Consider the following 70,342-nt stretch of genomic DNA (forward strand, 5'->3'; position numbering starts at 1 on the left):
GGTTGCGACACTTTCCTTTACAGTCCATGGCTGTTAGGATTTTCACATACAAAAGGGCAGGTGAGTAGAATGACTTTTGTTTTATTGAAGAGTACGTCTTCACAAGAAATAACCTAATAAATTCTCCCTGGGAAAAAGTGCAGTGTGAGCCATTGCCTTGGTAAAATGGCTGGTCTGTCTCCATAAGTGCAGTGTGGATGCAGATTCTGTAAGACATGAGGCTTTTTAGGGTAGGTTTAAGAGGAGATTGCCTGTAAAGCCCTTAAATCAATTTTTCCTATGATCTGAAACTGGTCCTTGAAAGTCATAAATAGGGACTTCAAATGGGAAATAATATGAGGACCGCCTCCCAGAATTACCTCTTCCAGCTTCACTATGCTTGACCCTCATCTTGGCAAGTTCTGCTTTGCACACACACTGCTCTCCAGTTGAAGGCTTTGAGCACATGCAAAAGTTTTTTCGAGCACAGCCAAGTACATTAGAACTGAAAGCAACTGTGTTGCTGTTAGCTGCATGGAGCCTTTTAACACAGACTTTAATAGGCATAGAAAGGGATTGTGGCAGTATGGCTTGTAAAGAGCAGTCTTTTCTCTGGGCTACTGTTTTTCAATGCCTTCCTAGTAGCCAGAGGCCGATTTCTGCACTGCAGATCCATTAGGCGGATTTTTTAATTTTTTTTTTTAAAGTATGATGGGTTGTGTTTCTTGTACTGCTGAAAGAATATGGCAGAAGGAAAGGAAGCTAGGGGACATGGGGATTGCCTGTAGCATTTCTTAATGCAGAACAACTGAGTGGCTTGACTGGGATCTCCTGCTGCCAGGATGAAAGGAGTGCTTTAAATACCATTCAGCAAGGATGGGTTAGTGTGCTGGATGCTTTGCAGCAACGTGGGGTGAATGGGCTTTCCTGGCAGATTTTGCAGTACAAAGAGGTGCTAGGAGGTAGAAATGAGCACAGCATGTACACAGAAGACAGAACACAAAGGGGTCTGTTCCAGGGCAGGAGTCTGGAGAGTCTCCAGCCAGCGGGTAGCTATGGAATGACCAATGTCTGTCTGCAGAATCTAACATCTTCCTGTATTTTTATTTACTTTGTTATAATTTCCAGTATGTTGTGCCACCCACATGGCTGTAGCAGCAGGAGTCCTCTTTATTTGGTTTCTGCCTATCAAATGCTAAGCTGTGCTATTCTGATGATTTAATAAAGATTAGCGTTTCCTGCTTCAGGATCAGTGTGCAGTGCTCTTGTGTCACAGTGATGCTGGAATAATTGAAAGCTTGATTAAAATGTGTTGTCGGTCACACGGTGTAGCCTGAAGATTGCTGAGCTCAGCCTGGAGAGAGGGAAGAGGTGCGTCTTTCTCTGAAAGCACTAGAAACTCAAGGGTACTTTGGTCACCACTCCTATCCACCACCAGGTCTGTGACAAGCTCTGTCTCACTCTTTCCACAGGTGCTGCACTCAGCTGCCCGCTACTGCAAAAGCATGTTGGATGACAACAGCTCTTCTGCCCTCATTATCCTTGGCTTCGTCATCATGTCCCCTCTCATTGTGGTGGCCATGGCTATCTACTGCAGCCTGGCAAGGCGTCTCCGTCTCTTCATGTGCTTCCAGCCATACAGCAGGGCCGTGTACAAGGGGGTGAAGTGGCGCTGGTACGAGGAGGGAGGCCTGTGCAGGTGTGCCAAGGGCTGGAACACTCAAGTCAAGGCCTGGGTATGAGTTTCCAGCACCAGAAGACCTGCCCTAGCCAGCACCCTCTTCTCCCTGTCCTGTCCCTCCCCACCATCGCCTCCCAGAATCACCATCCTGAGGGCCCTGCAGATGAAGGCCGTGTAGTACCTAGATGTGAGAGGAAGAGAGATCCGTTAACGAGCCATCTCCTACAGCTTTGTAAGTGGGTAGGATTCTGCCCATGATGAGAGAAATACAGCAAACACAAGTCCTGGATGGTAAAGACAACGTTGAGCTCTGAAAAGAACAGGGACTCCTCCCAGTGCCTGTTGCATTAAGAGCCCAGCACTGTTTCCAGTCTTGACAGCATGTTCTGCCTCACATGGGACATAGAGTACATGTTTATAGGATTAAACAGTGGTGGGAGCGGCTGCTGACTTTGCTACCTGCCTCAGAGAGGTCTCTTTGGGAAAGGCAACCTTTGGTGAAACATCCAGCCAAGAGGAAGCAACTGTGGTTCTCCCAAGTGTTGGACTGCCAATGTTTCTAACCTCTTGCAAAGGTGTCTGTAGGTCACTGCCTTTGTGATTTTGGGGATCCAGCACTTTCCTACACGTCAGATATCCTTCCCCCGCTTAGCAATCCTTCTTTCCCATAGTCTATAGTAGTGCTTGTGCTCCTTTCACTGTTCCCGAGTCAGGTCACTGGGTTGGCTGTGGAAACAAATGCTGATCTTTGGGTCTCTTCCCTGACAGCTGCTGATCTGAAATATGCTTGTCTGGTAACGGCTGATGGTTATTAATCAGCAAATAGCTCCTTGTCCTTTATGCTGTGGTCAGGTGGTTTTGTCTGGGGCTAAATATGGCTCAGGTCCAGTTTTAGAATTCCTGGCAGGAGGAGGTGAAGAATCATGGTGGCTGCTGAGCACTACAAGTTCTCCCAGGTCTGGGCTAAGAGCTTAGACCTGTGAGGAACAGCGTATAATGTCTTGTTTTGAGGGTCAGAGATACCTAGATTTAGGGTTAGTGCTGCAGTTTGAGAGGAAAACTGGAAAGGGTCAAACTGACTGTTGAATGCTACAACTGAGTGAAAAACACAGTGTATGTGAGATGGTATGGCAGGTAGGGAAAAGCATGGCAGCTTGATGCATGATTCTCTCCTTTTAAATCGCTGTGGGGCTCTAAAGTTCAGTTAGTGGGGTCTGTGTGCTACTGATCACTGCAAGCTGTGTACTCCCACTGGCTGTTTTTCCCCTGTCTCACATATATAACCATTTTGTGTTATGTATAAATAAAGATCGTGCCAAATCTCCACTGAGGGAGTTTTTCTCTGTTCCGCCTCAAAGCGCTGGCTGCATCAGTGATGCCCATTGTACCACAGCACATATCACTGGAAGTTGAAATGTAATTTCTGTTTTCTTTCTGAGGATTGATTTTTCATCTATGTAGCCTGCAGAGCCCTAGTCCCACCCAGAGTAATAACCAGTGGTGGCTACAGGTGAAAGTGAATTGAACTGGCAGGAAACACCCAGTGCATGGACAGTGGGACACTCGGTCCAGGCACCAAAACAGACAAGAACAACACAGGGACGGCTGGACGTAAGCACGGTACTGTTGTTGGACACCTTGTGTTGAGAGACTAGAGCCATTTGTTTGGGCTTTGGCCATCACGTTGCCTTGTGATGGTCACAGTCTTAACTTTGGACTCAGGCAAGCAGGCATCTCTGTGCAGCTACTTGTGCGGTGAACAGATGGGCAGCAGCGCAATATATCTACTTTGCTGGCTCCATGTGTGTGTTCAACTGAGTCAGTCTGCCAGCCTTTATTGCTATTTATCCCATCCTGGCAGCTGCATTAAACCAAAGCCTCAACAAACCACCTCCACAATACTTCAGGTGCAACTGATCTGATATTTTTCACTCACAGTTCTAGGTGTTGCTTAATGTTTCTGTGTACCAAAGAGGAATGAACAAGATTGTTCCATCCCAGAACCTGAGTGGTTGAAGGAATATGGAGTTTGCATTTTAATGTTTTTCCATTGCTCCAGGATTTTGCAGGGTGAAAGTGCTAACTAAATTGTTGTGATGCCATTCAGGAGAGTAAGAATGCATTAGCATTTGCTCAGGCCTGTTATATGAGCATAATGGACTGCCTGACTTGAAAAGGGAAATAAAAGTGCAGCAAGTAATTGGTTTGAGCTTCTTCCTTTAAGCTAGAGACTTCTGTCCTTCCATAATAGGATGTCTATTCTGAAGCTCCAGGCTTTAATGATTACTGTTACATCTTTGGATTCTTTGAAGCAGTAAGAAGAAGAAGTTTCTTTTCTGTAAATACTTTGAAGCTGACAGATGAAGTGGATGGCAAAGGCGGTACTTCTACATTCCCACTTCACTGTGGGACACAGACAGCAGTGGATTGGCTGATTGTCTCCTAGCAAAAACAACATAAAACACGATGAGGGTGACACATGCCTCTGTATGGCTTCCATGCAGACTACTGTATACAGTGTTTACAAATACCACCCTCTAAAAGGTCCCCGAAACACTACATTTTCTGTTTCTGCTTGCCCTTTGTTAAAACTAAAGATCCGGGCTCAAATAAACATTGCTGACTTTCCCGTGTCCTGCAGATCATCTGATAGATGTGCCCTCATCTGCCTGGGACCACCTTCTGCTGTGATTTCTCCCCTGGGGCAACAGGAGTGGGTTTGCTCTAACCTGTTCCAAAAGGTGCTTTGGCAGCAGGTTGCAGTGCATTTGCATCCGTGCAGTGACAAAATCCTGAGGGATAGTGGTAGTCCCCCTTTGATCTGCTTGCAATATGGTGGGAGAGACACACACAGGAGAGAAAAATTTGGAGAAGGCATCAGCAAGCTGGTCTGCCCCAGGGCTAATAAAACAGTCCTCCTTCAACTAGTTCCTTTAATAAAGAGCCAGCTTAGGGTCGGGAGCACATGATCATCTCATGTTGTGCCTCAGCCCATGAGAAATGAAACATCTCTAAAAAAAAAAAAGAAATTGCAATTGATCATACTGCTGACTCTGTTCATTGCCATTCTTCCCTTTTGATGTGGCCTTCTGTTTCCTCCCTACACCTCTGCTGTTGGTCTCTGTCTCATCTTGAAGAGTTAAAAGGAAATAGTTGTAAATTTCTGACAGGACTGAGGAAAAAAGAGAAGTTCTGTTGCATGAAAAGGAAATACTGTGCTACAGGACAATAAGATTTTGCCTGGAGGCAATGTTTGCTGGCTGGGTACAGATATTTGATATGAACTGTTGTTCCTTTTGCTCACCTGTTGTTTAATCCAACTGCTTTTACAAGGAAAATATTCTTAAACTTAGCTATGGTGCAAGTATTGTAGTGAACCATTCCCATTGCTGCCTCTGCAGAAGAAATTAAGACTTATTGGCAACAGCCTTCTTAATAAAACAAGTATTGATTTAATTTGGTATTTTACTTTACAGAGAGTTTTAATAACAAAGGGGAAATGAATCTACCTAAAAGCACGCTTCTTCTCTGTAGCAGAACAAACTTCACGTCACACTGTACCTCAGGGGTGTCCTGGCAGTGCCATAGCTCTTATGTGAAACTGGTTTGATCCTAAATTTCCTGTAGAGAGTACAGAGACATCCTTAATATCCTCAGCCTTGGATCAAATCCTGAGGGCAGCTGTGCTGGCCTGCTTTCTGCAGGGCTGATGTGCCAGGCAGGGACTGTGCCCACAGATGTTGGGGGGAAAGCGTGCTACCGAGCAATGCCTGCTTCTTCTAAACTCTTACAGACAGGGCTTTGTTCTGTGAGCTCCCGACCCAGTGCGGAGTTCAGAGCATAGCTCTGCTTAGCAAGATGCTGAAGGAAGACAGAAGGAAATGTATTTTAACTGGGTTTTTTAAAGTCCAACTATGTACAGATTTAATTTCCCTGGAACACCATCTCCATGATTCAAAGCCATGGCACTAACCTGGTACTGATGTACCTCAGAAGACACTAAAATATACTTCCACCCAACAAGACTTTGGTCGGGTACAGTGTTTATTTGTGCTTCCCTGCTCCTCTGTCATCACTGAACGGTCCATATCCAAAGCCGATGAAATCACTAGAAAGATGCCATGTCTCAGTGGGTGTTTAATCATTACTTAGTCCTTCACACTAGGGCTGGAAGCAGCTGTTCTGGCAAAGGGGAAAATAGAAGAAACACAGTTGCACAGCCACTTCTACGTCATGCCTGGGAACATGCAGTGGACCAGGTGCTAATGCAGAGCTGGACTCCTAAATCCACACCCACACAAAAAAATGTACACCAGGGGGAATCATGCAGCTGAGCAAAATATATGAGACGGCTCATATATTTTCACCTGTTTCTTGTTAATAATATGACTAAGGGGTTCATTAAGACTGCTCACGTGCCTCCCTTTCACCCTTCCAGGTGGCTTCTCCAACACAGAAAGGTATTCTTGGTTACCAGTATTTAGTATTTCATTTATTATTCCTTTCCTCTTAATTTGTTATCAGCTGCTCACACCGCTCCTAAATGGCTTTGCTGCATAGTCAGCCAGAGCACCTAAGGACCAGCTTTCATCCACCTAGATGAGGTTTCAGAAGGAGTTCTGCAGCCCAGGCTCAACAGTCCAGGGCTCAGTTGCTATAGCAATACAGGTTTCTTCATCAGCCTGCACACGCGTCCATGTTTGCGAGCATTCCGGACTTTGAGTCAGGCTTCAAGGCAAACATCAGGCATTTAACTGCTGGGCAGCCCTTGGAAAATAGTATGGTAAAAATGAGCAGTGCTGTGAGCATGTATCATTGATTTTTAGGCAAAAGTGGTATTTGCAGCCAATACTGTGCAATAGCAGTGCTTTTAAAAGTAGATGCACCTACTATAATATTTTATCTGGCTTTGCACGAGAGAGGCCACGAGGCTGGAACGCTCTCATGCACACAACTGCAGGGACAGCAACCTCTCAGTGTGCTAGGAGAATGGGGAGGATGGTGGAGTTGCCTAGAAAGACCAGGAGCATTTTAAAGCACTAATTATACATATCTGTGAGTGGCACTGGGTTTCTCCTGGGGCTGAGAAGCAGACTCTTGAGGTCCGTTCCAGTCCTACTCATATGATTTTCATGTTCCCTTTCTTTTTTCTTTTTTTTGATCACGTCCGGTAAGAGACAACAAGGTTTCTGAATCAGCCATTGCTGAAGGGCACACAGCTCTCCTGCCCTGCCTTGCAGTGATTGAGTCATTCACTGTCCTTAGGACAAACCCTCCTCTTTGTTATAAGCATCAGCTCGAGAGTTCTTCTTTATCATCTGTGAGTATGACCCAGCCAGCCTGGTAAGACATGAAGAGCTCTTCAAGGCTATGAAAAATATCCAGAATGGCATGCTGAAAACATTACTCTGTGCTTTGTGAAATGAACCAACTTTGCAGGAGCATTTAATTTCTGCAGTGTGAATTCCTAGGATAGAAAATAACCCAGAAAGAACTGAAAGTGCTGACAGTCGGTGCCAAGCAGGCAATTTACCTTGAGCCATAGCAGTATACATTCTTACTGTAAATTATATGAGACAGCTTCTTTGAGCCAGATTTATGGAAGTAAAACAGAAGTGCAATATAGCTACAAGGGAGGGAACGAGTCCTAGTTTGTAAAAGTTTCCTCCTCGCAAGGAAGTGCTGTTACAGTCTGTCCAACTTGACGACACTGAGCTTATTACCTCACCCCTCCACTTCCATGGGCAGACTTTGTCATGGGCCTCAGCATCACTGTGGATAAGTGTTTATGGAAACTTTATATGCAGATAATATATGGATTTAATATGACAGAAGCGAACACTAACAGGTTTCCACATGTGGCAAGAGGAAGAGCTTCTCTCAACATACAGCCCTATTAAGGAATTTCTCTGATTTGTACTGTGTGTAAGAGCTAGTGATGAATAAGCCCAGCTGCTCCTGAAATAAAGAACAAATTCTTCCCTTGCACAAGCATAGATCTGGCCTAGTGTTATTGAAATCAGTGGAAATACTCTAGATCTGCAGCGGGGTAAATGAGAGCACGCTTCAGCCCATGGGAATGCAGAACCTGTACAAAACACAGGGAAATTCTAAACCAGTGGAAACCAGGAACTGAATAACCGGTTCCCTGCCTCCCTGCATTTGCCAGTTGAAGCCTCTGAGTCCAGCAAAAATTCTAGCTGAAACATTTAAGCCATTTCCCAGTGCTTTCAGCTGGGTATTGGTCCTCTGATGCCTTCAGTTATTGGAGTACTCAGCTGGGGGCAGTGCAAATAAGAACCATCTGTCAAGCTGAACTGAAATCAGGAAGATCTTCTTTTAGAGCCAAGGACAACATAGCATTTATTGGAAGGATGCTAAATTCCTCCTTTGAGGGAGGTTAGCAGAAAGGAAGCTGGAACCTGCTGCACATACCATGAGAGGAAGTTTAACGCAAACCGTTAGATCCAAGGGTAAGGCTGAGTCAGACTGAAAACTGAGCATCCTACCTGCTCCCAAGGGATGCTCTGTCAGCACTGGGAGTGGTGCAGGCAGTGAGCCTGGTTGTGAGAATGATCCCAGTTACAGCCATGCAGCACGTAGTGAAGAGAAGGGACTGGGGCTCTGGGTTTCTTTTTGGGAGAGTTCCTCCACCACCCGGGGCACAGCAAGATGTGTTAAAAGGAACCAAATTCAATGTGAATTGTGAGCACTTACACTCGCAGGAGTTCTGGTTCTTCCTAAGAGTAAGAGTTACTAGTCTCTTGCAAAGTACTCTTAGGAGATTGGCTATTGCTCTCAATCTCACCGCAGGCAGTTTAATACTCCATGTGCTTAGTTTTCTGTGAATAACTCTCTAGGCAAATTTGGCAGGGATCTGCATGGCAATAAAATTCCAATGACATATGTACTGGACAATTTCTTTTGCTCTCTGCATTTGTGTTGCTGACTGCTTAATTGTAACTTGAATGTCTTTGGGAAAATTTCTGTTGTCCTCCTTCACCTCCCTTCTCTTTCACTGAGCTAACTAGTCACCGATGATTGTTTCCAGCCCTGCTGGAAAATTTGGTTAGAATGAATGGAAGCGATTAAAGAAAGAATAATCAGGGACTGCCTGCCAAGGGCTCCTTCACTCAGCTGATCTTCCTAGTACAGAAGTGCTGGCAGAATGGGTTGCAGACTGCAGCCCTGTCCTGGGAATACTCCCCTGGGACTTGACTGGGGTGCTAACTGTGAGAGCTGTTGTGCAAATGAAAGGGACAAAGGTGAGAATGAAAGTGGTGATTTAACCTGGATTTCTGGTACACCAATGCCTCCATCTACATCAAACTAGTCCTTCACAGCAAAAATGCCCACAGTTTTTCCCCACCCCAGGAAGTTCTGAATGGCAGAAGGAAACAGAGAAACTCTATAATTTTTCAAGTGTGTTGTGTAGCTTTGTTAAAATGCTAATACCAGTCTGAAGCCATCTGTCAAGCACGCATTGCCAAAGGGCTTGTTGTTTATGAGTTGCAGAAGAATGTGAAAATAAATAAACTTTATACAGAAAAAAAAAATCAATAGTAACACAGAAAGTCTGGAAGGGTACATCTGCTAGACATTGTAGACAGTACTTCCCAGGTCTCTTTGAGACCTAGAGACTGCAGTTTAGAAAAACCCTACCAATTACCATGACTCATCTCTATTCAGAGGTCTGCACGTTAAAAAGACAGACTGGAAAAGAAGTAGAAAAAAGAGGCTGTTGGAGTCTGTGATGACCAGAAATCAAGATTTCACTTTAAAACTGACAGACTAGAGAAAGAAAAGTACCTGGGCATCACCAACATATAAGTATTTCTGAAAAGCAAACCTTTTCTTTGGGGAGTTAAGTGCAAGCAAATATTGCCCCAAGAAACTCAGTGCCTTTGTTTCCCTCCTCAAGGAACAGCGTTAATAGCCAGGCTCCCAAGGTCCAGCCAGGCTGGGTGCAGACATTGCCAAGGACTATGGAGGTCCCTGCTGTGTTCTAGGATATTGCCTGGGCCCTCCATGCACTAGAAGTTGTCACCCATTTGAGTCCTCATGATATGTTAGTTCTTCATAAGAAATTTCAAGGGGGAAAAAAATCACTTTGTTTCTCAAGGAGGAAGAAGGGGAATTATTTTCAAGAAAGTCAGATTTATATCTGTTTATTCATCAGCTTATGTAGCTCTTGTGGATGGAGACGTTATGCACCATTAAGTGCTGTCTGGGACTTCCTAAAGGACGCTTCGCCTAGCAGCTTCAGATTAGCTACTCCGTTCTGTGCCACAAAACCTTCTGCTGAATATATGCAGCAATGCTCTAGAGGAGCGTGACCTGTGGTTTTGTGAGCTGCTACAGCAGATGCGGGGGCCGGGAGACAGGACTGGGGCAATCGGGACCATGGTGTTTCTTGGCTTCGCATCTGGTAGTGCATAGCTGGATTGGCCTCTGTTTTTTTGGTCCCACTTTAGCTGTCTGTCATCTTCCCGGACGGAATTTCCCCTAATTTCATATATTGTTTGCAAATGCATGATGTAGCTTGTTCTACGCCTGGAGGAGCAGCTCTTCTCTTGTCTGCCCAGGCCTCAAGATGGTGCTGTGGGGCTGAGGCTGGAACATGAGAGTGCCTTTTGGTCCATCCAGACCAGAGTTGAGACCTTCTGATTTGGGACAGCCGGTCCTGGACACTGTGCTGTTTCCTACCTGTGACTACAGCCGGCACCACAGATGCCAGGAAGGCAACACGCAATTGGCTTCATAGTCGTTTATGTCCAGACTGAGAACCCACAAAGCCATGGGATTTCGTGGAAGTGGCATTGAGCAGGCTGGATCAGAGTTTCAATTCAAGCCTTGGCTCAGCATTGCTATCTTGCAGGCTCTCCTTCCAACCATGCACCTGGGCATTGATTTTGGGTTGAATCCCTTCTGACTAGGCAAGGCCATTTCTGGTTAACAGCATCTGTCACTGGAATTTTGGCCAGATCTGGTCCTGTTTAGCTGGTGAGGGCTGAAAAATGCAAAGGGGGAGGGAGTATATGATGGTATGATCCTGTGATCTATTGCTGGAAACTAGTGCCATTTCACAACAGAAAATTCAAGGGGATCAGTGTGTCCTGGCACAATGCACGCATTTTCTGTAACTGCCAGCAATCACCTCCCAAGCCAGTCATCATTGCTTTCCCTTTGACCTTAGCCTAACCACTTCCCGCAGCTGAATACGAAGTCGACTCTCACAGAGCTGAGCTGCTGATGGGAATATGCACCCTGCCTATCTGTGGCAGCAAGATTGTTAGGGGCTGCCATCATTGCCATGTGAAAGAGCAATGCAGAGGCAGGCTGGGCAATGGTCCCGGGTTTTGCGGTGGCATCCCAAGCAAAGGATCTACACCCCATTCTCCAGGCCCTGACTGGGGGCCTGCTCTCACTGGGAAAAATAGGGACATTTATCAGACCAACAAAAGAGCAGCTTTTCATGAAAAGAGCCATGAATTGTCCATGCTGGATGCTCAGCACTGCAAGGGTTGTTGCTGCTGCCACGGTTTTGCTTTGCATTTATCCTCTCTGCCAGCACATGAGTTCATGGAAATGCTGGCAGTGGGCAAGCAGGACAGGCTGCAGTGTGTGGGGACCAGACCATACTGTGGGTGGGTGCACTTGAATGCCAGAAGCAATTGAATCCCAGTCATCTTTTTCTAAGCCAGCTCCTCCCTAGCCACACAGAAAGAGGCACGAGTGACTGATTAACCAGGACCATGGAGGGGAGGACGAGGGACGCGCTCAGCATCTACGCTAGTCACACCAAATGAAGTGCAATCTAAAGCTGTGCTCCAGGAATGCCGGTTTGCTGGCAGCGCTGCCCAGGGGACCTGTCCTTGGATTCCTTCCCTGAACACAGGCCTAACTCCTGAGGCAACTGCAAGGAGGAGCAAAAGGATGTTTACTCAGGACGTTCCCTACATTCAGTAAAATGACTAAGAGCTACTGAAAGGGGCACTGCCCCTTAAAGGGCATCCTAACTTTGAGTTGTCTGCTGAGCTGTGCCAGCTGGTGAGCATTTAAGGAGTTGTACGCAGCTACCCAGCCAGCCAGCGTGCATTTTACAAAGGTGCTGGCTCTGTCTCTAACTCCGTGGCAGCAGGGACGTGGTGCTCAACAGGAAAGTTAATTCCTGCTGCTCACCTGAGAGCACTCTTCTGCTCCTGCCCTTCAGCAACAGGATTAATAAAGCACTGTGCTAAAATTAGTCTCTTGTCAACACTTTTTTATCTGCATGTCATCAAGCAGGAGGCTGCTGGAGTATGTTAAAGCTTTCATGAAATGTTGCAATCCCGATTACATTCTTTATGACTGTTCTGCCCATCTGTGCAGGCTGGCAGCTAAGGTGATGATCACTGCAAGGGGATAATTGCAACTTCCCAGCCCCTGCACCTATCTTGTCTCTCTCCAGTGAGTGTAAAGGAGTGAGAACCTGCCTAAGGAAAATGGTTTTAGATAACACAGTGAAAACTGCAAAGACAAAGCGACTGGCCTGGCTTGGGAACCAAAAGGGCAGGTGGCCAAGAGTGTGAAGGGAGCTGGCTCCGAGTCTCTTGTCTGCAGAAGAAAACATGGGAGTGCAGTTGGGTCTAGTGAGTGTCACTATGAAAGCAATCTGCACTTGGGATCTGATGTTCATGAAAGCCTTGCTGCTAGTGAGCCGCTTAGCAAATCCCTGGCATCTCCAGGGTGTGAGACTGAGCAGAATACAGTTAAAGGCTGTTGAGGATTTCCCATAGGCACAGACCAGTTGTGGTCCACCTTTAATACCATTGAAGGTAACTTTTTGGGGCAGACATTTGGCGAGGAGGAAGGGGAAAAGAGTTGTCCTTTTTCTTTTCCTGTGGTGTTTCAGCATATACTCGTCAGGCTCTGGAAACCTGGGGCTTTGACCAGATCTACTGGCACAAGTTATCTCACTGGATATTTAGCAGGGAGCTGAAAAGCCATTCTCAGCCCTCTTACGTGCTGGAGATTGTTTTGACATCCTCTCTTTGGGGCTACTTTGTAAGACAGGACATCTCCGCATGAAGCAATTTGTTCCACTGTCAGCGCAACTGGTGGGCTCAGCATCATAAAGGCCAAGCAAACCATACTGGGAAGGACTGCTGGGTCAAACCAGAAGATACTGACGTGCTTCTGCCCTGTGAGACTCGGTGGGCAATCCTCCAGCAGGTATAAAGTAGACAGGACGTGCAGGGCTGGACCTGGTTTTCAATGGTTTGCGTGACCCTCAGGGAGAGATAAGGAGCAAGGCAAAAAAAATCCCAAACAAACTAGTGAGGAAAACAGTGGTGCTGTCTGGTTTGCTCCTCTGCTTTCAGTTGCTGCCAGTTGCACTTGCGCCTGCTTTCATTGTTTCCCAAGCACATAGTGTAGAGTGAAGGAAACCAAGCCCTAGACCCTAAACAGATGAGCAGAAGTAAAAATAGAAACTAGGGGAGCAGACTTCCTCCCCGACGTAAGCCTCTTGTTGCTGAAAGCCAAGAATATCTGCTTTGTTCCTGAAAAGTCCTCCTGACTCCTCACCAGCTTCTGCTCACTGATCCAGGCTGTTTTAGCACTGGTTGTGATGCTGAGGCTGGGGGTCTGCTTAGCACATTTTGGAAAGAGTTGCTGAGCCAGTGTTCCAGTGTAGACTGTTCATAACCCGTTCCCACAGACATTAGTAGAGTTACAGAAATGGTTATTGTCCAGTTTGAAGGACACTGTCCCTATCTTGAAATCTGGTGCCACGTGCATGAGCATTAAGCAGGGCTCCTCTGAGGCTGCGTATGTCACTCCTTTTGCGTGTGGATCTGTGTGTGGGGACGTACATGGAGGGAGAGGTATTCAAGCAGCATGACTAACTCTTCTGGATACGGTTTTGATATGACCCATTTGTTTAGCAGTAAAAAATACAGTGCCTGGTCTGCAAGAGTATTTTACAGCACATGCGAGAAGCGAAGGATTGTAAGAGCCCTGCATCATGGGGCACCCAGAGGAAAATTCCTCAAGGCCACTGCAGCTGGTCAGTGGCTGAGCTTAGAGGGAGTGGTGGTAAAAGTGAAGAAACGCTTGCCATGGAAAAGAACATGGGGGCCTAGTTCAGCCATTCCACATCAATCGCTTTAGAAAGTCCTCAGACTGCTGTGATCTAGCCTGTCCTCGAGGTCAGTGGTAGCAGGGAGAGTTTCTTTTTGGTTTCTATTTTAGCTGTGGTGACAGTGGTCCCATGTTGGCTACCAGCCCTTACATTGAGAGTCCCACCTTTTCAGCCATCCTGGATCCCTTAGCCTTCCTAAATCATCTGCAAAAGCTATGTCTGCTGCTGAGATGTAAACAGAGTCCTTCCACTCACACAGCACTCATATTTCAAAGAAACAAGTGTTAGCTGAGTCCAGCTGGAAAATAAACATCCTTATCTCTTGAAATGAGCTCAGCCATGCAGCACGTTCAGGGACTGGCTTTCCTGCTAAAGACTCAGGCTTTACCATAACAGTACATGGGAAGGGGAGAAAAGATCCAACCAGTTTTCCGCAAACTGCTTTTCGATAGCTCTTCTTTCTTCTTGGAGATGGCTTTCCTTTGTCACACTGCTTTTCCCCTCATGAGGTCTTGACCCATGGACAGGGAGGGTGGAATTGTATCAGCTTTTGGGGACAGATGCCTTTACAAAGACCACTTTTCTTGCAGGCACCAGCTGCACTTCACACTGCTGTGGGACATGGAGTTGCCATTTAATTCGCTGTTGCTTCCTGGCTCCATCTGAGCCAAATGCACCAGGCAAACACTCTGGTTGTGATATTCTGGCATCTGCTTTCTAGCCACAACTGGACTCCAGATACTTAGAAATCTGGAGGAAAAAAAAGAAGCATAGAGAGGAAATCAATCAGTCAGACTTCAGACCACAAGAGGTTTTTAGTTCAGGTTACAGGGAAAGAGTTCATTCAGCCTTCTGATTTACTTCTTATTAAAAATGCAATACTCCATATCCTACATAAATAGAGTGAGCAGGGGTAAGACAGAAAACACTTTTGCCTTGTTGCAATTAAGGATGTCATGCAGCTGAATAAGGGTGTGGATAACTTTTGTTATTTTTCTAGTTTGTTCTCAGTAGCTAGGCATGGCTCTGTGCCTGCCTGTCTCCATGGGCTAGACCATTCCTGTTAGCACTTGGCAAATCAGGTTTCCTTGGGATTTGCAAAGGTACTGTGGGTGGAACTCACCTCAACTCCTTGGCTTCTCTGATCAAGGGCCTTTTGTTCATGGGGCTTTTTGGGGCTTGCCTTGATCGTTTAACTTCTTGTTGCTCCTTGCCATCGTTTTAGCCACACAAATGTAGCCAAAGGGTGCGATGCACCTTCGGGGTTGTCTCATCAAGATAGCAGTGATTGAGAACAGGGGGTTTTGTTACACATAAGCTGGAAAAATACAGTTTGAGATTTCTTGGAGTACAAATGTTGTAGCAGCAGAATTCCCTCATTTCCACCAGAAAGGGTACTTTGGATAATGGTTGTCAATGATGGAAAGTTAACCCTCATCCCAGCATAGCTGCCAGCTTTTCAATACAGGGGTTTGATGCAAAAAGGGAATTATATACATTGTATCTGTGGGCTTAAATAAAGGTCAAATCCCAAGGCAACAGTATTGGAGCCCCCAGCTGCCTCTCTTTATAGGCTGTTGCTGTTGGTAGCAGAAGGGTACTCTACACTGCAATCTTCTCTGGAATCAGTACACGGTATTTTGCAGCTTGCCGAGTGCTTTGCAATCAGCAAAAAATGCCGAGTGCTACAGCAGCAGGTTCTCTTGTCATCATGAACGTGAATCCGAACCATTGCACAGTAACTCGCAGTCTCCTACTAATGATGGTTAGAAGGAAAACCTGGAGACCAGCAAGTCCCCTTTCTTGTCCTAAGAAAGACTAGAAGGATATAAGAAAGCAATCCAGCCTGAGGCTCACACAGACAAGAGAGGTTGTTCTCCTGTGTACCTATCTGTACCCCAGGGCAGTGGCTGTTCAGAACAGATGCACCGTCTCACTGTTGATCTTGCTGGATATGGCTGTTCAGCAAAACCCCATGAACATTCTGGAGACAAGAAAAATTCTCTCCAAAGCGTGGCCAAGTGTTTCTCTGGCACAAGACATTTTCATGAGGTCACTGTTGGAGTTCCTCCCACTGTCTAGATCATTCACAACCAGAAATGAAAAAATTTCTCTTTGGGCTTGAGACCCCTCACATGCAGAGTGCCTTGCTATGGTCTACCATAGGACATATCTGTCTTTGCATTCCTGCTGGCATCCTCTTTAACACGGTTATGTCTGCTACAGAAGGATTTAGGATACTTACTGCAGCTTACATGACATAGGCTCTGTCTCCAGCTTTCATGCTCCTTCCAAAACTGCAACACAGAGAAGTCTTGTCATCACTGATTAATGAACAACCATAACACGAAAGAGTCTGGGAATCACTGCACTAAAACTGTCTGCTTTTTGATCTAAAATACTGGAAAATGTTTGATTCCAGTTAGGGTCAGAGGTCTAAAATATAGGGTTGGAAAGACTGTTTTTGCTAGGTTCTCCAGCTATCAAAGGCTGGTGAAAATTGGGCAAAGGGTGTTTCCTCACATACAGCCATAGCCTAGTCTGAAGGCCCAGGAGAGAAGAATGAAGAACTCCCAGAGCTTCACCGCTGCTTTGGAGATCTGCAGGGAATTCTGCACAAGGAGAGAAGGTCTTGGTAGCTTACATGCATAATGATGCGAGCAATAACATAAACAGCCTCAGGGGAAGACTGCAAAAAAAAGGCCCCTTTTTTTCAGTTTCACAGTTCCATTCTGCATCTGCTTTTCTTCTTTACCCCTCTGTGACACCCCTCCATCACGTTTCATGCACCATCTCCATTCCTGACAAGCTTGCAATGGCCTCTCAAGAACTTGTCACAGAGATGAGGAAAGAGAGCACATGAAAAGAGAAGCTCTAACTGACTTCTGAGTGCCTTTCATGGGGAAAATACCAGAACAGCAATATCCTTGACAGGTGCCAGGAAGCGGTGCAGAGGCAGAAAAAGCCTCATGTGTGGGAGAACGCTGCTAAACAGGATCTGCCAGACTTCCTCTGCATGATAGACACGCAAGCAGGACAAGCGATTAGGGCAGACCCCACACTCAGAGCAGCCCAATTTGAACGAAGCTTCCCGGCTACTTCTCTTGGAAAATGACTGTGGAAGTGGTAAGTATGACTTCATTTCTTACATGGTTCAGTACTGCAGCTGGGAAGCGGAGGAATGGCTGGAACTGCAAATTTTCACATTTTCAGTAAAGACCGGGATTTGAGTATAAACATTTATAGAGATGTGGGTCGGTGTTAGTGTGTGTTTAGCTGTTTCTATGTTGCTGTTTCTGACATGCTATTTCTCTGAATGTTTAGTGGCATTCCCAGTGACCTGTCACATTTTGAGCGGTTTCTAGGACCATTCTATAGGAATTTGCTGCAGTGGCAGACTTCCACAAAGCTAATCTGTTCAGAAACCCCACAATGGATTTAAATTCCTTTCCAATCCGAGTAATGCTTCTTAATTGATTGATTTCTCTTTCCTCTCCTGTAGGGAAGTAAGGAGTGTAGTCACAGATCCAGATGTCAGCATATATTTGTTACTTAGTGCTATTTGATGCTACTTCATGCATCTGTTGAAACAGACGTGGGTAAGAACTACCTTGTAAAGAAGGTTGACAGTGGCAGTCCTCAGGTAACTTGAGCAGATGATGGGGTAGAAGGCGAGGTGTGTTTAGTTGAAAACGCTAAAGGGGTGAGTCAGAGCTCAGCCAGGGAGACTGCTAGGACAAGTACATTTATTTCAGGGTATTTTGGGGTGGCTCTAGTCATATATTTACTGACTAATCCAGTGGGAAATATCTGCAGCGTTTTTCTAGTTCTCCATGTTCCAGTTTAAGGTATGGGAGATAGTCAGTGCTATCTAGTGGTGGAGCTTTAGGTCATTTGCTGTTAAAGTTGACTATATGCAAGATCTAATTAGAGATGTAAGGGGTGTGACTAGGGCCAGATAATCCTACCAATATGAAAAATTAAACTAAAAAGCCCTGTAAATGTAAATAAATTACCAGTATTGCTAACTGAGAGCAGCAAGCTTGGTGAAGTACTCCACTGCCATGGATTGCAATTCCAATTCTAGTTCTTCCAACACACTTGATGTCCAAATGTTTATGTAATGTATGCCCAAGTGTTTACAAGCTTCCCAGAGTCCTAAGAAAACTCATGAATGATGGCAATTATTCTCTGCTCTTAAATTAAGCATGCATAGACCTATGTACAGGACTGGTGGCTTAGAGAGAGTATTCCTGAAAAGCCTGTGGTGCAGCCTTCCGTGCTCACCATCTTTGCTGCGGGAAGCTGAAGAGCAGGGACCAGGGCTGGGTGTGAGATGTGAAACTCTACGGATAGAGCCTGCTAAACAAGAGAAGCTTTGGTTAAGTATTTTTGCAGAGAGAGAAAGTGTATGATGTTTCCATTGGTGGGTGGCTGGATGGAGTTCTGCATTCATATCACCTGTCTCTTCTTTCTTGACTGAAGAAACAAATTCATCTCTGCAGAGGGAGCCTGTGCCTCCGTGGAAGGGTGGAGAGCAGAGAGGATATTTCTGTCTAATTGTACCACTTATTTGCAGGGGAATATTTTTGCTTTTATTGTTCTTTCATCATTAGGTCAGGCATTACAGCACCCAGCTCTAGAACAAAAGTCTCTTATCCCCAAAATAGATGGGAATTGTTTTGATTGCTTTGCATGCATCAAGTCACCTCTTTCTTTATGGACTACTGGAATTGCAACTATTTCCCTAGTCTGACGTGGGAGGAGTATAAGGCTGGCAGGACTTGGCAATAAGGAAAGGATAGCTGTCAGACATAGCATTTCCCAGCAGAACCCTTTGTTTCCTTCAGGCTTGTTTATGCAACCAGTTTTCTAATGTAGGACCCTGTGCCCCACCTGCCTTCTTTCAACTGTAAACAGCAACCTGCTGTTGGTAGGATGTCTTTTCCCCTCCCCTCTCATTACTTTTAGATTTCAGCAAGTTCGTCCCACCCTCTCAGATCTCAGTATGGCTCTTTCCATTAATGAATTCAAGTTGAATAATACAGGCTTGTGTCCCCAATAGGCCACCCACATGTTGACTGTCACACGGCATCAGATGCAGTTAGGCTTCTGCCTACATCAGGTGGCCTGTGGTGGAATTGGTCCCTGACTCTCAGCAGCAAGTTTACCTTCAGCCTGCAGACGGAAGCCTACTGCGCAGTCCTTGGAAATCCCAGCAGCCCTCCTCTACCCTTTTAATTTATAAAACGACTGACCTCAAATGGAGCCTGTGATGGCAAAAAAAGGACGTGTGAGACTCTTGCCAGCTCCTGAGTGTTGGTTTGTGTGGGGAGTGCCAGCCTTGCCCAGGCACAGAGCATGTGCTGCTCTGCGTGCTTTCCCTCCTGAGCTTGCAAGCGTCTTCATTTGCTCCAGAAGCCTGACTGGCTCTGCTCTTTTGTGCCAGAAAAGCCAGACTCCCACGTGGAAAGACTGTGGGATATGGTGATATGGGGTAGGGGAAGGTGGTAGCTTGTTGTCTGGTTTTATGCTTGACTCCGCTGATGTCCACTCGCTCGGTGTGGTGTTGGCTTTAATGTGACAGAAGGTAGTACTTTTCTCCAGCATTTGCTGTGTGGGGCAGCATGTTGATTGTCTCATCCTGTCTGCGGCTTGTAGGCACCAAAGCCTGCATCCACAAGGCATCTACATCTCTAGAACTTGCTGAACACGTGGAAAATGAAGAATCAGTGCCTTGAAGGAGGAACTCAGATCTGACTCACAGCTCATCCCATGCTATGACCTGTGAAAAGGAGAGGCAGGGCATATGGGAGGAGAACAGTTGTAAACCAAGGGCTTTCAGGGGTTGCCGTGGAGGCTGGAGAGAAAATCCCCACTCAGATGCTAACCAGCATGGGGGGACAAGTTGCCAAGCGTTACAGGAGCACAGAGTGAGCTAGCCAAGGTCAGCTGGGCTGGAGGAGCCCTGCAGACAGCACAGGGAGTTATTCCCTTTCCTCCCACTCACTCCCCAGCTGCCTTGCTGGGTTTGGACAAAAAGGGTGATTGTTTTTTGTGCTTGAAGCCTTGTTCCTGCTCAGATGTTTTTGCCTTATTACTGAGGGAGGGTGAAAAGCTTCAGATGAAAAGTGAGCCCTCAGCAAAGCCTACCTAGTGGCAGTCTAGTTCTAAACCCCGAAACCAAAGGTCAGTTCCTTTCTGGCAGCCTGGACCAAAGAAATGACCTCTATAGCGGGACTCTGGAAATCCCTGTGCCAGACTGGTCCAGTTGTGCTCTTCTGCTGTAGGTGCTGAACCTGTTCCCTCCCAGCATGCCAGTTTTCAGACTACACTTATTCTGAAACTAAGCTTCCCTAGTCTCAAAGGCTGCTGGCATGAGGGTAAAAATAAGACGACTGGTAGCTCTGCTCTCCTGCCCCTCATCAGAGAAGGAGGCCGGCGGAGCTGTCACCTGGGTATTGAGGCTGATGGAAAATCAGCCTCATTCTCTACTGAATTCCAGGCTGTGAGCAGAGAGCATAGCTTGGCCAGCACTCACGCAGCTGTGCTTGAAGTGGGGTCAGGCAGCCTCTTCTGATAGGAACTTACAAGCCCCATACTGCTTCCCTTTCCTGTTGTGACTGGATGCAGGTCTGATGGGTGCTCAGAGGCCAATTCATCAATGTCTTTGCTTCCCCCCCCCCGGCCAAAGCTAAGAACTCAGCAGAGCCTGGCAAGATTTAGACAAGCCTCTAAAAATAGAGCTCACCTGAAATACAGCTGCTTTGCTGATAGGAACAGAAACTATCCTATGCTGCTTTTTCTGCTGTATTCCAAACCTTGAATGGGTTGTAGCACCAGGGCATGAGCTTGTGAGGGGTGGGCTACTGCCCTGATAGCCTCTCCTTATGCAACCACTACTTGCCACTGCTTGAAACGCGAGCCAGAGATGGATGGAACAGTGCCGTTGTCCAAGAAAGCTGCTATAAGTCATGATAGAGTTAATTCAGACCTTCAAAAAACACACAGCAGTCTGTCAGACCCTGCAGAGCTGCAAGGGGTATTAAGCTGTAAAACTGTCTTAAAAATTACTGGTGCAATTCAAAGAAATTGGGTATGGGAGCTGAAATAAACAAAATAGATGACAATCCAGCCTCCTGGAGGAGAGAAGCTGATATCCTTTGGCTTGGTTGTTTCTTTGCTGGCTCCTCCCTTAGGCACCCTGCAGACAAGCAAGCCCAGGAAGATTGTCTGAATGCATGAGTCTCCTTTGCATTCATGCAGAATGTTTTCTCCACCATGTCTTGCTCTCGTGTGTGTGCCTGCAGGCTGCTCCAAATTGTCTTCTCTCTCGCAGGCTGACATGTTAAGAGATTACAATTATTGAGAGAAGCTGAGAGTTCTCAAGACTGAGAACTTGCTGTTCAATGGGAAATTGCAGCTTATTGCGTAGCTGGAAATTCCTCAGGAAACCCAGTTCTAAGGAAGTTTTCTTAAAATTGGCTTTTCCCAATTGTCTGGGCTTTCCTAACAGGATAGAGATAGGGGATAAAAGTCAAGCAATAAGGAAAATCATCCACTCCAAAGAACAGCCTTTGGTTAAAAATTGACTGCTGCATCCAGACCTCATTTCTACTGCTTAGAAGTAGGTCCAATTTTCAAAGCTACTCTGGTTCCTGGCAAGCAAAGTGAGACTGCAGTCTGGGCCCAGCTGGGAAAAATGCAGTAAAATCCTGTCTTGTGAAGAAAATGAAGCAGGAATCTGAAGTCTTAGAGAATCTCTGCTAGAACTCCCAGGTTCTGATTCCACATGCAAAGCGGAGTCTGAGCCAGTATGCTGGTAAGTCCTCTACAACCAGCCACAAATCCTGTTTGCGCTTTAGTCAGTCCTGTCCAGTGTGTCCCATTGGCAAGGATGCTGTTTTGGATTTGACCAAAGGGCTGCAGTGCAGCCTGGCTTTGGGAAGGGAACAGATTTCACATTAACATGAAGGGTGCTAATATTCTCTAGGGACCACTTACTGAAAATATCAGACCTGGAATGAAAGGCATTTGCAGGGAAAACCCTTTAGTGTTTTCCTCCCTGCTGAAGCCAGGTGTTAAGAGTGCTTTGGAGTGGGGTTGGTGTCCACTACAGTGTAATGTTCTGGTTAAACTATAGCATGGCTGTTGCTCTCCACCCTGATAGCAGGATGACATTGCACTTTCCTGCCAGACTCTGCAGCTCAGGAGAAACACAATAACTTCTCCCCCAGGAGTTTGCCCCCTTTTTGTTTGTAAATGCCCATGATTTCTCAGGCATAAATGTAAGAGGTTTCCCCCCTCTTCAGAGCCATTAAGCTCATGTGCCCAGCTAAGTCCAAGGAAGTACTATGAACTGCATGGAGAAGCTGGTTCAGCAAGGATATAGGAATCTCTGTGGTCTGAATCAGCCACTCTTCTGTAAATCCTCTGTGACTGGGCAGCTCTGAAGCTTAGAACACAAGTTTTCCAGTCCTTGAAAGAGATTTGGGCCCTAGTCTCTGCTAGGGACTATGATGGTTGCAGTTCTTGGCACTTAGCTCTTTACCTGTAACTTCTACCCACTTAATTATGGCAACATTGTTGTTGCAAAGCAGGGATTGAGAATCCAGTTCTTGTAAAGACTCAGGCTCCAGAAGTCAACTGTTTTTGCACGTCTGTGTCCTCCTCCTCTAGTATTAATGTTGGGCTTGTGATCACTGCACATACAGTATGTATTTTGGGGGACTCTGCGGCTTTTGTACACACAAGGATGGCTGAGCCTGTGTCCTGCCTATTTATTTGGGGGGTTAGCGTTCCCTATCCTGCTCTTTTTCCTAGTCCTGGGCTGAGCTGAAAGCACAGGACTGAAGCAGTGAAGCAAAGAGCTCTGTCTGTCAGCTCTGCCTTGGCAGGGAAGTTGATACATGTGGACAGCCACTAGCATAGTGGGGTGGAGGATGTGTTATGACAACCCAACGGTTATTAATTCAGCCTGCTGCACACAAAAGAGGAGCCTCCACAGTAACTGGGAGAGACAAGGCCAGAGCTGTTAGCTATTTCTGACCTACCTGACAAAAGGATAAATCCAGAAGCTTCTGAATGAGCAATGAGCCACTTACATTGTCTTTTGGTGTTTCTCCTGTTTTACCCCTTCACTACTATATATCTGTGCGGGGTAGCCTACCCTAGCTGTGAGTAGTTACACTAAGCCAAAGGAATTAGAACAGTTCCAGGTACGAGCAAGGAGAAAATGAAATCTCTGGGCCCCAGGTACCCTGAATTCAGATGGGAAAGTGAGCCTGGACTGTGGCAGACTAGTCAGGCCCGAGTGCTTCAGCTCCGCATTGCGTTGCTGGCATCCAGCCCTCCTGCTTTTCTCCCCTCTGTATCGGGTTGCTCTTTGACCTGCTCCTGGAACTCCACAAATGATTTCATTTGTTCCTACAAATTTAAAACACTTTAGAACCCAGAGGCAAGGTGAAAGCAAGAAGCTGGTTGAACTCCATGCAATTTGGTGAGCTTGTAAACAAAACTGGCCCAGCTGCAGTTCAGAAAGTCAGGCTGCTGCATGACTATGTCATAAACATGTCTGACTCAAAGTGCTGCTGCATACAGAGGTCTGTTTTTCCTAAGATCATCGCTTTCAGCCCATGATGAAACCGTATATATTGGTTGTTAACAACAGTCAAGTCTGTTTTTTATGGCTGGCTCAAAAATAACAGTGCAAAGCCCCATACCAGTCCATAACCGCAGTTTTTACTTAAATGAATGTAAATGCCTTTACAAATGTGAAAGAAGCAGCAGCTGCTCTTAGCTCTGGGCCAGTTGTCCTGAAGACAATAGGAGCATTATGTCATTAAAACATAGTTCCTGTATGCCCAACAGTATAACTATGTGATCTCTTGCCCTGATGTATGGATTACATCAGATGCAGCTAAATTTTGGAATGGTCTACTCACTTAGGGCACACTTTCTCAGGTCTGGGACAATTTTACTGGCTGGTGATGGGAGCTGGCTTGCAGATAAGCTGGCCTGATATCAGCAGCTTTGCTCCACAAGCTGCGCTGGGGCAATTTCAACAGGTGGTGGAGTTTGCAAGGTCACAACTCTGCATCAGCTCTGAAGCAATGCAGCAGCACCAAGACCTACCGGCTGAAGCTGGCCCTGTCTCTCCCTTCCAGCTGACTCTACTTTGTTCCCTCTGGTTCTTGCTCATATCCACTAAATGTCAACAAACAAAAACAGTGATAAAGGAACAGTGCTTGCATTTATGACCTGCCTTCTGGGACTGCCTTGCCAATGCTGTCACAAGCCCATTTTTGAGGCAGCTAGAGCACTCAGTATTCTGGTCCTGGACAGGTGACTGGATGGACAGAGGAGAGTCAAGTCCACCACTTTCCCAGTCCCCCTGGATGCTGGACTTGCCTTGAAGACAGTCTTCTTGCTGAACTGCTTCTCTGTTACAGGATCCCAGGTCCTGCTCTTCTTGCCTGACACCTTGGAATCCAACCTCAGCTCCTGAATGCTGTGAAGAAAAGGGTGCACAAAGCATCACCTTCCATTGCTTCAACATCCTATGTCAGCTCTTTATTGCACTTTGCAGTCTCATGATTTGCCCTAGTCTATTGGGTCTGGCTGGAACAGAGTTAACTTTCTTCACAGCAGCCTGTATGGTGCTGTGTTTTGGATTTGTCACTTAAACAGCATTGATAATGCACTAGTGTTTTGGCTATTGCTGAGCTGTGCTTGCACACTGCTGAGGCTTTCTTTTTTCCATTTATGCCCACTACCCCCTCCACTGAGTAGGCTGGGAGTGTGCAAGAAGTTGAGAGGGATGCAGGTGGGACAGGTGGCCTGAACTGACAACAGGGATATTCCCTAATATATGATGCACTCAGCAATAAAAGCAATAAAAGCGGGGACTTCTGGGGTAATAGCATTTGTCTTCCTAAGTAACTTTTCTATGTGTTGAGGCCCTGCTCTTCAGGAAGTGGCTAAACATCTGTTTGCTGATGGGAAGTACTAAGTTCCTTATTTTGCTTTGCTTGTACGTGTGGCTTTGCTTCACTCATTAAACTGTCCTTACTTTGACCCATGCGTTTCTTGCTGCTGGTGGATGCTTAGCTGCTGGCTGGGGTCAAACACCTCCCCCCCCGCCCCCCAGCTATAAAACTTGCTTGCAGTCAAGACGCTCATTTCATCAAGATATTCTTCAGTAGCTTGCTCACATCTTCCAGCACTGACAGCCGCTACATCATCTCACTGAAAAGTGGAAAAAATGGCCCTTTATAAATGAAAAGTCATTTCACTTATAAATGTGCCTCCACTCCCAAAATGCTGTGGTATGACTCAAATGACTGTGTGCTTTTTCAGTCACTCTGTGATGCTCTTTCTAAATGCCATTGCAAAGACCTAGTGGGCTGCTATAGTTGTCTAGAATATTAGCAGAACCAAACCTTAGATGAAAATGTGCACGAGAAAAGTAAAAATGGACCAGACAAATTGGATTAAGTCCCAAGAGACATGTCAAGTGCACAGCTGGTGCAACCTGGCACTAATAAGCTGCAGTGAGGAGACACTATTTACCGTGGATCTGTCTGGATTCTAACTCTGGCTCTGGCATCCTGCTTGGCAAACTGCTCCCTCCCCACTTAGTTTATCTACCTGATGCTAATTCTCAGGACAAATTGGCAACAGCATTAATTACCATCTCCTTTTGCTCTGATATTATTTCTCTGCAATAACGTTACCCACAGATTCAATGCAGGTTTGAAACCACAAGAGATGGCAGGTAAAGAGGCATCGTGTGCTGAGGCTGGTTTGCGCTAGGAACTCCTTTGAGAAGCTGGAGTTCAAAAGAGCTGAAGGCTGTCTTGTGGCCTGTCAGAAGGACTAGGTTCTCTTCCTTTCTGGGCAGATGTCCAGCTCCACTGCCCCTTGTCTAGTGCTGATACTGTCTGGAATTCCTCAAGGCAGACTTGTGTTGAGAGACCAGGAGATGCCTAGGATGTGGAATTGGAGAGGAACTGAAGCTGTTGGTCCATTCCATCTCAGCTCAGAAGGATCCTGGGGGCAGTAAGTCACTTTGGTGTCTGAGAAGTGATGCGTTGTGACAAGCTGACTCCTTCAGAGCTCATCCAAGCACATATTTCATAAAATTTCATAAAATCTGAGGAGCAAATTGTATGCTGCCTGGGAGCCAGAGGGAACTGAAGCCCCTAGCATAAGCAAGCAATTGCTTAGATAACCTCATCCCTCTCTGTGCATTAGACATCTGACACGCTTGTGTCTACCTGTGTGTTATTTCCATAAATTCTTTCATTTTGAAATAGGCTGCTGCAAATGTATGCAAGAGAAAACTAGGATGCTGTGTCCTGGCACAGCACCGTGCTGGAAGGGAAATAGGAAGAGTGCCCATCCATGGCACTGTTTCTGGAGGAGTATTTTCTTATTGCAGGATGTTACCAGGCTATTTTTAAGAGGGTCCTGGTAACTCTGAAGCTAGTTCTTCGATATTAGGATAGGAAGCAGCTTTTCCCAGTATACTGATACTACTCTAATTTGGGCGGTTGCATTCTTCCAGAGTAGATCTGTCCTGCAAATTTTTTCATGTGTCCTAAGCTTTAGTTTAATATTGCTGCAAGTAGTTGAAAAGCTACTGCATTTCACCTCAGAAGTGGCTGTATTTTTGTGCTGGATGACTTTTTAGGATGCTTTGGAATGAAAGAGATCATCTATAAGCTAGCCTTTACTTCACTGTGGAGTCATTCCTAGTCACTGAGCAACTTTTGAGAAAAATAAAACTGGTGAATGCAGGGAGTAAACATGTCTATTTTTGTAGTTTGCCTTCCAAGTCAAACAAAAATAAGAGCTGACTTGAGGCTGGAGACTGCATGACACACTGTTAACTGAGAACTGGCAACACAGGGCCTGATCCTCTCTGCTGTAAGTCCGAATGGCATTTCTGGAGTCGGTGGAGTTCAAGTTCATGCCCTCCAGCCACACAGCCTGTAGCTTTTTTAAAAGTTAACTGTGACATAGCGGGGCAGTCAGGTGAGCCATGTGTGGTCAGTGTTGGGAGGAAAACCTGGAGTCAGCTGTGAATGTTGTCGGTGATTCAGCTCCTATCTGCATCTTCTGTGTCAGAATGGAGCTGAATTTCTCAGCGTGAGCTGGCAGCGGTCTTGCCTTCCAGCCCTGGTGCATGCAGTCAAGTTGGATTACTGGCACCTTGGGTAACTGCCCACCTGCACCGGGCTGCACGAGCCTTCCCTGGAGTTCAAGGGGGAGCTTTTACTCACCTCATTCTTCCAGTGCTGCAGAGCTGCTTTGTTTCCTTTCCAAATGGGGAATTTCCAAATTGCCATATATAGATAGCCCCTCCAAACAAAAACTTTTATGTAGAGCTGAAAAAAGGCTGTGTTCCCAAAAGCCTGTTTGTTCCAGCCGTGGTAATTTGTCTCAGAAAGGGTATTGCATCTTTTTAGAAATTGAGCATTGTTTACATCCCCAGAATGTCACGGCAGCTGCAGCGTGCCATCAAAGCCTTCCCACGTGCAGAACGCTGAAGCGTAGCACAGTACTGAGGGTTTGTGCTTTACAATATATGCGTGTACATGTCTGAGTCTCAGTAATATCACAATCAAAATATGCTAGATTGGTTGTTGGTGGTTTTCATTTGGGTTTTTTTGTTTTCTCTTCTTACAATCATTAATTGCTCCTGAGCTGTTCCATAACATGGCATGGTAAGAAGATGATCATCCTGAGTGAATTGCGGTCAAGTCAATGACAGGTGGAGAACATAAGCTTAGCAGTGATAGGGAGCTGAGCCTAAACTGAGATCTGCGGTCAGATTCCAATCACATTTAAATGGGAGCAAGTCTGGAGTGATACTCCTGGCTTCAGAGTGCAGGATGCAACTAGGAAAAAGAATCAGCATGCACATGCACCAGTCTTACTGGAAACAGGATCTGTCAGTTACAGTAAAGTTTAAAAATAAAACAAAATTGTGTAAGATCTAATTATTTTCCAGGCTGTTTTTTCCTGCTTCCACATATCCCAGCAGGACTTGCAGGGAGATAAAGGCTGAAATCTCTCCAGGCTGCAGGGTGTGAGACCAAATGGCATTCACATTGATAAACTGACAAAAAAGGGAATTAATCTAAGATGAGCAATGCTTCCGTGGAAAGACTTCCTTGGGAAGTGAGTAATAGAAGGAAATCATCTCCATATATGCACCAGCTCTAATCAAGGGGCTCTGAACACGCATCTATGAGCCCTGGGAACCAGACCCATAGCATTTCTAGCCCACTGTCTTTGCAATCATCTTCCCTGAACAGGTCATTGGGCAATGGGGCAGAAGGACGATAGGACAGGAGCGGATGGGTATCTAGGTTAGTTGATGAGAAGTAGATGGTTTGCAATGGGGCAACACTTGCTTCCTCTAGCCCATCCCTTCCATGTCCCAGCTCCAGAATACAACCAGTGTAAGAATAGCAAGTAGGACATATTCAGTTGTATCCTTGTTCTCTGCTGGTGAATAAGTACTTCACTCAACAGTGGTTTGGAAAGCCTGTTGCCTTCTTGGCTGCCATCACGGTCAATACATCAGCAACTGAATTGAATGTGGATCCGTGCAACGAGAATCAAAGAATTTGCTCAGATTGGTGACTTAGACCATGGTGTGATTTGCTTTGCTGTGTAATTTTTCCCCTGGAAACTTGCTTGCCAAATGAGACTACAGACTGACAGCTTCACTGCTAGAGTACCTGCACTTCCTACCGACTTCACTATGAGTGCTGGTAAATAAGCACAACCCTGACAGGGGCAGGCCCAAACCCCACTGCTTCGGAGGAAGAAGTCTGCTCTTGATTTCAAAAGGCAATGATCAAGCCCACTGTGCCTATGGTCAGACATAACTCAGCATATCCACACTGATTTCAGTGGGCTGTAACATTGAGAAACTCTTCTCTGTGTGTCAGGGACACCAGCTAGGAACAGTATTTGGTCACCGTAGCTATTGCACCAGGATCCAGATGCCATTTCTGAGGGGATCTCACAAGTTACATGCTGTTGGAATGAGAGCAGGGGTATCTAATTCTTTTGAGTACCTGGGTAATGATTATTCCAGCCTGCATGAATCACTGGGTGAGGCTGTTACTTATACAGGATTATGCTACATGGGATTGAGGTATTCACACTACCTGATATTGCAAAGCTCCTTTGTGATGCAGCTGGGTACCAAACTGGGATGGGGAACACAAACAAGTGCCCAGGAAGTTTAACTAGCTAACTGAATCCATGGTTTCTCAATTAGATCTGATTTCTTGAGCCTGTTCTGACTTTCCATTTGGTTGATGGGCTTGGATACAACTCTTTTTCCACCCTGCACTGCTCCTTGGCTGCTAACTCCTGTTCGCTTTTTTTACAGTTCCCAGGAGAGAGAAAATCAAATTGGAGGAAATATTGCTCACCAGTTTCAGAAATCCCATAGGCTTCTAAACATTTGTCCTTTACTACTTTTTAGCTTGTCTTGTTGGTCACTCCCCATGTTAAGGGAGATGATGATCGGTCTCTTCATAATTGGGTGTAACTTTCCAGCTTTTCTCTACTACTAATGTCTTGGATCTGTCCAGAAGTAGCACATGTTAAAACCTAAAGTGAAAAAAGGGAAGGGGGCTATAGTTACCTCTACCTGATGGGTAGGAGCCAAAAGCAGACACACGGGCAGCAGGAGAGCCATGAGAAGGGAAACTATGTTTGGTCTGGTTTTTGTTCTGGCAAAAGTCTCTTGCACACAGGGGAAATAGAGAGGCTGCATGCCAGCGAAGGGTCTTTGGTATATGCTCTCCGCCAAACCCTTCGGCCCCTCCATCCAGTAAGATATTTGTCACAGGTTTATCTTTAGGCATGTGAGTCCCCTTTGACTGGGAAGTCATCGACTTGAAAATGTATTTAACGTCACGCTGAAGGGAGATAACCAGTGGGCACGTCGCAGGCTGATGCACCAGAGAATCTCGCTTCTTGCCCTTTTCTCCACGGCTGACGCTCCCCACTTCGGCAGTCGTCGCTTCCTGCAGGCTCTGCGTTTCGTGGTGGCTTCTGCACCGGCTCTTCTCCAGGGTAAAGGAGTAAGGCATGACATTTGTACCTCTCGTGTTTGGCCCCGGGCCGTGGGGCAGCACAGGGGACGGGACCCACGCTGGGCAGCGCTAGGACCTGGGGGAATGCTCAGCCTGCCTCCTCCCAGAAGATTAGCCAATATTCCCAGGGCAGGGCACGCTCCCCAGCCTTTCTACTTTTTCTTTCCTCTATATACGTGTTTTTCCTTCTTCTAGTTCATTCCAGAGCAGAGCAGCTTTGGATTTCTCTGAGCTTTTTTTCTTTTTCTTTTTTTTTTTTCCCCCCTCCTAGCTGGACTGCTGCCAGAGTCTTGCAGGGCCAAAGTTTTATCTATAGGGATATATTTTTCAAACGAGCCCAGCTGCATGCAGACTGCCTGCAATTGAATCCACACTCCTGGGGCAAGTTTAACTCGGGAGAGGAACAGCAGCAGGGGTGCTGTTTGTGCCTCTCCTCCAGCTATTCCTGTCAAGATGGATTTATGACTTTAAAAGGAAGAAGGGGGGGGAGGAAAATTGCCTACAGGAGCCAGAGCTTACAACACAGCCCAGCAAAACACACATAAAGAAGCAGTCGGATCTCAAGGCATGAGCAGCATAGAAGTGATACCCTGGGATCTGGTGGATCCTTGCATGTAATATGACTGATCTTAAGCCTTTCATCTGCCTTCACAGAGCCGAGCTTTTGGATCTAAGGTAGTTTGCCCAGGACCAGACTTTGCTATGTTGGCCAAGGCAGTGCTTTCTCTTGGTCTCTGGCTGCAGTTTGCTGCGGGACAGAACACACCTGAGAGAGGTGAGTACCTGAAAAGGCAAGGCGTTCCGTTACTACTTTCCCCCATTTAATACCTCCTGGTCCTTAGAGCTTCTCATAAAATCTTTTCAGAATAAAAGCTGAAGTTACATTGCTGCTGTAGCTGTATAGTTATGCTTGTATGTTACTTTGCTGGCATAAGAACAAAACAAAACAAAAAAACCTTTCTAAAATTGCCGTATTAGAAAGAAATTTTATCTTGTTTCCAGTATTGGAAAGGAAACCATTTCAGAAACTTGCAGAGTTTAGTGCAATCGTATGGAAAAAGTCCCGACTCCTCACTGTTACCTATGTACTGAGGCACATCAATTAAGAGAAGTAAAACCAGTGTTTGATACTATACCTGTCTTGCTGGTCTCTTGCTAATCTCTGTAATTCAATCGTTTTATTTCCTCTTTAAAATGCTTTCTCTTGGATACTGTTCAGGGAAAATGATTATGGGTCTGTCTCGCAGAACTGACAGCAGGGAAAGGGACACAGAGGACATGAATGTCTCATTTCTGGTTCCTGCACTGTAGTGCTGGGCAGAAGACTTAGCCCACATCGTGATGACTATGCTGATGCAACTGCTTTTGTTCTGCCTTGGGCTCACAAGTAGAAAAAGGTTCTGTTCTTTGACTGCAGGGCTACTGCTGGCTGCATCTGGTTTTCACTGCACCTGGGAAACGTAATCCAGCGTGAAAGGAGAAGTGAACCTCTTGTCTATCTGGACAGGAGGTCCTCAGACTCAGACAGCAGCCCAGACCACTGGGTTCTGATTCTGCTTCTGGTACGCAGAGCAGACTGGGTCTGTTGCTCAGATCCCCTTACAGGATACTGGATTGTGTCCCTCAGTGACACAGGCTGGTTCAGGAATGGTACTGCTGCCTCTGGCGTTGTCACAACGCTCCATGTCCACACAGGCAGCAGTTATTCCTATTGTCATGCATTTCTGCTGCCATGGGAGTCTATGTGGCAGTTCCCCAGCCCAGGCTAAAAACAATGCTCAGACCCTTCAGAGTATGTGAAAAAGCAAGGCATGGCTTTTCAGAAGGATTACACCTTGCTCCGGAGGCAAAGCTGTGTGCGTCGTGTTATTGACGTGCTGACTTTGGCTTGCACGCTGCACCCTTAGAGGAAATGAACCTGCTGGTCGGCAAGGTGCCCGTTCCCCAGCAGCTTTGATGTGGGGGTCTCCTAGGCTTCTCCCGGGTGCTCCCTAAAGCAACCTTGAGCAAACAGCCAGTCTGGCAGGGCTCCTGGGCATGGGCTGGAGGTGCTATGGTGGTTTGCCATGATCACACAATGAGAGGAACTGTTTGAAAAGTAGGGATTCATGTTCATAACTCTGTTTCCTAGACACTTGACTGAATGTGAGTGATTGTAGCTTTATTCTCAGCTGCAGTGGACAAGGTGAGGAAGCTACTGGGTGGCCAGTGGTGCTTCTACAGGCTCAGGAATGATTAGCTTTTTCAGAACAATCACTATGGACTTAGTTCACCGAGGCACAAAGTCAAGGCAGAGCACCGCATGACCGGTTCCACCACTTTCTTCTTTGGGTCCAGATTCAGATCTCTGTTGCATCAGTGTAAAGTACAACCATTTGATAGTTTGGGCTTTGATAAATGAAACTTGGGTTGTCATTACCTGAGTACTCTGGACTAGCATCAGCAGCAAATGATGGGGATATTGCTGTCCCTGTGGGTGCAGCAAGTGAAAAATAAAGACATGGCCCATCCGTACGGACTTTGTAGAGAGCTCTGCACTTCCTGATCTCTGAAGCACAGCTCAGTACCTGGCATAATTCCATGATTCCAAGACTCTTGAGGCTCTAAATAAAACAGCAGAGATAATGAAACTCCTGAAAAGATCATGAGAGATGGCAACCCAGCTTCCTTGTGCCAGAGGAATTTGTCTGAAGGGCCCATTCTCAGCCTACAGCCTGTAATCTGTGGCATGGACGAGCTGGAACCTGCATAGGCAATTTGGGCTTTGTCACACAAGTATATTTTGCTTGGTGGGGCTCAGCTCTTTAAATAGGCAGGTGATCTAGGCGTCTCCCATGGCACAGGCCTCTCTCTGACACGGTTTTAAGTGTAAAACACCACCTGACTGGCGTGGTGGGATACCTCTCTCTTTCTGGGAGAGGCAGTGCCTTTCTCCTCCTGCCTCTCACTGTGATCCCAGGGGGCCACAGGGAAGCACAGGCTGTGTTCTTCAGCCTCCAAACCTGGCTCCACTCATAGAATTTTTTACCTTGCATGGCCAAACAATGAGAAGGGAAGACAAACATGGAATTTCAAATGTAGTCAACCAGATCAGGACATGATCTTTTTTGGCTGTTAGATCCTTTATGCTCTACAAGTTCCAAGTCCCATATAAATCAGGCATGTGGTATGTGTTCAGGTCCCCCCTGAGAGTGCAGGGAACTCATGAAGCGGATGTCTTCTGTCAGCAGCTCAGTGAAAGACAGGGAAGTCTGACCAGCTGGTTTTCTCCGGGAAAAGCCAAGTGTTTATATAGGCAGCACTGTGACTCCGTGGTGACATTTTGCTCCCATATCGATCCCTTCAAAACACTTCTTTGCATGACTGATCTGTGTCTACTGACCACGTATCAGCTAGAAGGTGATAACGGGATACTGCCATGTGTTCTCTGTTGTTCCCTAGACTTAAGTAGAGCACAGGAGCAGCAATGATACGAGATCTGCAGAGTTATTCCTCAGCTCTTCAGAAGCAAAGGCCTGACATTTCAGGAGACAGGGAAGTGCTAATGGATGCCCCTTCTCTCAGAAGGCCACTGAAAGTGAGAAATCTGCATCTGGCATCTTGCCAAACAGCCGATCTTCTTCTGCTATAAAGCAAGGAAACTGCTTGAAAGCAGCAGCCGCTTGTGTAACACAGGGATTTTCTGGTAACAAATATCCACAGCCCCACCTCTGGCATGGATGGCATGTTTACATTGGATGAAGGACAAAGAACAGGAAGAAAGATGGGGGAATTGAAAACCTAAACCTCAAGGGAAGGTTGATGGAGTGTCCAGTCACATTATAAATGCTGCCACACTCCTGATGTAGTGAGATCCATAAAAAAAAAAAATCTAGACAAAGGATCCTTTCTGCTGACAAAATCTAAACGGGAGGAATTTGTTTCCATCTTATGCAGGGCCGAGTGTTAGAGGTAACTGTTATGGTATTTGCCTGCATGAAGAATTAGCCTTCTGCTCCACCCACAGACAATCCATTTAGCTCCAAAATATATACCTGCCCATCAGTGTAACTGTTGCTTTTGTTAACCAGTTGTTAACCAGTTGTTAACCAATTGCTGTTACCCAATGCTTTCTACCCTCCAGGCAGAACGTTGTGGTGTCAAGCTGTAGCTCTTCCTGCAGAGCCTCCTAACTAACACAGCTATTTCCAGCAACGTATGGTGGAAACCAGTGTTTCAAACCAGTGTTTGAAAGATATTAACATCGTGCCCAGCTGTCTTGGTGCCCCAGAACTGCAGGGTACAGTCAAGACTGCAATTTGACAGGGGCAGGGCTCTTGACTCTCCTTTGATGTTCTCTTTTGAGCTGGTGTTCCATGCTGGTTTTCACCCGTGTGCTACCCCATGCAGGTAGTTCTGACAGTAGTGGGATTTTGCTTGCATCTGCTCCCTCATGATGAATTCTGAATTCTCTTCCCAGAGTGCTAGTGCATGTGACCTTGTTTCCCACTTGTGGGCAATGTCCTTTGGCCATTGATCCCTGCCCTGCCAGGGTCAGAAGCTTTCATAGCTGTTTGTTGCAACACTTAGGAAACCAGTGATGTTCCTCATACAGGAGCAGAGGGCAGAAACAGTTATTTCCTCCTGGGAGGTGGCAGGCCTGTTGCCACAATCTCTCGCTATGGCTTGCCAGCCAAGTAAGTGGCTTGTACTTCTTCCAGTGGAGAGGAAAGCACAAAGCCATGGCTATTTGCATTTGACTTGCTTCATGCAGCCAGAAGCTCTAAACAAAGCCATTGTTGCTCTGCCCTGCTGGAATGCTGTTAGGACGTAGGGAGCTCTAGGAACCAGTGGCAGGGACCTGTAGGTCACAGGTTCAGCTCTACTGTGCGATGTGGTGATGAAGTTGCGTGTTGCTAGGGGCAAGCAGGAAAGCTTACTGGACTTCACTTTTATTTTCTGCTCAGCTCTGAATGCCAAGTTGCTGGGTGTGTGTGTCTGCACCACAGGGCTGAGTTGTGCTGGGTCATGCACAACTGGCTGTAATCCATGTAGATTGCAGGTCCCACTCCTGCCTCCTCCTAGCATCTCTTGCTTAGTCACATCCAAGTAACTTTAATGTTCTCCATTTCTGAAGGCTCCATCTGATTTCTCCTGTTGTTTCAGGAGATCTGGTATGCCTCTGCTACCTCAGCCAGCACCTACTACAGCAGAGTGGTTCCTGTGCTGCCTCAGTCTCTGGAGCAGCACAGTGCCTTGCTGTCAGCATGTTTATTCACATGTTTACAGACCATGCGTGCAAGCACTCTGGCTTTCTTCCAGTGCACACCTATACTATAACACATGCAATAAGTGTAGTCCTGACTCACATATGTCACTTCTGTCCCCCATCCTGTATGCATTCCCAGCACAGCTGGCCCTTTCTCCACTGTACCTCCCCCTGACACTCCTGAGCATACAGACATGAATGCTTTTGCCATGGGACAGACTCAGTTGCACAGGCAGGGATCTGAATGGTACCCAGTGAGGGAAATAAATAGCAGGGTAAAGACTGTCCAAATGAAGACTGGGCAAAGATGATCAGCTCCCCTGTGGCTCAAGCCTGAACCACTTCTCCACCTTCTGTTTTCCCCCTTGAGCCCCTTGTGTTGTACCCTGAATGGGTGTGCTCTTGCTGGTTCGTGATCTTTTCTGTGCTCAGGTTATTAGGTTTCACTGGCAGGACGTGTAATAGACACTTTGTACCTACTCTCTGTTCTCCTGCCCTAGTCCTTTCCCTCCTCTTGATTTTGCCATCTCCTATCTGCCTCTTGGAGCAGTGCCCCAGTGGGGGCTTACCAACCCCCTGCTCATCTCTGCCAGGCTCATTGCTATCTCTGGGCCTGCCTTGACATGGCTTTCTGCAGGGGGAGAACTGTTTGCATGAGTTGTCTCCTTGGAGCAATTAATTTTACAGGAGCCTTTCCATTCAGCTGTCTACTGCCTTGTGGTTTTGGCTCCCACACGTGGCTCCAGCACTCAACCACTGTGTGCTGCACCAAGTTCATCTGTGCTCCAGAGCCCACATTATTTGGCCACCCCACATTCCTGATCCCTTCACTGATAGAGAAGCCCAAACGTGCAGGCAGGAATCTCTGGTCTGAGGCTTTTTCTCCCTTCTTGCACCTCAAAAGCTGTCAAAAAGCAGGGGGGTGGTTAAAAGAAGTCCAAATTCATTATTGATATTCCAGCTATTGTAAATCTTCCAAGCTCTAAGAGTGGTAGAAGGAGTCCACTATGTGTTTGTGCTTCCCACAGAGGAGTTTAATTGAAATCGTAAGAAAATGAGTCAAATGGAGTGGGACTCCAGGCCACACCCTCAGAAGCATGTTCTTCCTGACATATTACATTCTTCTGCACAAATGTGTCTGTGCAGCCCGTTCCCAGACATCCTGTCCCAGAGCCCCTTTGAGGTGCTGTTCCTAAGACTATCTGGGAAAGGAGGTCAATATGTATTCAGAAGAGCACAAAAACATAGTATTAGCCTAGCTTTTAAAAAGTGATCTAGGGAGGAGTCCCTCCACTCCATACTTACCTGCCAACAGTGGTATAAATCAAGGAGCTTTCTGCCAGTCTTGTGCGGACCGTAGCCTTTGAACAGAGAGGCAGCCAGTTCTGAGAATCAGCCTGCTCTCTTGGGAGAGCAGAGCGAGCAGTTTTTCTCATCAAGTTTCTTTATCATTTCATTCTTTTCCAAATACAGCTCATTTTTCTTCCAGGCACTGCCATTGTCATAAGATGGGATAAACCTGGAAGTTGTTTTAGGCCCAAAAGTTGCTCCTGACCTTGGGCAGTTTCTCTCAGTCTTGCGATCAGCAGTTTGCTTCTTTCTCTGGGACTGCTGTGCGTCAGCCCAGGGCAGCAGCTCTGGGTGGCAGAGGCTACTCCCTGGCACGGGGCATGACTGACCTGCTGGCTCAGGCTGGTGAGGAATGTTCCCAGCTTCTGGAACACATCCACCTCCAGCCTGGAGCAGAAAGTACTCAAGATCAGCCTGGTGTTGTGTAATAAGAGGTGTCAGTGCAAGGTGATGTAGCTCAGAGGCATTTTTTCTGCAGCAGTGAGGGCAGGATCCAGGACTTGCGGTTTGTACTTTTAGCTCTACCCTGATTCCTGTGCCTGAGCTGCTGCCTTGTTCCACTGCCCTGGCCTTTCTGTTTATCTGTAATGGGTTAATAACATGTGCCTGGAAAGACTGCCATGAGGTTTCCTAAGTCTGTGCAGTGCTTGCAGATCCTGCCTGAGTGTAGTGTGCAAGTGCTAGGTGTGCTCAGGAGCTAGAGCTCCTATTGCTCCTGCAGTGTCAGGTCCAGGGCATCTCTTCTACCTCACCTGTGTTGGCTCCCTGCTCTGTTCCAGCCCCCTGTCCTTGTGCAGGACCTAAGAATGAGGAGGTGAGATTAAAGTCCTGGGAAATTACTTCCCTTCACTGCTGCAATGCTGTTTTCTGCTCCCACCTGTTATGCATCTTGACTGAATTTGGACCAGAGGAGTATCAGGCATTCATCCTGCCCTCATTTCTTGAGGAGCTGTTTTTTCTCAGGAGTCAGACACTAGGCTGAATTCAGGCATATTTCATCCCAGTTTTTCAGTCTTTTGGCCTGCCTCTCCTCTCCCATGACTGGCCTTTTTCCTCTGAGAGACACGGGCTCTTGTTCTGGCCATCCAAGTAACTCCTTGAATAGTAGGGATCATGCGTGTGAATGGAAAGGAGGAAAAAAAGTAAGTATTGCTCTTCCTCACTGTCTTTATCTTTGCAAATGTGTAAAACATGACTTTAAAACAAACCTGGCAACAAAGCCTGGAGACCAGGCAGCCAGTGCAGGCAGGAGAAGCTCCTCTCCCTGCTCCTGGAGAGCTCACCACAGCAGCTAGATGAGATGCATCTTCAGCCTTACCTCTGTCGAACGGTGATTGATCTAGGTGAGGTGCAGAACGTGTAAAAGAAGCGAGCTCCAAAAGGCCAGACTTGTCTGTAGCATTGGCCTTTGCCAAGAGCCAGAGGGCAAGCTGCACACAGCAGGTCTGAGATGTGCTGACTCTACTGTGAGTCTCTGTTGTCTGTCTCAGCCGACCGAAGTATGCAGGGTATGGCAGCTGCAATATTTATGTGCTTGGATATTGTGCCACTGTTCGCAGTGATGGACCAAGCACACCACCAGGGCTCAGGGCTGCTGCTGCTGCTGTATCGCTGAGATCCTCCAACAGTTTCTTTGCATGTGTCTTACCTTCTTGGCCAGTGTAAAACCCTGTGGGGTAAGTAAGTCCTGTGTTTGAAGTGTGCTGCTGAGAGGGTCCCGTGGCCAGGCAGATCAGTACTAGGCTGCTGCCCCGCAGTGCCTCCAAGAGCTCCTTCCAGTGCAACTGCAGTGCTTTGGCTTCTTTCCTTGCAGTGACCTTCTTGGGCAGGGCCTAGATCAAGCTGAGCAGCTGTGACGTCCCAAAGTGAGACTGAACGCAAAGAAAGCAGTGGGAGACAAATAGTCCAACACGGGTCACAATCCTGCTATTCAGTGGGGTGGTATCATGAATTTTTTTCCTCTTGCTCTTTGTGATCCTGTAACCAATTCAGGTTCTTGGACCTCGGAGTACCTAGGAAACAGTTGAAAACAGAAACAGCTTTTTTGGCAAAGTACTTTAAAACAAAAGGTGCTAAGAGAACTTAGTTTGTGAACAATCATAGGCAGACCTCTGGCTAACACTTCAGTGTTAGCATCTTAAAGTGTTCGCAGAGAACAGTTGTGATCAAAGAGATGAGTCTAAGCAAAGCTAGATGGGGTGCTAGGGAGATGGGGTGAGAAGTTCCTGGACAGTTGACAGCGGGACTGAGAATAAAGCCCAGGAGCCGTCACGCTAGATGCAAATAATAATAAAAAGGGGCAAAACCTGAGGTCTCTACCCAGCAAAATTCTCACTGAATTCTGAGATTTGGCAGAAGATAACCAGGCTTTCCTAGCAGATGCCTGTGCAGGTATGGGTTCACATCATTCCACTAACCCACCTCCCTCTCTCTTCCCCTGCTAGGTCCCCAGCCGTCTACTTCCAATTCAGAGGGGGACCTCCTCTTCTTGCTGGACAGCTCTGGCAGCGTCTCCTACTATGAGTTTTCCAGGGTCAAGGAATTCATGTGGGACCTTGTGCAACCTTTCACCTTTGGCCCCAGAGATGTCCAGACCAGCATCATCCACATCAGCACTACGCCCACCATGGAGTTCCCTTTTGACCGGTACCTGTCCAGTGGGACTCTGCAACAAGCCATCCGGGACACTCAACAGCTCATGGGTGACACTAACACAGGCAAAGCACTCTCTTATGCCAAGGAGAAGTTCTTCAGTGATGAAGCTGGTGCCCGGCCAGATGTGCCCAAGGTACTGGTTTGGGTGACAGATGGTTTCTCCACTGATGACATCTCTGAACCCATGCAGCTCCTGAAGGACATGGGAGTAACAGTCTTCATTGTCAGCACTGGACGGGGAAGTTACCTGGAACTCTCTGCTGCTGCCAGCCAGCCTCCTGAGAAACACCTGTACTTTGTGGATGTTGATGACCTACCCATCATCACAAAGGAGCTTCGAGATGCTATCCTAGGTACGGTGGGGTTGGGTTGTGGTCACTGGGAGTTTGTAACAGGGCTGAATATGAGTTAATGCCTGGCTCTGCCATGTAGGCAGTGTGAGAATCCCCTAAAACCAATGGTCCTCCTGACACACAGCTGCAGCCCTTGCAAACTGAGGTGCTTTGTTCACAATGCTATAGGACCAAGTATAAACCAAGGCTTTTAGGAGGTCTGGGACAAATATCTGTCTGGGACAAGTATCTCTCTTCCCCTTGGAAGGTCCCATGACTGACTGGGACAAATTCCCTTCTGCAGATCTATTAAAGAGATAAACTTGTGTTTGTTATGAGTTGTTCAGTTGTTAATGAAGGAAAGAGGCTCAGGCAGCATATTATCAGGATTCCTTAAAAACCCACAAGACTTTGAAATGAATCATGCAGGTCACAGACATCTGTACAATTCAAGTGTAGGATGAAAATGCCCCCACCTGCACAGGTTAATTGTTAACCAAAGGCTTCCCAAACAAGCAATGATTTAACTACAGTAGGAGGCTGCTGACTGTGGGAGCAAGGTGCCTAAGCCCCTTGAACTCGATTTTCACATTCAGGGTGAATTTTTTTCTCTAAAATGCTGTTTGGCTATGTACCATCTGATGGAGGTGGAGGACACAAATGTGTTGAACACATTACATACACAGAATGGGATGTGTATGCCTGGGAAGGATTTGGTCCTGTCAGCTCCCTCAAACTCTTGTCTACGGTAGATTTGACTTCCTATAGATACCATCATGTGCAAGCACAGTGGCTGGAACACACTGACTCCTGCCTACAAGTGGCTGACAGTTGTTCTTTTACAAAGAGCAATTAAAGATGGTGCTTGCTATCAACATTAAGACTGTAGGAGAGGAATGTTTTTGTTCCATAATTCCCCTGTTGTAACGTGTTCCACGTCTGCCAGATCTATAGCCTGACTTGGCTAGCACAGCCCTTGGAAGAAAATCCCAGCCCTAACTTGTTAGGTTTAGCAGGCCAACTGCTACCTCTTTGTTGCTAGCATGGTTGTGGTGGTTGCTGTGCAGAGAGCAGGAACAAACAGCAGATTTTATTTTTCAGCAGTCCTGTTTTCTAAAGCATCCAGGAAAGGGTCTGAGGAGACCCAAAGCCGTAATCTGGGCCAGAAGACAGGAATTTGGAAGCCAAGAGGAATATCTCATGCTAACCTTCATGTTGCACTGCACAATGCATGTTCTTTTTGCAGCTTTTGAATGCCATCATGGTGGGAGTGCCTGTGATTGCAAAGCAGGGGTTTGCCTCAGCCTCCTCTCTGGATTTGCTTGGAAAACTGAGTTAGTATGACTTTGCAGACTTTCCATTCATTTTCTGGAGGTTCTCTCTCCATTGCAAATCCTGTTTTAATTCCTCATTTGGCTTCTGCTATGTGAGTTGGTTAGAGCTGGCTTTGGAGCATCCAAGTAACCCTTTCCTCAGAATCCTCTATGTATAGCAATTTCTTTCTAGTTCCAACCATGATCATTTAACAAATCACACACAGGGACCATGTTCTCCTCCAATCATCCACTTCTCTCCTGTATGAGTATGGGGCAGTACCAGCAGTCCTTCTACTGTACCAGATGCCACACAGACCCCCAGATGTTTCATTTCAAGTGGCTGTTTCAGCTTCTAGTGCATCCTGAATCGAGATGGCATAAAATAGCATCCCAAAATGAGAAATCACCTGCATATCCTTGCAGCACAAGACTGTCTTGAAGATTGCAAGATCTGCAAAGGTAATAAATACTCTGCTGCGCTTGAGGGCAGTATTCTATGCATCCACTGGGTCTAAAAGTTACTAGTCTGGGATTTTAATGGAAGGTGAGATTCTCGCATGAATCCAGGAGCTGATGCTTTAAGCAAAATACCAGACGTTGGTAATATCACCCAAGTTAGCCTTAATAAAGCCACATATGTCCACTCTTCCCTGCCTGGAGGAGGCAGCCCTCATCACCACCCTTCCTGCTTCTGGCCCCTGGGATAGCAGGGACAGACAGGATCCTTGGCAAGCAGAAATTAGGCCTTTCCAACTCTGGAATGGCCCACACTGGTTTTATTATCACTGCTATCTTATGTTCATCTCTTGCTACTGGTTTGTTGTTTGGTTTTTTTTAAAGCCTTTTGTAGATGCACAAACAAGCTTTGCCAAGAGTTGCTCTCCTCCCTCCACCTCCTATCCAGGGATGGGGTGTTTCATGCCTGTTCCACAGGTACTCCAACACAATGGTCTCTGGCTACCAAGTTGCTATTGTCTCAGGTAGGCTGAGAACCCTCCATAGAACAGCTCAGTCTCCACAGCTGTACCTCACTAAACAAAGGTAGGCATCTTTATGTAGGGGTTGCTCAGTTAAGAAGCATTTTCTTTGCCTTCAGAAATTTGATCAGAGATCTGAGCAGACAAATAATATAACAAATTGTTAGGGCTGAGTCTGGAGTTCACAGCAAGGGTCTTCAGTCCTAGACAGCAAGACAGCAGCTACTTGGACAGGGAGACAAAAGGAAGGTGCCTTACTCTTCCAAACTGTATTTCTGTCCTGCTACAGGCTCTGCTGAGGCCAAGGGATGTGATGTCTCTGCCTCAGTTCCCTTTTTGAAAAACCTGGCTGTGTCAGAGAAGATGGACTGCTTCTTAGACATGGTGGACCTGAAATAGTTCCAGTAACACTACTATGCAGATGGGTGCAAGACAGGGACTGTGGATGGATGTGTATGTTCAGTCTCCCTCCTTTTCCTTGGCACATGGTCCCGACACAACAAGTCTGCAGAATGCAGCAGGCTACAGTTCCCAGCCAGCCTGGCTATGGCCACAGCTGGTTCCTGGCAAATACCTCTGCCTTTCCAACTGTGAAGGAAAGGGGACACTAGCTCAGGCTTCTTCCATTGCATCTTATGTATTATGTACCCAATATATGGCATTTGGTGGTGTCCTTCTGGGAAAGGACCTTCAAATATTGTGAAACCAAGGCATTCCTTTGAGATGACATCAGGTTCTGTGCTAGCATCCACTTGCTCTCCACTCAGCCAGTTGTGCTGACAACTGCTGACTTGTTTCATCCTTTGGCACCATCTTCTGAGCCAAGTTCTACAGGAGCCCACCTGCCCAGCAGTCGCAAAACATCAGCCACTTCCCATGTGTATTCAGAGCAACACATTTCTGATCCGAAAGAAAGTTCTGGATAACTTCTGCTGCGGTGAAGGCTTTGAGCCTAGAGTCCTCTGACATTCTCTCTTAGCACTGAATATAAGCAGGCAACCAGAGGGAGTGATCTCAGACTTTAAATGTCCACCCTGGTAATGGAGAAGTGTGTTCCCTCCTCCCAGTATTGGAACCCTACCCCCATACATATCATAGTAGGGAAATAGAGCCATGAAGCAGAAGTGATTTGTCCCAAGTCCTAGCTGAAGCTTCTGCAGAGAGGGGATCATGCACCCAGGACTAGAACAGGTTCATCTGCTGCCTGGCTGCATTTCTTACGCACATCATGAAAGGAGCAGCATTTCTGCAAGTCTAATCTTGACCTTGCCAGCATTCATGGGATGCCAGCAAGCTTGTGGCTGCAAAATGGTGTTTCAAGTCACCAAGAGGTAGGAGGTGGAAGGCACGTGTGTCACAAGTCGTCTCTGAGTGTTGCTAGGAAGGCACTGCCTGGGTCTAATGCAAGAGATTAACTTGCTGCTTCTCTCTGGGAACAAGGAGCTGCTGTGAAGCATACCATGGGCATCTATTTTCTGGGGCTTATTGCCCTCTTTATACACTCAAGGCACCTCTAATCTGGCAACAATGGGCAGAGCTATTTGCTGTGGGCTTCCTGTAACATGTCTCTCAGGTGTTGCACCCTGTCACTTTAATCTGCCCAATCTATTCGCAGTGTCCCTGAGCCCTGCCTCCGAGCTCACTTATTTCCATTCCCCGAGCTTTTGGCAGGACTTTTGGCGCTGAGGCCTTTCCTCTGTTCACTGTTCCTTTGTGGCTTGGCCACTGGTAGTTGCAGGGCTCACAGAAGGGTGCAGTGCTCCAGGTCCCATGGTGCTGCTTCCCACCCGCTGCCTCCTCCAAGCTCCAGCCGGGTGGAGTGCTGCTGGCTGGCAGCGTGCGTGGACAGGAGCGGGCAGGGCATGGAGAAGGGGAATGTTCCTGCCTGTCTGGGAGAGCCAAGGAACAGCTCAGAGGAAAAACTGAGGCTGCTTTATTGGTACGGGGAAGTTGGCAGGGGCTCGGAGGAGGAGAGCTGATCTTTTCTCAGTTAAAGGACAAGTTTGAGAATGCAAGGCTATCCCCTATTCTCTTGCAGGTCTGGGCAGACTTCCGTGCCTCCCTTTACCTCTGTGTAATGAGCAGCCAGGGAGCGCTACTTACAGTACTCTGTGAAGTATTTAAGCTTGAGCTGGAGGGTACTATCGTAAGGTTTCAGGAGTGACACTGTGCAGAGCGAATGCAGTTCTCTAAAGCTCAGGGTGCTTTAAAAAAAAAAAAAAGCATCTTTATCTCTTTTTATGCCACTTCCCTGGAGCTAGAAACAAAGTCCTGTGTGTTTCTGCCCCTCTGGAAGACCAGAGAACAGCGGAATTCTGCCCAAGATGGGCTCAGGAGGCTATGGGTGTCGGAAGGGTCAAGTAGCAGAGGAAGCTGGGGGAACTGCAGAGTGTCAGAAGAGGTATTCGTGTCTGGCATTTGGGGTCTAGAACTCAAAGGTAGTATGAGCCTTGAAGAGAAGTCTCTGTGCAGGGGGAGAGAGAGGCAAGATAGCACAAGAGTGGCTCTGAATGTTGAATGTCACAAAACAATGGAGCTCTGTGAAACACTGCAGGGAGTGACTTCAGCTGGGATGAATGCAGCTGGCTCAGCAAATGCTGGACAATCCCCAGTTGCTGCCCCTTCTTCCTGGCCACTGGGTACAGGCAGAGAGCAGGGAGAAATATATATCTTCACACTCTGGGCTGCTTCGCATACATGACAAATTCTAGTGGTTTGGTTTCACTAGTAGGTGATTTCCACAGGGAGCTTTGGATGAACTGACTGCAGGAGTTTCGGAACCTGGATGCCCAAATTCTGTCTCCAGCTTTGTCACAGACAGTGCCAGTGCTGCTTGCCATATTGGGTACGTGGTAACGTCTTGCTGAGTGGGGGAAGCTGCCTGTTTGGCCAGGCACAGTAACTCCCGCACATCTCTTGAGCAGCAGCAGCTGCCCAGAACTTGCTAGATCACTCCAGATTTGTTCTTGGTGGTGCAAGACAGGCTTGGATGGGGAGAGGCACGGTTCCTGCTGTGCCAGGCCTCTCTGTCACAGCAGATCACCAGCACAAAAGGACTAGGAAGAGAGAATGGAGAGGGAAAGCTGGGGCTTTACAGAGCAACTTGGAGGCTTGTGGCAAACTGGTTTGAGGCTGGAGATGCCTAGGAGGCAAGGTGCAATAGCATTCTTGAGCTGAAACCTGTTGTGCAGACACACCTAAGCAATTCCTTTAGCCCAAATGCTACTCATGGCCATTGGGATATATGCATTTCCTTTGCAAGCTCTGTTCAGTGAAAGGATCTTGTCTGAGAGGTGGGAGTGGTGCGAAAATCCAAATATTGCTGCCTCAGTTGACGCACTTTTTACATTTTTTTTTAGCTTTATGCTTGGCTTCAAGGATTTAGTTTTGTGCTCCTGAACCTTTCAAAGAGGGTCTGGTTCACTAAATTGCTACGAAGGGGCTTGGCTACACCTAGGTGACTTCAGCTGTCATCCAGTTTTGCTGTAGGCTACATCTCCCATCCAGAAGGGCCTGTATTTTAGATGTGCCATGTTCTCTGTATTAATGTCAGTAGTGATTTCTTGCTCCTGTTTCTCTTCCAGATGTTATCCAAGCAAATCGGCTCCATGCAGTAGATATCACCTCAAGCAGCTTCCGCCTGATGTGGCCCAAACTCCTCTCCCAAGAAACTGGCTACTACACCCTGGAGTATGCCCCAATAGATGATCTAGCAAGGAAGAGGACAAAGCAAGTGTCTGGGGCTCACACTAGCCTCATGCTAAGCAACCTTGCACCAGAAACTACTTATGAGGTGGCACTCATTCCTGAATCCAACGTCCACTACTTCCCTCCCCAGACAACAAGGGTTACTACACTAGCAGGTAAAATGTGCACAACCGTGACGAAAGGGGAAGTCTCCACTGTACTGAGCCTCACATATATAAAGCAAACAGGACAGTCTTTGGTCTGCATCCCACAGCCTCATGGTCTGATTGGAAAAGGCAGATGGTTGTGGTTAGGACAGAACATAATGAGCTGCTTTATGCTGGCACTCAGCTGGCAGTTCTTTCCTTAGAGAGATGTTCTGGACTGCCCAGAACAGGGGATCAGTTCTGATGGTCGTAAGATGCCCTTCCAACCTTAAAAATCTATCAGTCTGGAGGAAAGCAGAGCCCACTGCCCTGGGAAAAGGCAGCGGGAGCTGCAGCTTGCAAATATTTAACAGGGCTGAGGCGTAGACCCCACTGGGGATAAAGCACAGGCTGCTGCACATAACTTACTATCCCAGTACGATAGTCTGGCAGAAGCAGTGCTGCCTTGTGTGGGTTACTGCCAAAGGGGAATTTTGACCTTCATAGCTTGAGCCGTTCCTATGGGAACAAGGAGATCCCTGTCTCCTACCTGAGGCTGCAGGTGCAGCTAGGGGAGAGTAATGCTCTTGAAGCAGGTGATTCTGCTTCTCTGGGCAGGTGTATCCACTGATGGGGAATCCCTGTTTAAGAGAGAAGGAGAGGAAGACCACTCAGAGCAGAAGCCATCTTCTCTGTACAGACTAGTCATTTGGGTCAGAAGAATAACTCAGATTTCTGCTGGAGAGCAACATGCAAAAAAGTGACACACTGAAAATCTGAAGAGGGGTGACAAAGTCAAGATGAACTTGCATCCAATATTAATTTTCTGCATGCAAGAACAGTTTTGGCTGAGTAGTTTTGCCTGCTCTATGCTGCACAGGTAGAGAAACTGTTTTCTTAGGGCTGAGCTGGGTTGTGCTGACTTGGATGACTATCAACATCCACTTGCTGGATGGATTTTCTTCCACCTCCTGGAAGCCAAATATGGGGCAGGTCGATTATGCTCCTCTGACAGCATTCTTATGCCTTGAATTACATACTCATTCACATCTTTTTACATTGCTTTCAGAGGAAAAAAGCCCAGCTCAGGTTCTCATCTCGGAGTCTGGGCCATACAGCTTCCATGTTAGTTGGGCTCCCACACTGGACAGTGTGGTCAGCTATCAGATCCTGTATGGACCACTCCCTGGGAACTCAGTGAAGCTGCTGGAGGTGGATGGCGAGCACAATAGCACTGTGGTGGAGAATCTGGCACCCAATACAACCTATCTAGTGACAGTGACTGCAGTCTACAAATCGGGAAAGGAGAAATCCCTGTCAGCTAAAGCATGCACTCAGGAAGGTGAGTGAGCGGCACTCTGCTGATAGGAAACTATATGGGCTCTGAAGTGTGCCTGTTTCTTTGCACAGATCATCTGCCTCTAGGTGAAGCCAGAGAATTCTTTCAGCCCAGTTACTGGGGAGGGATGAGAAGGGGAAAGCTGCAGCTTCTGATGAACAGCACATGATATGCCATTAGGATGTAGCAGATGTATAAGGCACAGGACTGAAAGAAAATCAGACACGCACAACATGACTGCTATTACAGGGTGTGTACTGCCAAGCTGCTGGTGCAGTCACAAGCTGAACAAACTTGGAGATCCCTGAATCTCCCTAAAGAAGAAAGAAAACTGCCTTTCCCTTCTATCTCCTCAGTGGCTGTTCTTTGGTGTGATTTAGGAACAGAGGGGTGGAAACTTCATTGGCAGAAGCTTCTGCTCTGAAGAGGTACCTGTAAAGATATTGCAAGAGGCAAAACCTAGCTCTTTTTAGGACTCAAGAGTGAGGAGCTCAGAGAATGACAGCAGCTGAGGGTGTGGGAGGTGGCCAGCCAGTGCCTAACAGTGCCAACAAAAGTTATTTTGTGCTGGTACCAGGACAAAGTTAAGGGCTAATTAGGCTGAGCTCCTCCAGTGCAGAGATGTAGAGTGATGGGCTATTGTGTCTCTACAACAGAGAAAGACCAGGCTGGCTGGCCCCTTCTCAGCAATCCCCTTGGGAGGAGCAAGGAGCTAGACGGTAAGGACCACTCCATACAAATGGCCCACAGTAACATGAATCTTCTTTCTCTAGAGGGCTCCAAAGTGAGGCACCTTCGCTTTGAAGACATGGGCCCCAACACCCTGAAAGCTTCCTGGGATTCTGCTGATGGCAAAGTCCTTGGTTACAGAGTCAGATGCCGGCGGCAAACTGGCCCTTCATCTGTCATCAGCGTTTCGCCACAGATACACAGTGTGATCCTCACAGACCTGGCTTCAGGCACCACTAACAAAGTGTGCGTAAAGCCCATGTACAAGAACCAGCCAGGCAAACGGCTATGCCGCATGGTGCACATGCAGCCAGGTGAGCAGAATCTGGGGGCACTTTAGCCAAGGGAAAGTGTCCTGAAGGGCACTGAGGTGCTGGAGATCCAACACAGAGGAGCCCTCATGGCTGAAATGCTCTGTGCCCATCAGCTAGCTTGCCAATAGGGCTTCATCACAGCTATCAGCCCAAAAGATACTGTCCAAAGATGGGCTCTTTCCCCATTTTTAAGAGCAATACTCCTCCTAGTGGCATTATATTTGCAGGCAGGAGAAAAAGTGTACAGTGGAGGCAGTCCTGCAACTGCTTTGGGATAACAAGGGCGGGAAGACTGCTAAAAGTTGGCATGGGCATTGGAAGAGCTGTTTAAAAGTCATTTGAACTCTTGGCTACCCTTCACTTTTCAACGTGGCAGGGAGTAGCTGTGTTTAATGGTCAGCTTGTAAGTCACAACACATCTGCTTTCCTCCTTCCATTACTCAGAAGCCACTTACTGTCATGAAACACAAAGGGATTCTTCATAGGCTGAAGTGAAGTAAGAGCTAAAAAGATGCTGTGTGACAGTGCAGAAGCACAGCAAGAGGCTGGAGGGATAGTGAAGATAACCACAGGGACTGGATCTCTGACTCGGTCAAATTTGGAGAATGGGTGGCTAAAGATGACATTATACTTCCTGTGTTCTTCCCAGCTACAGAGGCCCAAGGATATAAGCACAGACAGAGAGCATGATGGATTCTGGAGTGAACTGATTCCCGGCAGAGCAAGGAATCTTGCTTGGACAAAGACTTGGACAAAAAGGAGGGGTCAGGAGAGGAAACTGGAAAGCTCACAGATCATCTCCCAGCCTGCACTGTCTGTTAAGGTGTCCTGGTTGTCAAGCCTAAAGGCTCTCCTCAGCCAAGTTCTTGCAAAGCTTAAAGGTTTGGCTTGGCTGGATGGAACAACCAATCTGACTAATAGACCCCAAATCTGTACCCTCTTTTATATACATATGCCTGACAAATAACAAACAAAAGACAAAGTGATGAATCCTCACTATTGCTTGCTTACTGCCTGTTCTCTATTTATTAAATGTTGATACAGTTTCATTTTTGCAGCTTATGAGCATGTTGAAGACTCAGCTGTTTACTGCCCTGGCCTTTCATTCTGGGCACCTGCACTCGGAGAAAGATTACATGTGGCCAAATCCATTCCTTCTGTCAACAGCCATTGAAACCGACACACTTGACAAAGAGCAGCTTTCCTCCAACTCATCCAGTGTACTCACCAGGTAGCTCAAATTAGGCATCCCAAAAGTATAGCACCTTGGGGATGGAAGGGAAAAGCATTAGGAGGAAGAAGAAGAACATAATACAAACACGTAGAGTATGCAGAGAAGATTGGGTCAGAGCCACCAGGATTTCTGAGAAGAGGAAGAAAAGAGGTTGTTAACCCACTTGGCCTTTGGCTGGGACATCCTGCCTTTTATAAAGTGCAAGGACAGTTTAGTGTTCCCAGTTGGTCTTTGGTTTATAGCAGAGCTGGGTCGGTGAACTGTGAGAAATGGAACGATAGGGCCAGGCCAGGGCTGATGAGCACTGTCAGAGTGATCTAGCAGAAAAGTTTGCTCACTGCCAGCCTGCTGAATTCTTGAGTCTAATCAACACCGTTCCATTCTCCCTCTGGCACTGGTATTAAATTCATCTGCTGCGATGACATACAGAGCCCAGATGGACTTTGAAGGGTTCAGTTCCCCCAAGTCATTTGCCTTGGGGTTTGGTATCAGTCTGAGAGAGCAAGAAACTCAAAAACTTGGGAATTTGCTTCTCCAGCAGATTATTCTACTCTAGAGCTCTCAGCTGAGCTCAAGGAGCAGCAGTGAGTCAAGAAAAGCCAGAGAGCAAGACCACCTAAAGCAGTTATTTTTGTTTTTCATTCACATGCACACCTCCAAACAACAGTGCAGTACTGCCTGCATCGTGACCACTGAATTACCGTGGCATACCTGCAATCAGTTTCACCAAATTGGATGTGAGTCCTGCTATCAGAGCAGCTGTATGGAAATTAATTGGCCTGTTCTGTGACTAATTATGGACAGTAAGTCTCCAGCACTATCATTCCAGGCTCCATCCTCTGCACTCTGAAAACACCTAGCACATCTTTAGTGTCTTGCCCTGGGCTTCCACCCAGTGCTAAGCTTGAGCTACCCTTAATCAGGTTTTTAGGGGAGAAGAGTAAATCTGATTCCTTCCCTTTGGCCCCAGGCTTGAATTTGCTGTCACTAAGCTACTCTTTGGAAAGGGGAGCTGGAAAACAAAAAGGCAATTTTAATAGCTAGTGACAAAGCCATTGGAGCAGCATGGTTCCAAAATTCAGGGCTTAGGGCTGTAAAGAAACATATATACTTTTCTGGTAACAAAACCCAGCATCAGCGGGAACACCTTCCCTCGGTATTGCTTGCTCTATTTTAAATTTATTGCTTATTTGTCCTACATGTGGAACTTGGCTTTTTAAAGCTGTGCGTGTGAGCCCCCATGCAGTGTTGCTCTATCCTGCAAACCCTCCATTAGCTCTGCTTAGGGACTTCTTAAAGCAGCTCCTCCCGGAGCTGAGAGGAACCTTGTCACCCACCTCGTCTCCCGAGTACTGAATTCATCATGTCTAGGTTTATGGAGCATTTGCCTTGGGCTGTCTCCTTGTATAGGAGGAAGGGATAGGAGCAAGGTGAGTCACTCATTAACTCAAGAAGATGATTTTGTATGATTTGTGTTCTCCTTTGGAATGTGCTTTTGTGACTGTTTATTCTTAATGGAGACTCTGTGCTGAGGGGAAGATAAAGCCTCTGGAATCTCTCATGCAATTAGATAATCTTGTTCATTCTTGCTGTAGGACAGAAATTAATTTTGCACAACTCCCTGCATAGTTTACTAATACATTAACATGTCACACCTCCCCCCAATTGTAATGCATCCTTTTGAAGACAATTAAATATACAATACAAGAGCTATTGAATGATTACTTCGTTCTTGATGGCAATAATGGCACGTCTGTTAAGTGTAGCTTTTGCTCTAATGAGAGGTATGGGTTGAAAAGCTGTTATTCATCTCAATTTTAAATGACTGAAAAGTAAGCATTCCACCCATGAATTCATAGTCTGGTTTACATGGAACTTTACCCCCCCCCCCCCCCCCCCCCCCCCCAAAAAAAAAACCCAAAACCAAAAAAGTGCTGGAAATATATAAGCAGAAATATATCAGTCTCAATAATGTCTCAGCTGCTTTTTTTTTTTTTTTAAATAAAGCCTAATGATTTCTAGGGCTTTTTAAACATCTAATCTGTACTGATATAATGGGTATGACACACAAACCCCTATGTAGAATGAGAGCACAAACCATCAGGGCTCCCAGTAGGAGCTAAGTTCTGGTGAGGGGGAGGCTATAAAGAGCTTCATTTGTAGATGAGCTGTCACCAGGTTTTCTTTAGGCTCCTTGCACCTTCTGATGCACGTGGTGTTGGCTATTGTTAAAGATTTAACTGGAGCTGCTGGTGTGATCTGCTGAGAGGGTTCTCATGTTCTTCAGTAATATAAAGACGCCTACTATCCTGTATCAAGACACCATGGATTTTCTGAACACAACCTTGCAGGAAGGTGCTGATCTGTCAGGAACTGGGAGTGGTTATCATGCTCAGCTGATCTGTTATCTAGATAGACACCTAATGGTTTTCTGAAGGAAGAGAGCATACTTCTCCAGTTTCAGAATTTTGCTAGAGTGTTTGTGTTGACTTGGAAGAAATTCGCTCTTAAGTGTGTGCTACTCGCAGCCTTCCCCTATATAATCCCAGGCTCACCGAGAAGCCAAAGTACAACTATAATGAGGATTCACTAGCTAATTTCTCAAAGCAATATGGAGGTTATATCTGCACTTGGCTACTGACAGACAGAAGGGTGTTTAATTTACTGTAGTCGATGACTGCCTGGTACAAACAGGCTTAACTTTGACAGCTTCGCTAAGAAATACGGGCCAGCATACACCTCAAAGGTATGAAGGTTCAGGGAATGTTTTTACCACTGCCAGGATTAAGGAAAAGATTCCACCCTGTATAAAACTGGTGCTGATTGTACAAGCTGAGTGGGGAGTCTCTGTTCTAGAAGTGAAATGCGCTCAGAAGTGCAATTATAGGTGTTTGTTTAGTGCTCGTCTTTTTCCTTTTGTACTAAGTAGTACTGCAATCAAATCTTTATTAAACATTCAATATAGATTCTTTGCCCCGAGATGAAAAATTAAAAATGTAAATTAGAAAACTGCAGATAAAATACGATTAATTATTTTGAAGAATAAGGCTGGAGTGCTTGGGATATATTACCCTGTAACAGTCATTAACTACTTTGCCACTGCATTGGTTTTCCAAAACATATGCATGGCACCGTGGAATCACACAGCAGAGCCAACGCTGATTTTTAGAACAAGCAGTGAATCTGCTAGGTCAACAATAGTTTAATAATAATAATAAAAAAAGAGGTGTCTGATAGAAAAATCAAGTGTTCTGCAGGAACTCTGTGGGAGACTTACTCAAGTGTGCATTTGGGAAGAAACGTGAACATTTGAAGAAAAAAAAAAAAGACACCTGAATGACTGTTTCTGAGTGCTGAAGATGACCTAGGCTGTATTCTACGCCTTACACCATTTCAGGCTGCAGGATTTTACCTGTAAGCTTTAGCGGTGTGTTTTCTGACTTTCACAGCTACTTTCCTTCCTTTTTCCTCCACTCCCTTTTTTTCACGTCGTCTTCTGCATTACCAAAATGTGATTAGGAGCAGATTTGCAGTGAAATACCCCTCTGCATCAAGCATAAGGGTTTATTCCCCCCCCACACACACTCCCCTTAGCAACGCCACCACACTCCCGTTGCTAAGGAAGAACGCCGCCCGCCCTAGTTTGACCCTCTCCGCGCTCCGTCCCCAGCTCTCCCCGCCCACTCCCCTACTCCACAGCCAATCCGATTCCACTCCCCTTCCCGAGCCCGCCCCGTCATTCCGTCCATCAAAAAATACTCCCCCAGCGCCCGCTTCCCGGAGGCGGTGACGCGCTACGAGCGACGGCGCCCCGGCCCAATGAGAAAACGCCAACGCCGCCGCCGCGCAGGCGCACGGGGAGCGGCGCGTCCTCCGCCCGCGCGCGTGCTGCTGCCGCCGCCGCCGGCGTCGTCATGTCTTGGCTCTTCGGGCTGAACCGCGGCTCGGCCCCGGCGGGCGGAGGGGATGCGGCACCGGGTACGGCCGGTCTCTCCCTTCCACCGGCCCCGGGAGGAGGTACCGGTACGGTGGCGGGAGGTGGAACCGGAGACCGTCAACCGCCCAAGGACAAATGGAGCAACTTCGACCCCACGGGCCTGGAGCGGGCGGCCAAGGCGGCGAGGGAGCTGGACGCGTCCCGTGCGTGAGGGACCGGGGTCGGGGTCTGGGCCTGGGGCTGGGTTGGGGTCGCCCCACAGCTCCCGCCGGCCACAGTTAATCGGTACCTGCCGTGCTGGGGGGGGGGCGCCTTTTCGGAGCGTGTTTGCCCGCCGGCCCGGGCAACCTCGGGCTCTTGTAGTGCTCGCCCGGGGCCGCTGCTGCTTCTTGGTGGGAGCCCGGTGGCCTGTAGGGCCCCGAGGTCGACCCTCCGGGTCGCTGGCTTTCTCGGAGCATCGCCACCGGGGCTTCTGAAGCGGGAGGAAGAAACTTTCTTCAGGTTCCACCTTCAGGAGGTGAAGGAAGCACCTTCTCATTAGGGTAAACTCGTTGCCTTCAGATCACGGGTGGGCTGAGAAGGTTTCCGACTGTCTGTCGGCAGGGAGGGTTGAATGTACGGCTTCAGAGCAGTGCGCTAGACAGTCTTAGCTAGTGCCAGGTTGGATTGAATAGACTGAGCGTTTTCTTACTGGAGAAAAAACCTTTGTACTGTTAATAACCTGTTCCCACTGTCAATTTCAGGCCATGCGAAAGATGCTCTTAGTCTTGCCCAGATGCAAGAGCAGACCTTGCAGCTGGAACAGCAAACAAAGCTTAAGGTATGTTGCATCTCATCACCTGTTGTACAGATAGCCCGCCTCAGGCAACTGCCAGGTTTCTGGGGGGGTATGAGTTGAAGTCTCATTTTCTAGCAATCTGCAGAGAGTGCTAAATTTTTCTTGTTGCTGTTCAGCTTTGGCATAAATAGTTATTTGTCTTTTTAAAAAAAAAAGTCTGGAAGGTGAAGTGCAAATTGATTTGGCTTATTCTCAGGCATATATTATGGCTTTGTTTACAAATTGCGTGTCCTGAGTGGTTTTGTAACTCCTAGAATATCACCACCATTTTCAGGGAATGACAAGGGTGTTCTGCAGGGAACTGTAAAGTAGTTGGGTGGAGGACAGGCTTCTGTTTCTTTTATAAAGGAATTTGGGGATTGTTTATGTTGGTTGGTTTGTTTTTTTTCTAAATAAATTGTATACGATCCTGAAACGGCTAATTATGAGATTTCGTACAATCATATTTTATGATCATATTTTAGCTTTCTTGTGTCATTGGTCAGCTTTGCAGGGCACCACTGATTACAGATGGATTTCTTGGCATATAATTGTCACTAGTGTTTCTCTATAGGATGATGTATTGAGCTTATTTGCAATGATTATCTCTTTTTCTTGATAGGAGTATGAGGCTGCCATAGAACAACTGAAGAATGAGCAGATACGGGTACAAGCAGAAGAGAGACGAAAAACACTCAGTGAAGAAACGAAACAGCATCAAGCAGTAAGGGAATGAGGGGGAAGCCAAGTGATGGGAGGTCTTTTTTTGTCCTTTATGGAAAAGGCAACAATGCATTAATTGCCCCCTTTGGGGGACGGGGGAAAGGGGAGCCCATTTTCTACCCTGGCTTTGTAATTGTGAACTTGATTTGTAGTTATACATGGTTTCGTCATCTTGAACTTTTGTTACCAAGTTCTTGAACGTCTGAAGGAACTGGTAGTAGCAGTTACCCTTATTGTGTGCTCTTTGAAATTTTCCTAAAGAAACTTTCAAGGAAGTGCTATTGGACATGCTGAGATACACCTGTTTGTGTCTAACAGCTGATGGTGTTAAAAGGTTGAAGACTACTGGCTTATCAAGTATATTTGTTAGCCTGGATAATGAAGTGTCTCAAGTTATTTGGATTTCAGTCTTAAGTAGCCTGCAACCCTATTTCTTCCAAGTTTGATCTTTTAGACAGGAAAAAAATACCTCAAGAGAAGAAGTGATGCAAATCTGAGAGTTACCGGAGGCTGTGTTGTAAGCAATGTTGGTGCTTTCTGGTGTGGTTTAGCATGAGTTACTGAAGTGGCAATAATACTGAAATCAGGGAAATGTAAACTAGATTTTAAGCTAATAGCTCACATATGGTGACTTTTTACTTTGAGAGCACAGGGAACTAGGTGATTGATTAATTGATTGTCTAGCTTGGGAAGATAGCTAAACCTGCTTATTTGGCACATGTTGCTTTTTATCCCATCAGAGTTTGGACTTTGAACGGGGCTGGCTCAGGAAGCAGGCTTCACAGTCATCTGTTCTGTTCACGAGTTAGCTCTTGAACTCTTGCAGTTCACAGGGCATCATTTGAAGTCAGAGCAAACTTGATCGTGATTTACTTCTGAAGTGCCATGCTTTGCAGTTGTTGAGGAATCAACTTGCAAGCTGTTCTGCTGTCTGTTTGGAATAGAGAATAATATCATCCCTTGTACAGAGTCCTCCTTGCTGATGGACATGGGCCCTCAGACCACTTTCAGTTGAGTGTAGGTGACGTGGGTTTATTTGCCAGTTGCAGTCGAAAATCAATGAGAGAAATTAATGAGGAACAAGAAAATCAATCAGAAACAGAGCTCATCTGACAGGCAGCATATCTTGACAGTTCTATTGCTTTCAATCACCAGTCCAGGTAATGTGTTTTAGAACATGAGAAAAATGTTTTTCCCAGTAGACAAAGTCTCCTTTTCTGGCCAAGGCACACTTGTTCTTTGTTTTTATACCTGTGATACCTTAAAATGAAGTCAGACTATATAGATTTCTCAGCATAGAGGAGTTTTGGTGCTGACTGAGGATGTTTTGCACCAAACTTTGCCCTGTTCATATTCAAACCCGGGTTTATTTTGGGGGGTGGGAGGATGTTTTTTTCCCTCCGGCATGTTCCAAACCTAATTGCCCTCAGAACTAGGTTCCCTCTTAAATGCCTAATATTTATTTTTTGAATTCTCTTTTTTTTTTTTTTTTTTTTTATCTTGAAGCGAGCCCAATACCAGGACAAATTGGCAAGGCAGCGCTATGATGAACAGATGCGACAGCAGGTATGATGGCTTCCTTCTCTAACCCAGCTGGCAACTGTATAGTAGCTTTCTTAAGTCAAAGTGGTGATCTGGAACTGTGCCCTATTGTGCTGGCCAGATGGCTGATGCTAGGCACAGTTGCTTTCATCTGTACTATTTCCTTGGCATCAACAGTGCTGGCCAGGCAAATCAAAGGTCAGGAATTAGGACAAAGTGGCTAGGAGCATGGGCTTAAGAGTACGAATCTGGGAGATGCGGAGGGGGAGAATGCACTTCAACTTGAGCACTAGCTTCTTGAAAACATTTGTAGTACTTAAGTTTACACAAATACCTACTTGTCCGAGTTCTTACAACTTGAACACATCTTCTGCTGTCATCTCTGCCTGTAGCAACTGGCTAATGAAGAAAATCTGAGGAAGCAGGAGGAATCTGTGCAGAAGCAGGAAGCCATGAGGCGTGGTAAGCTGGTAACTTTTCTTTTGCTAGTGACAGAGTGGGTGGGCGGGCGGGCGTGTGAGTTCTCTGTACTGATCTTTGACTCCTTGTCGGTATTGGTTGATGCTCCATTAGGGTCATGTGTTAATGTCATGTTGGCAAGTAATGGGTAAATCCCAGTAGTACTAGAACTACCCATTGCTTCCAAGATTAGTTTTAGAAGTGGCTGTACTCCTAAACGTCTGCCCTGTGGTACTTGGATTTCCCAATGAACTGTCAGGATCTCCTGATATAGCAAGTGAAATTCTGATTTTGTACTGGGACAATCTAAAATAGAACCAGTTTTGAGGAGGGAAGAGAAACAAAATAGCTCTTGGGAGGAACGGCTGAATCCGTGTCACCTAGTCTCCACTGTTTCCTGTAGAAAATAAAAGCTGAGTAATGAAGTTTTAGTCTGAAACTTGCTTTGTTTCTTTTCATTGTTGTGGAATTGCCAGAATCACTGGGTTTGCAGAACTCCAGTGGGACTCCACTAGGGCACAGGTCTTAGAAATGTAAGGCGATTTGTGTATGACCAAACCGGGCTGGAAGGCTGATTTGCTCTGTACGCAGTCGTGGACTGCTGTGTTGTCCGCTCCTTGCTGCCATCTGGTGTACTCTCAGTGTTTGTCGGTATCTTTGAGGGAAGTATTGCAGCAACCATGTAACAACGCTCAGTGGTGAAACCTTGTAGGAGAGGGTGATTCTAGTCTTGTATGCACCTACTCAGAGGCACCAAGATAGGAACGTTGAGGTAACCTGTCCAGCATTCAGGTATCAAGATGTGTACCAGGTATTAAGTAGCTAGGTCATCCAGTCAGGACTTCTTGCAGTGACGCTGAAGATAGAGGGTGCTGTCTGTGAAGTCCTCATCTCCTGGGTTGTTCTTAGGTTTCTCATTCACTCTCCATTCACATCAATCTTAATGTGTCTTTTGCAATTCTGTGTGTCTGAAGTAACAGAGCTTCCAAAATCCCCTTTGGGACAGCACTGTACGGGCAACTCTGTTTTCCTTCTCTTCCTTACAAGCAGTGTATGTTACACTGTGTAGTTACTTGCCCAGGGTTGTCCTTTGTTGTCTGTAGCAGGTCACCCTTTCTCTCTGAAATTATGTTAATGAGCAGCAGCAGCGCGTACCAGTGTGGTTTTTCACTCTCTGTTGCTTTATCCTTTGTCTAGTTCATCTCTGACTAAAGTTTGCCCTGAGCAATTTTTCTGGTAATGAACTTCAGAAATGAAGCGTGATTATTGTCTTGCAGTGTGCCATCTGGAGAAGGCCACCTATTTGGTGTGTGATCCCTCTGAGCACAGAGGGAAAATTCCTTGTCTTGTCTTCTGTGATATTGTACTGGTTGGCTGCCTTTTGGGGGAGGGTGGGAGGGAATTAAGATCTTGAAGTCTGCTGCTATGGGACTACACACAGCTGTTGCGAAGCCAGGATGAAGCAATGCATCTCTTTCACCTGCCTGATACCTGGGATTAAGCCAGCCCAAAAGATTGTCCTCTTTTTTCCTTTTTTTTTTTTAAGCTACTGTAGAGCGAGAGATGGAGCTGCGGCATAAGAATGAAATGTTGCGTGTCGAGGCAGAGGCAAGAGCCCGTGCCAAGGCTGAGCGGGAGAACGCAGACATCATTCGGGAGCAGATCCGTTTAAAAGCTGCTGAACATCGCCAAACTGTGTTGGAGTCCCTCAAGTATGTGCGAGCCAGGAGAAGGGCATGGGTTGCCTCACTGCTTTTGCAGATTTCTCCCGTCATGTAGGAAACCTTGCTGTTTATTCCTCTAAGCTCTGAGGAATATCAAAAGTTAGTTTGTATACTCTTGTACTCTGAACAATAGGAATTATATTAGAGAACCCTGTCTTTCACTTGTCTTGCTACATTGTCATCTGAACGTGAACCAAAGAGACTATTTATAGAGTTGTGAATTTTATACAGTTTTTCTAACAAATTACTTCAAGCCTTATTTGCTAAGATTGAGACTCAATTACTCTGAAAACTCTGAGAGTCCTTTCTGTTTCTGAATAAATGCCATAAAGGTATAAAGCGGTCTGTCTCCAAAGGGGTGGGCATTTAGGTTTGTAATTTTTTAGGTTTAGGTCCTTCGAGATTTTGAATAAAAAAAGCTTTAGAATTAAATACCTTTTATTACAGTTCAGCACCAATAATTTATTAAAGACAGACATTGATATTATCTTAATGTCAAATGCTCTTCTGGATTTAATTCCAGATCAGGTATAGACATCAGATGATTATAAATATATTTGCCATGCTTGTTCATGTTTCAGTTCCCAGGGGAGCCCTCAATTAGCTTTGACTGGTTCTGAAGAAGATCATTATAAAGTTGTCTTGTAAATTGCTTCGATTCAGTCTTTGAAATCCCTTTCTCTTCTGCTTGCCTTGCTGCTTGCTTACCATAGGACAGCTGGGATGCTCTTCGGGGAAGGATTCCGTGCTTTTGTAACAGACTGGGATAAAGTTACGGCCACGGTAAGATTGTAACATGTATTGATAACTTCCAGAAAAGTCTGTCTGTAAATATGTGTTAAACTCTTTGATATGTTTATAAACTGTAAACCACTGCGGGAGTTTGCTGATCACTTAGTGCTATCTGCAGTCCTCATTTAAGGAGATGCTGTGCTTCAGATTTTTATTCAGATTAATTCTCATCTTCTCTGTATAGATAATTTGTTTCTCATTGGTCACAAAAGTTCTGGCTTTGATTGATGAACAGCATATAATTGTCTTGTCTTTGGAGGCACCATCACCTTTACAAACACATTTCCTGAAAGTTTGCCAGCTATTACAAGTAATAGATGCAGAATCTGTGAAAAAAGTGGATAAGTCTTTTTCACAGGTTGGTTGGGATTTTTTTCCCACAGATTGTTCTAGAATTTGCTGTCTCTATGTATGTAGGGGAGTAAGGGGTTTACCTAACAGCCAATTAGAGATAACCACAGATTTTTTTTCTTCAAGACCTTGAAAGCAAATTTTGTGTTTGACTGGGCTCTCAGCTGACAAGTTTTCATTCAGGTTTTTAATGACTGATGTTCATTGTACTTCCGTGATGCACAAACGTCTATAAATGTTCATAGGGGAACAGAGCATTATGAAATGTTTAATGCTGCTGTTACAAGACGACTTTGCCAGCGGTGGTTTTGGGGAACAGGGATCTAATTCCCATTTCCTCCCGCCCCTGATGTCTTTTGTATGTTTGCAGTTAAACTACAAACTGAAAATGTTTGGGTTTTTTTAGGAATATTAGGGAAGCTATATTGGAGATGTGTAATAGTCGATCTGGTGGACACAAAAGGGGTTTGTTCCCTCTAAACCAGTGGTCTCAAAAATTTTTTTATTACGTACCCCTTACAGTAAAAAATTTCTGAGAATACTCCCCCAGAAAACAGTAAGAGATGCATCATGAAAGTTTGTTTTGTTTTTAAATTATAATATAAATTATAATATGATTTTAAGGCCACAGAAAGAAATTCTTCAGCATTCTCCTTTTGCGTGCATTCTGTCTGAGTGCAATTTCTTCCCACCAAATTAGCTGCCAAGAACTTGCCTGCTACTCTCATCCCAGGTGGATAGCAGACTGTCAGCTCTCTGTGATCAGGACGCTTGAGGGTACCGTTTTCATCTATGAAGAGCGCTGCTAGTCTCTGGAACTTCAAGACCTTGCAGGACATGATCTAAAACTCACTTAGCTGCTTATCTCACAACTTTATATCTAATTTTGATGTAGCCTAGAGAGCACTTGGAGAACTGTTAGGTGTGCAAAATAAGTTGATTAAAAGCTGAACTAACATCTTTTCACGGGACAAAAGAGCATGGTAGTGGCTTCTTATGGACATAAAGTTGTTTCTCAGTGTACTACTTAAAACTTTACAGTGAAAATATATTTTTAGTAGTATGGCTTGTTAAAATGGACGTTTTGCTTTAAGTCAGTCATTACCATCTGCTCCACCCTCCGGTTTTATACACACAGGCTGATATAAAAGACACTTTGCCCGAGTGCGCTGGGGAGAACAAGACATGCGTTTAGTGGATCCTTTTGTAATCTGTAGGCTGTACCTGGAATGCCTGCACTATTCAGAGCCTTTTGCAGATTAGTGCTTGGTGCTTTTAGCTGCATATTCTCTTGACCCAGATACCGGTTTCCTGCATTATGGTCATTTTTGCTTCTGACAAGCTCTTGTCTTGTGAATTTGGGACATCTGGCTTAAAAAAAAAAAAAGTAAGTATATTTTTGGAAAGGAGGTAACACAGCTGGAACGCATATTTTCTGTTGCTTTGAAAAGTGACTATAAGGTAAGAATTAGCCAGTTATTTTAGGGTTCCTCTAAATTAGCCCTGGATGGATTTTCAGCTCTTCCTGCCTACTGGAAGGGCTGCCTTTTTTCTGCCTCTTCCCATCCAAGCAGAAGCCCAAAGGTTCTGCTCAAAGATTTTTTAGTTTTTTGGGTTTTTTTAGTGGAATTCACTTTGCTTATCAGCCAGAGATTCATTTCTTTGCTAGATACTTCATGATAAACAGATAGGCACTGTAATCAGACCAATTTGTGGAGTTGGCATAGTAGTTGGGTTCTTCTGTGAATGTGAGAGTCGACTAATTTTCCTGTTTGGATACGTAGCTGTCAGTCTTAAAGCTGTATTTCTCTGTATCTTGTATCATGAACTCAGTGAAGTCCAAAAGTCTGAAATACTTCTCTCTGCCTGGATGGATCTGATGTATCAACCTGTAACTCTGCTTAGTACTGGATATTGCTAAAGCAGATGGTATAAGAGTGCGTGAGATCATTTGTCAATGGTACCTTGTTTTTAGAGGGAGGCTGCTAAAAAGGAGGAGTCTCTTTTGTGTTCTAAAGTCCCTGTAAACTGAGATAAATCAGGTGTGGAAGTAATCTTACTCTTTGCATCTTGGAACTCACAATTCTGAACTGTTCATGTTTCCATCCAAAGCAAAGGTGATGTCACATGTTCAAGCAGAGTGAAACTGAACATATGGTGTCTCATGGTTTATTTAACAATGCCATCCTTGTTGTCCTTGAGGCTTTTGACCTTGTTCTGTACTTGTAGTAAAAGTCTGCTTACTTTAAAAGCAATGCTGCAGCTTGCTCTTTTGTCTATCTGGGCTTGCTCTGGTAGGAATTATTGGCATCTAGCTGTAAGCTGACCGCAACTGATTACTTGCACTCAGAACTGTGTGGAACAGTTGGCCTCTTCCCAAACACCTCTCAGTTTAAAAGTAATGCCCCTTGTTCCCTTGCATTTTCAGGTGAATAGGACTTTTGGTAAATCAACTGACTCGCTTGCATACGTACAGACAGATGGAACTGGAGGCTTATGTTTGTGCACATTAAGTGAAGTTTTAAAAAATTTATCAGTGCTCTCAGTCTCTGAGTATTAAGGAAACAATCCTATACATGCTAAAGATTTCTGTAAAGTCTTGCTTTCAAATCCTGTCCTGAAATTTTATTCTTAGCAACCTCCTGGAGTGTCTTTAGTATTGTCAGCACAGCTCGTTGTCTATTCTGACAGCTAGCTATGGTGGAAGAAGCTGCCTGCGAGGCTCTTGGTTTAATATGAGCCAACGTAGTGCTGAACCAAGCCACAACCATAAACCACAGAGAAGCCTGGATTCTGCTTCACCGGCAAATTGATAGGAATGTCTCATGTTCTGGGGTTTCTGAAACAACAGTCTCTGATGCAGTGATGGTAATTCCTGTGGTGGTTTTGGCTTTGAAGCTCCTCTTGAGTACCTATTTTCCTGTTGTGTTGGGTCTGGCATGACTGTTCACCTTTAGCAGGTGTACTCTGGCTAGTCCTTTTTGCTCCCTACTCTGTACTGCCTTGGTGGCAGCCACAGTTCAGATGTTTGTCTTAGCATCTCTAATTCGGCATACGTTTTCTTCTATGGTGAGGGTTAGCGTGGCAGACAGCACCTGGTTGATGCGGGCTTATTCTTAACTGCTTGCACAGAATACCTGAAAAAAACCCCAAACCACGCCACTTTCCCAATGTGCTTTTGTTCATAACACTGGAAGCTAAAGCTTCAGCATTATGGGAGATGCTGTTTTCTCATAGGAGGCTTGTAACTCCGGTTTGTAGCAAAGCCTGATGGCTATTTGTCTTAATGCATATTCTACTCAGTTAAAAGTTTGAAAAGCCACACATGTTTTGAGCAGGGAGTACGTACTTCTGGATATATGACTATATGCATTACTTGTGCTTCCGCTGCCTTTCACACTGTGAGATGCAAGAGCACTAAATGCCCTATGAATAGGGAATGTAAGACCTTGACTGAACAGCGATAAAACATCTTACCAAAAGTAAACCCCTATTGGTCAGCATTTGTCCTGAATCTTAATTCCCCACCACAGGGCATGCTACACACAATAGCGTTGCCTTGCCAAGTGTTTTTCCTAATCCTTCCCCCTTTTCTTTGCAGGTGGCAGGCCTAACCCTGCTGGCAGTGGGTGTTTACTCTGCCAAGAATGCCACTGCAGTAGCAGGGCGATACATAGAAGCACGTTTGGGCAAACCTTCCCTGGTGAGAGAAACCTCACGCATTACTGTACTGGAGGCACTGAAGCATCCTATCAAGGTAAAGTTTAGCTTTGGTTTTGTGTTGCACTCAGCCATGGGGATGCAAAACTCCTTTTGCAGCTCTTTGTGTCAGGCAGGGAGCTGTCAATGGCTCTGTGAATAATAGTACTATTGGAGATAGCATAGGTGGGCGGAGATCATTGTCATTTCATATGACCTTTTTGTCTAGGTGAGTTGTCAAAACTGTGGTTGGTATCTACATGTCAGTAATTGAATTTGTCCTCTCCAGGTTGGTAAGCGTCTTACCAGCAAGGCTCAGGACGCCCTTGAAGGAGTTGTTCTCAGTGTGAGTACTCTATTTTGCTGTCTTGGTCTGTGAAGGATGACTTTGGAATCTAAATGAGAACGGCTGGTTCCTTAGCTCACTTCAAAAGCTGTAATTCCAGTAATTCTGGAGACATAGCACCCTCAGGGCACTGAGACTGTAAATAAGCTCCCATGTTCAGTGTGACACGTGTTAAGCACTCTGTTAACCTTTTTTTCTCTGTGCAAAGCAGCTGGAAGTCTTAGTTCAGTTCTCGCCTTGCTACAGTTTTTCTCTGTAGTCAGCATGTTAATATACAGACTTCCACTTGTCTCATCTAATCTGTTAAGGATTACTGAACCTAGATCTGCTTGTAAGCCAAAAAGCCAAAGAAGCATAAGCATTTGCCCATCTTGTGAATGGTTCTTAACTTGCTAATTAGGGCTGCTTCTGTATATTTGCTTCTGAATTTGATTCCTGGATATGAGGCAAATTTAAGTGCTTCTTGAAGCTGCTGAGAGAAAATGCTCCTGCAAGAAGCAGCTTTCTCCCAGTATCTCTACAAATGCAGTAGTAAGTATGAACATGAATGTTTATGACTTACATGAAAGAATTATTACTGCAAAGAGTTGCTTATGTTTTGACATATCCCTCCCATGGCATCCAGTAGGAAGTGAATACTTAGGTGTTATCAGTTCTTACAGTAGTTACTGCACTGCTGCTTTTTCTTATAAAAGAATTGTAGCCAAGCGGACAGAACTTTAAATTGAGTAAATCCTGACATAGAGGGAGAAATGACCCTGGTCTGAAGTAAGAAGCAGCTGAAGTTAAGGCTTAAAAGCTTGAGACTGTAGGAGTGCTGCCTGCTTCTTGCTGGTACTGATCTGCGAAGCTGATACATGCAGGTCTGTTGGTACTTTCTGTTCCTTAAGTTTAACCCTTTTTTTGCAGCCACAGTTAGAAGCACGTGTGAGAGACATTGCCATAGCAACAAGAAATACAAAAAAGAACAAAAGCCTGTACAGGAATATTCTTATGTATGGTCCCCCTGGCACTGGAAAGACGCTCTTTGCCAAGGTAAAACCCTGCCAAGATTCTGACAACCTGCATGTTGCAGGGTGCTCTGAAAACTTCAAGGTCCAAGCACCCTCCCTAGTCAAATCTGTTGCTGTAGTATTGCATAAACATTGTGTTCTTGTGTCTCTGTTGGGAAGGGAGGAAAGGGCATCCAGCCTGCTTCAGCTTTAAATTAGTACAATCACTTGAGTTCTACTGCTAAGTGTAGGCAGAAGAGCCCTTCCATCTGGAAAAGGCACTTGGCAACTGTGACTTGTGAAATCGCAACACCAACCTGTTGTCCCATTTCCACCTCTGTTAATTTTATGCACTTGTCTAAATAGGGTCTTTCCTCCTGTCACTTACTAATCCCAGAGCAGAGAAGAGATAGGTATGGCTTCACTGAGCATGTGCACTACCAGGATAGTTTTTGCATGGATTTGAGTAAGGAATTGATTTTTGAGTTGCTCTTCAGTGCTTGTCCACTAGATCTGAGGTTTCATATACTTGTTTAACAGTGGCAGATTTGACGTGCTGATGCAAGTTGAATTTTTTTTTCCTCTATCAGTACATTAAACCCATATCCCAGTAGTGTTTTGCTGCCTGCTCTGACAGTATGCCACCTAGTTCGGATTTCTAAAGCCAGTAGAGAGGGACGAATCTAGGAAATGGCAACAGCAGCATAAGGAGAAGGGAGAAGTGTAAGAGCTGAGAGAATTGATTGGCAGTGGACAAAGAAGTTTATTAAACAGTCCAGAAGTTCTCTTAACACTTTTCCCCAGTAGCGTAGAAACTCCCAAGGGGATGGTGGTGGTAGCTGTAAAAGATTGGAGCAGGTCAGGAGGAAGATGGATGTAAGGGTGAGACCTGTATGCTCTAGAGAGGAGAGAATACTATGCTGGGAAGCCGACTGTTTTCTGAGCTATGACTTTTGTACTTGGGTTAAGGGCAGTGATGATACAGATTGCTATTATTGCTGTTCCAAAAAGGTAACATGTCATAGTGTGGTGTCTACTCTGACTCCTGGAGGGCAAAGACATATATGAGTCTGTGGTGGTAAGTAGTAATGCTGTATGACAGGATTCTTGAGACAGATGTAAACACACTTGGATGCAACTGTTAAAGCTTCCAGCTTTGGGCTGATACAAAACACTAAATGTTAGTAGCAGGAACTGGGTGGTTTTAAAGGGCAGAGCAAAGCTTTTTTTCAGCCTCCTGCTGCATAGCAGGTAACTGGTTGGATTCAGCTAAGCATGTTTTGTGGGGCTGTTGCTGATCTGCTTGGGCTGACTTGTTCATTTTAACCTTCAGATGACTTTTCCTCACTTGGCAGAACTGGATAGCCAGGTCTGGGTCAGCTAATAGTATGTTAACTCAGCCTGCTGTCTGTTACCATGGCAGAGCTCAATTGGTAGCTGCTTTGTGAACTGCTTTCTGAAATGGAGGAGAGAGAGAGAGATCTTCCTATCTTTTGGCTTCAAATCCTAGCAAAGTCTGTTCTTACAGATACAGGCATTTGTGGGCTAATTTGCCACTGAGATGTTGTAGTGAGGCGGAGTGCAGGTTTAAGCTGGGACCTTAATTACAACGTTACATGGCTCTTAGTAGACCTGTTTGGGCTGAAGTAGAGGGAGGCATTGCCAAGGCTATAGTTCTGCCCTGCAGTGACATGACAGCCTAAGCAAACTTTGGTCAGTGCAAGCCATAGGCTCTTCTGATGCACTTGGCTAATGTTGGCTACATCCTGTCAAACTTGCTTTATGGATAGACTTGCATTTTCTGTCCTAGCAAAAAATCAAAGAGGATTTTTTTTTTTTTTTTACCTGCAGGCTTAAGGAAGGTATTTCCAGCATGCCTCAGGAGCTTCATCAAAACCTTTCACTTAGTAGTCACCATACCAATGAGTCTGGCTTTAAAACACAGGCAGGCTTTAAAACACAAAGGGAAAATTCTGTTATTTTGTCCAAATACTCATCAGGTTCACTGACCATTTAATTCCAGGCTTTTAACTTTTTTTTTTAAAGGAATAAAATTTTCTGAGAGTTGTATTAGTTAAGCATCTAAGAGAGAGTAGAATCCTGTTATAAACTAGACCATGAAGAAAACAGTGGAAGAAATAAACAATACAGAAGTTAAAGATGAAGGTCTAAGCACTCTGAGCATTAAAATTTTGTGCGCTGCCACAAGACTAAACTTCCATCTTTCATTCCCATTCAGAGCAATGGTGAAATCTGCCCCTAAGTGACTAAAGAAGTATTCTCTTCTCTGAGAGCATACTTTCCCTCTGCAAATAAGCATGCTGATAGGACTAAACTACTTTTATTTCCCTCCTCCTCTTCCGTGGTCTTGCAGTGAAAGAGAGTGCTTAACTCACTGTTTTTGTTTCCTTCCAGAAATTAGCTGTGCACTCGGGCATGGATTATGCCATCATGACAGGTGGCGATGTTGCCCCCATGGGGCGGGAAGGAGTTACTGCCATGCATAAGCTCTTTGACTGGGCAAACACCAGTAGGAGAGGGTAAGTAGAGGTTCCTCTGAATACTGAATTCGGTTTCTTGCTCAGAGAAACTCACTGCAACGATGTAGTTCAGACCCCTGATCTCTGTTTGTTATTGAATGATACTCTTGCACAGATGAGGTAATACTGACCAGGCATAACATCTCCTAAAGTTTTCCTGGAATGGATGAATTCTTGCTGCTTAGTAATATTTAAAAGGCTGAAAGCTTTTGCTCTTCTGCTCCCTCAAACCCTTCTTGTTTACTTCAGATTTTCTAGATCAGTCATTGCTTGACTCTCTGCTGATCTCACCAGGCAGGTGGAGAAATATTGCCTGCTTGAAGGCTGGGACGCATTTCTTTCAGAGTGATTAGCTTTCTGACGGTAGTTAGGAGACATAGCACAAATGGAGGTGCAACCAGGTGTTTACAGTCTCTGGATATTATGTTCCCTGTTGTGACTGCTCATTTTAGGCTCTGATATTGGATCCAGCTTCTTGTTTACTTTTGAGTCTCAAGCAGAAGTAGCAAATTACAAGAAATAAAAGAGGATAAGGGGGAGACAGATGCTAAAGGCATTGACGTTAGATAGGTGTAAAAGTCACAAGCTGCTGTGCTTTTTCAGTCACCTTTAAAAGCAAACTTTTATCTGCAGAAAAGCATTCATGTTGAGGCTAAATCTTGGCTCGCTGATTTTGTAAGAGTATTTTGTAAGAGTAGTTAATTTGTTCATACTAGTGTAAATGGATTTTTGCAGTCCAGAGGTAGCTAAGAATTTGCTTGTCCAGCCAGGATATTAAAATTCAATAGAGTACTTGCAGTGGGTGTCAGTTTGGGTTTTTGTGCTGTTTTGATTGCAGGTCTTCTGTAAATGTGGCTAACTGGTGATTTATGTGTTCTCTGATTGCTTTAGATGGGCATTGTTTTCCAGTGTCTGTTTTAATCCTTGCTGCATTCATCATCTAAATGTTTCTATTTCCCCTTTAAAAAAACCCAAAAATATGCAGAGTAGATGTCCTAAGGATTTAAACTCTTTAAGCTTCTCCTACCCTGAGGAGTTAGAGAAGGAAAGGTGTAATAATTAAAGTAAGCTTAGAAAAAAGAAGTTGGAAGAGATACGAAGATACTCAACTGCTGGATGCTTTCACTAGAGTTCTTTTTCACAACACTGCCTGGGTCTGAATTTATTCTCTGTCCTGATAAAAACTTCTGTGCATTTGAACTTCATAAGCTTCAGATAGCCATCTTATGAAAGTTGTGATCAAAGATTACACGTATCCATATACATCAATATTCTAACCTCTAGTAACATTCAAGTATTTAAGCAGATTTTATTCTGGGTATCCAACAATGTTAGCTGTTAGTTCTGTGTTGCCTTTATTAGCTGAAAGCCATTGTGATAGAAGATACTTCTCTGCAGAGACTGTAGCTGAGAATATTTTCAGAAAAGCTGGAGCTGAGTAAAAGATGTTAATAGGCCCTGAAATCCCTTGAAAGAAAGCTGGTTTTGAAGCTAGGCGAGAAGGTAATACAAGCTGTGACAGCTTTATGAGCAACTTGGTTCTGTTATTGATAAACATCTTTATACGCTTTGTCTCTTGGGAAGAGCACTACCCTTGGGTTATAAATGAATTTATTTTTGTGAATTATTCATTGACTTTATTAATTCACTTCTCCACAAGTAGTAAAACCATTGTGTTATTGCTAGTGCAGTTTGGAAAGGGGAAACCCCCCAAAATAACAAAGCAAATTGCAGGGGAGGACTCTGGTTTGAGGTTTTCAGAATGATACAAGGAAGAAAAATGGCAGGAAATGCCGTTGTCACCAAGATTTATTGTATGCTTGTGTACCGGTCTTGTACCCTTGTGCACATTTCTCTAAATAAGAGGGAATGGTAAAATAAGCACTCTCACAAACACTTGGGGAGCCAGTCTAAATTTCAAAGATCTACTCCAACTTGGCAGTAACATACCAGTACTGCTAGATACAAGCCCGTTGCCAAACCATGCCTATGAAAACTCCCATCTATATTTAAAAATCTGGAGGAAGTTAAGGTCCTGTGCCCTAGAATTGCTTCTGTTCAGTCTGTTTCTGCACAGCAGGAAACAAAACTCCAGAGGCCTGGAGACAGATTTACGGCCTAAGGTGTTTTAAGCTAATACCTCTTACTTAACTCTTGGGATGGGCCAAGTGCTTGCAATGGAAAAGTTGCTGTAGCTTAGCTGAGAAATGTTGCCTTAAGAAATGAATCTGCTTGTGTAATCCTTGGGGTTTACAGCTGGTCACAGTTATGGGTGCCTGATAGTGGGACAGGAGAATCCTTGAGCCATTTGAGCCTCACTTACCTGTCTCCTATTACTGTGTAGTGCTTTCCTTTTACAGCCTCTTGCTATTTGTGGATGAAGCGGATGCATTTCTACGGAAGAGGGCAACAGTAAGTACTTTCTCTATGTCCATTACCAGTGCATGCTGCAGAGTTAGTCAGCCGACAGCCGCCTTGTTTAACTTGATTAACTAGCTTCAACAGGCAAAAGAGTAAAACTGGCAAGTGCCTTACTACTCACCTAATTCAGTGATAGAGAGACAAGAAATTAGCATCTTGCAACTGAATAGAATGAGCATCTCAAGACTGACTTGAGAATTCCTCCCTACAAGAGATGGGTGACACAGTCTTTTTGGAGGTTTTGCAAGTGACTGGGCAGTAGGAAAGAGCGAGCCTTATCTTGAAAACAAGAGAAGGTTGTTCACACTGCAGAGCTGATACCCTGCAGCGTTTGGTTTTTTGTCCCAACAGATACTTATCTTGGGAGGTTTTCGTAACAACTGCTTTTCACTGCATTAACAAAGCTATGCTAGCATCTTCCCCCATACAAATGATTTATATTTTCAAACTAAGTCACCATATTGTACATTGAATCTGGACCTGCTACTTGAACCCCAACAGTCTATTTAAAGAGCTATCCCTAGAAGATCACTTTGAATGTGTAAGTGAATTCTTTGCTGTGGATTATTTTCCTGTAAGTACCTTAATGGACTTGCCAGCTAAAATAGTGTTCAGCAGGGAAAGCCACCTGGGCCAATGGTTAGAGCCTCGGGTTTGAAATCAAGAGAATCACTGAATGACTGTGGGTAAATATTTAATCTCTGCTGGAAGCTTTAATTCCTAACCTTTTTCCTGGATATATAAATTGATCCTTTTTTTTT

At 45.6% G+C, this 70,342-nt stretch overlaps 3 protein-coding genes across 11 annotated transcripts in view; all 3 read left to right on the forward strand.

Annotated features, from left to right (window-relative positions):
• Window positions 1-1,721, forward strand: part of TMEM88B (transmembrane protein 88B) — a 4,486-nt gene extending 2,765 nt beyond the window's left edge. The window contains exon 2 of the mRNA XM_010577418.1: window positions 1,452-1,721. Coding sequence (XP_010575720.1) covers window positions 1,452-1,721 — 270 coding nt within the window. The remainder of the gene's footprint in view (window positions 1-1,451) is intronic.
• A 15,112-nt stretch (window positions 1,722-16,833) lies between these two features.
• On the forward strand, window positions 16,834-49,415 carry VWA1 (von Willebrand factor A domain containing 1). Its single transcript, XM_010577419.1, has 7 exons — window positions 16,834-16,910; window positions 30,566-30,686; window positions 38,954-39,517; window positions 45,374-45,652; window positions 46,692-46,964; window positions 47,735-48,004; window positions 48,654-49,415. The coding sequence occupies exons 1-7, from the start codon at window positions 16,896-16,898 to the stop codon at window positions 48,692-48,694; spliced, it is 1,563 nt and encodes a 520-aa protein (XP_010575721.1). The 5' UTR covers window positions 16,834-16,895; the 3' UTR covers window positions 48,695-49,415.
• Window positions 49,416-53,148: 3,733 nt separating this feature from the next.
• ATAD3A (ATPase family, AAA domain containing 3A) overlaps window positions 53,149-70,342 on the forward strand; it is a 38,845-nt gene continuing 21,651 nt past the window's right edge. For 5 of the 9 annotated variants that reach the window (XM_010577421.1, XM_010577423.1, XM_010577420.1 and 2 more), the window contains exons 1-12: window positions 53,149-53,378; window positions 53,919-53,995; window positions 54,615-54,716; window positions 56,222-56,281; window positions 56,650-56,719; window positions 58,263-58,428; window positions 59,154-59,223; window positions 63,185-63,340; window positions 63,572-63,628; window positions 64,538-64,663; window positions 67,036-67,160; window positions 69,521-69,572. In XM_010577421.1, the coding sequence (XP_010575723.1) occupies window positions 53,153-53,378; window positions 53,919-53,995; window positions 54,615-54,716; window positions 56,222-56,281; window positions 56,650-56,719; window positions 58,263-58,428; window positions 59,154-59,223; window positions 63,185-63,340; window positions 63,572-63,628; window positions 64,538-64,663; window positions 67,036-67,160; window positions 69,521-69,572 (1,287 nt within the window). In that variant the 5' untranslated portion in view covers window positions 53,149-53,152. Of the gene's footprint in view, window positions 53,379-53,918; window positions 53,996-54,614; window positions 54,717-56,221; window positions 56,282-56,649; window positions 56,720-58,262; window positions 58,429-59,153; window positions 59,224-63,184; window positions 63,341-63,571; window positions 63,629-64,537; window positions 64,664-67,035; window positions 67,161-69,520; window positions 69,573-70,342 lie in introns of those variants that run through there. The other 4 variants (XM_010577426.1, XM_010577427.1, XM_010577430.1 and 1 more) reach the window with 4 other exon arrangements.

This window comes from Haliaeetus leucocephalus, unplaced genomic scaffold (assembly GCF_000737465.1).
Source record: "Haliaeetus leucocephalus isolate CR32 unplaced genomic scaffold, Haliaeetus_leucocephalus-4.0 Scaffold556, whole genome shotgun sequence".
NCBI classification, from domain to species: Eukaryota; Metazoa; Chordata; class Aves; order Accipitriformes; family Accipitridae; genus Haliaeetus; species Haliaeetus leucocephalus.

Excerpts from the sequence above, each read along its gene's own strand:
- VWA1 (XM_010577419.1), top strand. Across the intron at positions 46,965-47,734 it reads TAAAGCATGCACTCAGGAAG|AGGGCTCCAAAGTGAGGCAC; the intron begins GTGAGTGAGCGG and ends TTCTTTCTCTAG. Across the intron at positions 48,005-48,653 it reads CATGGTGCACATGCAGCCAG|CTACAGAGGCCCAAGGATAT; the intron begins GTGAGCAGAATC and ends TGTTCTTCCCAG.